At 39.1% G+C, this 72089-nt stretch overlaps 1 pseudogene; it reads right to left on the minus strand.

Annotated features, from left to right (window-relative positions):
• Positions 1 to 25113: 25113 nt before the first annotated feature.
• LOC149174424 (LEAF RUST 10 DISEASE-RESISTANCE LOCUS RECEPTOR-LIKE PROTEIN KINASE-like 1.1 pseudogene) lies at positions 25114 to 26261 on the minus strand (annotated as a pseudogene).
• Positions 26262 to 72089: the final 45828 nt, after the last annotated feature.

Below are 72089 nucleotides of genomic sequence, written 5' to 3' on the forward strand. Positions count from 1 at the left end.
TGTTTATTTTTTGTGTTTTAGAATTCGCATGCAGGTAATTTATGTACGGGGTTAAAACCTACATTTGGTATCAGAGTTGTTTCAGCTTCAAGGGGACACCGTTGTTGTTGAGGGGTTTTTCTCAGGCCTGTGGTAGACCCTATTCGGTGGGAGATTTGCGGGATCAATTCTGGTGGTGAAAGAAGATGGCGAGCAGTGGAAAGATAGAGATTGAGAAATTTAATAGTCATATTTTTGAGTTATGGAAACTGAAGATGGAGCATCTATTGGTAGATAAAGATCATTGGATCACGGTAGATCTGGGTATTAAACCAACGGGAGTGTCTGATGAAGAATGGAAGAAGTTAGATTGAAAGGCAAAGAGCACAATATGATTGTGTGTCTTAGATTCAGTGTTACTGAATGTATCAGGGGAAGGTACAACTAAGGATTTGTGGGAGAAGTTAGGGACTTTGTACCAATGTAAGTCTCTGGTGAATAAATTGTTCCTATGGAAAAAATTGTATAACCTAAGGATGAAAGATGGAGAGTCAGTTAGAGAGAATCTAAACGCATTTAATACTATTGTAAGTCAGTTATTATCTTTTGATATTAAAATTTTAGATGAAGATAATTGCATTAGTTCGTTGTGTTCTCTACCAGATTCGTGGGATATTCTGGTTATTGCAATAGGTAGCAATGTAACTGCCTTGCAGTTTGATGAAATATTGTCATCCTTACTGACAGAGGAGATGAGACAGAAAAATATGGAGAACCAGAATGGTGATGCCTTGTCTGTACAAGGAAGGTCATATAACAGAAACAAAAAAAATTCATCAAGTGGGAGATCTAAATCTAGAAGGAGATCTAAATCTCCAAGAAAACCTATAAAGGTGTGCTGGAAATGTGAAAAGGAAGGGCAGTACAAAAGGGACTATAAATGTAAAGCTCCTGACAAAGGAAAGGGATCTGATGATGCTCCTTCTGCAGAGGTGAAAACCACCTCAGACAAAGGTGGGGATATGTATTTGGCTTCTTCAAGTACATATGTAGATCATGAGGCATGGTTGATTGACTCAGGTGCATCCTTTCACGTCACTCCCCATAGAGAGTGGTTCTGCGAGTATGAGAAATATGATGGTGGTGATGTCTTCTTGGGGGATGACAGGAAGGCTAAAATCATTGGTCACAGAAAATCGAAGTTGAATTTGCAAGGTGGAAGGATTAGAACACTTTTGGGTGTTCTCCATATTCCTGCATTAGCCAGAAATCTAATTTCTATAAGCAAGTTGGATGATGCAGGTCTAAAAACAGTGTTCGAGAAGGATACCTGCAAGATGGTTCAGGGAGCACTGGTATTGATGCGAGGAGTTCGGATTGGAACTCTGTAAAAGCTGCAAGGTAGCACTATTGTTGATGGGTGCAATAGTTTTGTGGTTCCTGAAAGTGGAGCAAAAAATATAGTGGCCTCTAGAGAAAAGACCATGCTATGGCATCAAAGGCTTGGACATATTGGAGAGAAGGGCCTTCGAATGCTTCATGGTAAAGGTATGGTAGAAGGTATGACTAATAGCTCTCTGGATTTTTATTTCTGTGAAAATTGTGTGTATGGGAAGCAGAATCGAGTGAGTTTCCCCTCTGGTGGTAAGAGGGAAAAATAGATATTAGAGCTTGTGCACAGTGGTGTGTTTGGACCTGTGAAGGTTCCATCACTAGGTAAGTATGTGTACTATGTATCATTTATAGATGAATTTTCAAGGAATACATGGATATATATCCTTAAGGAAAAATCTGAAATCTTTGACAGGTTTAAAAAATTTAAGGCTCTAGTGGAAAACCACACAGAGAAGAAGATAAAGGTGCTGAGGACAGATAATGGTGGAGAGTTTTGCAAGAAGGAATTTGAATAATTCTGTAAGAAGTGTGGTATAGCATGATAGAAGACTACTCCATACACACCTGAGCAAAATGGAGTTGCATAAAGAATGAACAAGACATTGATGGAAAGGGCAAGAAGCATGCTCAGTGGTGCTGGGTTAGGACAGGAATTCTGGGTAGAGGCGGTGGAGATCACATGTTACCTGGTCAACAGATCACCTTCATCAACGTTGGAGGATAAGAATCCATAAGAGGTATGGAGTAGTAAGAAACCCTCTCTTTCACATTTGAGGGTATTTGGATGTGATGCATATGTACATGTTCCAAACGAGAAAAGAACAAAGTTGGATAGTAAATCTGAAAAGTGCATCTTTACTGGGTGTAAGGATGGGTTAAAGGGTTATAAACTTTGGAACCCAGTAATAAGGAAGGTTGTGTACAACCAAGATGTGGTGTTTAGAGAGGTGAAATATGTGATTAAACATGAAGTCCAACCAAAGGAACCTGAGAATATAGAGTTTGAGCGAAAGGAGTAAGAATCAGACTCTAAAGCAGAAGAGGAATCAGAAGATGAACATCCACAAACTCTGGTTGTGAGAAGATCAGTTTGAGAAAGAAGGCAGCCAAAAAGGTATAGTCCATTTGCTTTCTTTTCAAATTCTGCTTTATCTATTACTGTTGATGATCCCAGAACTGTGAAGGAAGCAGTAGATTCATAGGATGGAAAACTCTGGAAAGAGTCCATCATTGATGAAATGGCATCTCTGCACAAAAATGAGGCTTTGGATCTGGTGGAGTTTCCGGCTGGAAGGAAACCCATTGGCAGCAAATGGGCGTTCTAGAAGAAGACAAATGCAGAAGGAAAGGTGGAGAAATACAAAGCTTGGTTGGTAGCAAAATTTTATTCCCAGGGGTCGGGAATTGATTTTGGTGATATTGTTTCTCTAGATGCCAAGTTAGCTTCTATTAGATTAGTTTTATATGTTGTTGCTACTTTTGATTTTGAGGTAGAACAAATGGATATGAAGACAACATTTCTTCACGGGGATCTGGAAGAGGAGATCTACATGAAGCAACCCGAAGGCTTTGCAGTGAAGGGTAAGAAAGAACTAGTATGCAAGTTTAAAAAGTCTCTATATGGGTTAAAACAATCACCAAGGATGTGGTATCAAAAATTTGATACATTTATACGGGGACTTGGCTTCACCAGAAGCAAAGAAGATCATTGTGTGTATTTTAAATTAATTGGTGATGGTGTTATTTATTTGGTATTGTAAGTGGATGATATGTTGTTGGTTGGAAATGAGAAAGAAATTATCGAGGATTTGAAGACCCAATTGTCCTCCAAATTCGACATGAAAGATCTTGGTGCTGCAAACTATATTTTGGGCATGGAAATTAAAAGAGATTGGGAAAAAAGGAAGCTCTGGTTAAACCAGAGGAACTATGTTGATACAATACTGCAGAGGTTTAATATGCAGGATAGTGAACCAGTGAAGGTTCATATTCCTATAGGTGTGAAGTTATCTACTAAACAATGTCCCAAGACACAAGAAGAGGAAGAGGACATGGCACATGTTCCATATGCAAGTGTAGTCGGTAGCCTGATGTATGTGATAGTCTGTACTAGACCAGAAATTGCACATGTAGTGGGAGTATTGAGCAAGTTTATGTCAAAACCAAGGAAGGAGCACTAGACAGCAGTAAAGTGTGTTTTCAGGTATTTGTGTGGCACTAGTGATTATGGTTTGTTCTATCAAGGAAGACAAGGATTGGACAGAGTATTTGATATTCGTGGCTTTGTTGATACAGCATGGGCTGGAGATCTAGATCAGAGAAGATCTACAAGTGGGTATGTGTTTAACCTATTTGAAGGTGCAGTCAGTTGGATGAGTAAGAAACAATCTACAGTGGCACTATCAACTACAGAGGCAGAATACATGGCAACCACTCATGCAAGCAAGAAAGTAGTTTGGTTGCAGAGATTGTGTTTAAGTATGGGGTTAGTACAAGGAGCTATAAGGATAGATGGTGATAGCCAAAGTGATATTTTCTTGGCAAAGAACCTTGCTTATCATTCAAATACAAATCACTTTGATGTTCAGTATCACTTTGTGAGGGATATGATAGAAGACAAAAGGTGTTGTTGCTAAAGGTGGACACTTTGAAGAATATTGCAGATGCATTGAAAAAAGATATGAGCTCTACGAAGTTCTCTTGGTGTAGAGAAACAATGGGCATTGCAAGGCTAGATAAATGACTAAGCTCTCTTTATGGCCCCCTGTGGAAAGAAAACAACAAGTGGGAGAATCTTGGGTTGTGTTATATTCTTTCCACGACTAGTAGGCCTAGTTAACCAGGGGGTTAGAGGGAGGGTGGAACCCCCCCTTCATTGCACCGATTATGCAGCAGGAGGGTCACAAGGGGTTTGAGTGGGGCGGTTAGCCCCACTCTACAGGGTCGGGGTAGCGCCCCGGGGAAAAATAATTGGCCCCTATATTAGGTGGGCGGACCTACCTATGGTTTTGTGCATGGTTTTTGCACATGGTTTTGGGTGTGATGGTTTTTGGTCCATGGTATTGGATGCTTCAGCATGTATATATATGTTTTTTAGCATTCAAAGGACATAATGAAAAATCAATCTTGTAGTCCCGATTTTCAGATCTAGGGGAAAATCTTTGTGTATAAATGTTTTATGTGTTATGCTCTCACTATTGTTTATTTTCTATGTTTTAGAATTAGTATGCAGGTAATTTCTGTACGGGATAAAAACCTACAAGACCATTGCAAAGGGATGAATTTCCATTACAACCTCAAGTATCTTTGTAGCCATTTGAGAAATTGGCAATTGATTTCGTTGGGCCAATTCAACCCCCAAGGAAGAAAACTGGTGCACGTTATATCATCACCACGATGAAATATCTAACCAGATCTGTAGAGGCACAGCCGATTAAGAATTGTACAGAGGCTATAGCAGCAAAGTTTTTGTTTGAATATGTCTTAACCAGATTTGGCTGCTCGAAAGTGTTGATGAGCGACAGAGGTATGCACTTTCTAAATGAAACAATCAACACATTGATAGAAGAATTCCAGGTCTACCATCAGAAAAGTATGTCGTATCACCTGCAGGCCAATGGAACTGTTGAAGCCTTCAATAATATTTTGTAGAATGCGCTGACAAAGATCTACAATGCGCAATAGAATTACTGGGATTTGCACGTACCTGCAGTGTTATGGGCTTGTAGGAGTACTTTTAAGAAGCTGACAAGGCAAACATTGTTTAGATTGGTGTATGGTGTCGAAGTTGTAATGTCGATGGATTATATTGTGCCTATCCTGCACATAGCAGCTCTCACACATATGGTAGATCATGAGGCCTTGGAGGAATGGCTCACGCAACTAATGGAGCTCGAAGAGGATCGATTTTTGGTAGGATTTCATCAGCAAGTACAGAAGGAACGTGAAAAAGCATGGCATGATCACCACATCAAGCTTCGCACATTCAAGGTAAATGATCTTGTCTTGTTATATGATAGTAAGTTCACTAAATTTCTGAGAAAATTCTAGATGCATTGGCTAGGGCCATATGTTATCAAAGAAATTACAGATGGAGGCGCAGTTCAGCTCGCGAAGCTGAATGGAGAACCTTTTCTAGGAAGAGTGAATGGGATCATATTGAAGTTGTATACAGGGGATCCTGCGCAATGACTATATGGCGGCAGGATAGTCTTAGTGCTCCAGGCAATTGCAAGGGAGCGCGGGACTATAAAATACACTACCAGGTTTGAAGGACTATGCAGCAGGCAGGTTGCGTGGAAAATAGTCAAGTTGCAATCGAGGAAGCTGCGCCATGGAGTGAGTTGCCACGTATCACAGCAGAAAAGTGACTGTTGGAATCACTATTCATGACTTGACAGCCAGAAGATGGTTAAGAGGAGCGGGCTGGTGGCATTTAAGGCAAAAATATTTGAAGATCTGCTGCCAAAACAACATTAATTGTCAGAAATTGGGGGGAATGATCGGATTTGAATTCAAAAACCCCTATAAATTACACGTGCCGATTTAACAGAGAACATTTTTCACTCTCAGAATTTCTAGTGAGATTTGTTGTCTGTCACCTATAAACTGCTCATATTGGGAGGATTTAGTCGTGAGCCCTGCATTTGCTAAGTTGTTTGAGCTAAATCAGAAATTCATTCTAGAGAAAATGGTTGGACCAAGCCCTGCAGAAACCATGAGTACTGGTGGCGATGTGGCCTCTGAAGGAGCTGCCCTGGAAGTGGTAAGTATGGAAGCTCTAGCTCCTGTGCTTAAGGCGTCGAGGTCGCATAGGACAAAATCTGCCCTTGCCAGAGAAACCCAAACATCCAAGCCACAAAAGGACAAGCAGAAGAGGCCATTGTCAGTGTGTGAGTCCCCCAGGAAGCATTCTATAGTGCAGAAACAAAAGAAAGATAAGCAACCAAAGAAGATAGTCAACCTGGAAGCGAAAGAAGGCCAAGGAACAAAAGATATAGATGTTGAAGGAGTGGAGCCCATTGCGAAGCTACCTAACTATATCCCTCCACGGAAGGGAAAGGAAAATATCACAAAGGGCCTAGGCTCGGAGAAGTTTACCATTTCCACGCCCCTGCTACCTGAGTAGGTTCCCTTTGAAGGTTCGCGGCTCACGCGGATCCCACTATTGAAAATGGAGGATTGGGACCTCGCGGATCATGCTAGGTTTCCACACTTAGTGATAGATAATTACATGAAGCGTTTCTACTACGCTGAGTCAGGTGTTACCGCGTTGGAGACGATGGAATGGGTCCGCGGCGTTGAGAACTCGAGGTTACTTAATCTCTTGTGGGTACCCCATTATCATTGCACCCCAATTAACACAATTTTTGTATGCCAGCTACTTACATTGGTGCATGATGGGTGCCTATGGCTAGGAGGGACTATACCCATCACAGATATGTTGATTCACAGAATCATGCACCTGCCATATGAAGGCCTGAACCCGGCTAAGGAGTTTGGTGGAAAGACAGGGGAGAAGGACCTTGCTGAAAGGATGAAGAGAGATTACAACCTCATGAAGAAGTCATGAGGGTATTCTATCCTATCTATCACAGACCTAGAATTCCAATTAGCCACCCAAATTTTAGCTTGAAAGGTGATGAGGAAATGCCACGCCAATGAAGTTCTGGCGCCCGTAGTGTCCCTAGCTACGCAGTGTGCGAAGGGCGTGCAATTCAATTGGTCTAGATACCTCTGTCAGGAGTTCCTCATGAATTGCCAAGAGGTCCAGGATGAAACCAAGTCATTTCACTACGCTTGGTTATTTTTTTCCATTGTGCTTGTCACATGGGAATTGCTGGAGGACAGCCAGTTTCCTCCACTTGAGGAAGGATTGCTAGAGGCAGTGTAATTCGCTTCCTTATGGGCTATGAAGGACCCCACACGGATTACAGAGCCAAAAATATTTTTGGTCCTTATGGAAGCAAGTCTCTGCATGGCCATTAACTAGCATCCAAGATTGTCCCCAACCTTGTACATGTAGTTGTCAACCTACACAACATTCAAGGCTGACTTCCACAAAGTGTACATTCAAGTGCAAAAGGATCCCTAGCAAAAATGGCATGACTTGCCATATTTTGTGACAGAAAGAGATGTGTAGGAGGTGATAGAAAGATGGCGTGTAGAGTGGCGCGCCCCCTCAGACTTAGATGCTAGAAAAAGCAAGGGCGTGGGAAGTTCTGCAGTGCAGAAGAGAAAGGAGGCAGCTAAGCAAGCTACGTGTACACTCGCAGAGCAGAAAAAGAAGGAAGTTGCAGAGAAGGGTCAAGTGGAGCAAGAGTGCACTGCCAAGGAGTAGGCAGAATAGGAGTAGCGCGAATAAAAAAAAAGTGACAAGTCACCTTCACCGAAAACAGAGGAGGAGGAACTTTCAGCGCAAGGTGGCGAAGGAGATGAGGGGAAATGCACCCCTTTTATTATGAAGAGACGTGGCAAGGAACAACATGGAGGTACAAGGAAGAAGCAGAAATTGGACAAGTCGCAAGGTGATCCCATGGTCTTGACGGAGGGCGATCTCGATGAGATCGGGGATAAAATTAGGGATACCATGACTGAAGTGTTATAGCTGTTTGAGAAGCAATATATGTAGACACTGAGGATCATCCAAAAGGATATGTGGGTGCTACAGATCTAGGAAAGAAAAATACAGGTGGGCATCGGATAAGCAAGCGCAGAACAAGCGAACCTGGCACCTGGGACGAGTCAAGCAGACGCATTGGTAAGGACCCTAGACCTTAGGACTATTGCATTACTAGATGGGTCCCTTTACGCGGAGTTAGTCAATGATTGCATCATCCTAAGCACAATCAAGAACATTGGGCTGAACATAACAGTGCTCCCCAATGAGATCCTCCATGCGTTGCATGCAGGGGTGCCAGAGGAATTGAGAGCTTGGGAGTAGCACGCTCTCAACCTCATCATCGAGTACATAGTGAACAACGAGTATATGTTCACTGAGAAGGCACAGGCTTTAAAGGAAAAAGGGACACTCTAGGCGCAAAGTTCACAATTAGAGTCAACAATTGCAGAGGCATACAAGACAGTGCCTGAGATTCATATCTATGAGGATACACAGCTAGAAGCAAAGATCAGAAAATTAGCTGCTAGTGTACTGATCCATGTGGATATTGGTGGCCACTTGCCAAGTCCACCTGGACCCCCACCATTGTCTTTCTCAGCATTTTCAGTTTCCTTAATTGTAGCACAACTTACTATTTTTAGTAGTTTTTCAGGTCCTGAACTTCCGGAGCCGTTTTCAGGCCCTAAACAACGTTTTTTTGGGAATCCGGGGGCAACAATTATAGTGCTCGGATAGATCTTTCTAATGAGCTATTGTACGCGTCAAACGGAGATCATGTGCCAAAGTTACGACCCCGGGAAGTTGATGTGCCAACTTACCCCCAAACGGGGCCCATAGTTTGGCGTTTCATCTCCTAGGGTTAGGTTTTGGAATGTTAAGGGTTTTCCATTGTTTCTCAACAATAAATAGGCCTTCGAGCCTCATTGTAACACAGTTCAGAGGCATGTAGCCATCACATCTCTTCTCAGAGATAAGCTACCATCGCCCTAGCTGGTTTATTTCCATTTCTGATTGTAAGCATATTTCAGTATTTTCCATTAATGAAATGAAGTAGTATTTCCGCTGCATCTTTGTGTATATGGTTATCTCTGTAATTTGTTGCGTTCCTGTTTAAATCCGGATCAGTGGTATCAGAGCGGTCTGCTTTTTCTCTGTTTTTCTTTGCATGTCCCCAACAAGGTCGGGATATAAGGAGTTAGGGATTGAACTGGTTGAACCTTTGCAAGACCAGCCTCGCAAATCCCGACGGCCTCCCATGGCAGACGAGAAGAAAGATGAGGGGGCAGGAGATCCCATCAAAATATTGCTCGAAGAAGCCCTCGAGCGACAACGGAACGCGATGATGGACAGCTTTGCTCAGATCCTTCAGCGGCTACCCAGAAGCAACGCATCAGCTTCCAGCAGCTACTCTGGAAACGCCACACCCTTTAAGGTACAAGTTAATTTTGAAATCCCCATATTCAAGGGTCAGATAGATGCAGATGTCGTAGATAAATGGTTAAATCTGCTAGAGGGTTATTTTTCTGTTCATGAATTTTCAAGTCGGGAAAAGATTGTTTTTTCTCTCCTCAAAGCAGCCCCCCACGTCAAGGACTGGTGGGAAACCTACTGCGAGCAGAAGGATGAAAGTACTGGCTCACTATTTTCAGCCACACCCACCTAGGATTCGTTCCAGGATGCCATCAAGGAGCAGTACTACCCTGTCGGGAGCTATGAGGATGAATACATAAAGTGGACCACGCTGCGGCAGGGAAGGGACCAAGACGTGCCGGAGTTCACCAATCTTTTCCATACCCTTCGCACAAAGTTGGGTATCAAGGATTCGGAGCAACATTTGATACTCAAATCCCGTGGCTGCCTGCACAAGTACATCCAGGAAGAAATACAATTCCTAAACATCCCCTCGCTCGGCACAGCATACCGGTATGCCGTCAAGGTCGAGCAGAAGTTTAAACAAAAGAAGCGGGACTTCGGATCTACGAATCCAAAGCAGGGGAAAGGTGCCCCTAAACCACAGAACAAAGGACAAAGCCAAGGCGAGACAGCCCAAGACAACCAGCCGAAGCTACAAGCAAAGAACAGCGTCGCGAAGCCAAGAAAGGACACTGGAAAATGGTGCGAGTTCCATAAGAGCTCCACTCACAACACAAGTGAGTGTCGGGCCAAGCAGTCACTGGTGGCTGAGCTAAAGGTTTCAGAATCAGATGCATGTGCCGACTCTGAGTCAGAACCCGATAAGGGGTATGAAAAAGGGAAGCAGATCATTGATGCGGACCCCAGAGCCACTGTTGCTACCGCAAATATCCAGAAAAATGAACCCGAAGATCCAGAGGAGGAGGAGCGTCTCTTCCACTCCCAGATGTGGGTAAAGGGCTCCCCGATACAGTTCATTTTTGATAGCGGGAGTCAAAAGAACCTCATTTCAGTAGAGGTCGTGAAGCGGTTAGGCTTACCGACCACAACACATCCACAACCATACACCATTGGGTGGCTTCACCAAGGACGAGATCTTCGCGTGAGCCAGCAGTGTCGCCTTCCATACAACATCAAGCCCTTCACGGATGAGGTATTGTGTGACATTGCTCCCCTTGAAGTTTGTGATGTATTACTAGGACAACCACACTTGTGGAAGCGACATGCTGTGTATGAATCAAGGCCCCGTGCTGTTATTATTACATTGGGAAATAAGTTGTTCAGGATACCAGAGGTAGCACCACCTGCCGCCCTCTCTTTGATTACTGCAAAACAATGCAGTAAGATCATTTCCAAAACCAGGAAATTTGTTTTCCTGATGATACGCCCTCAAGGAAAGAAGAAGACAGTGGCCGCGGCCTCCAAACGGGGCCCCTCTGCACGACAACTACAGATGGACAAGATTGTGGAGGAGTACGAGGACATCTTCACCTCCCCGACAGGGGTTCCTCTGCACTGTCAAGTCAAGCACTCCATCGATCTTACCCCAGGTGCGCCGCTACCCAATGGACCAATTTATTGGCGCTCCGTTCTGGAGAACGATGAAATCAAGAGGCAGATTCAGGAGCTCCTGCAGAAAGGTCACATCCGTCCGAGTTCATCGCCCTGTGGGAGCCCGATCGTGTTGGTACAGAAGAAGGATGAGACGTGGAGACTCTGTATTGACTATCGAGCGCTGAACAAGACCACTATCCATAATAGGTACCCGATCCTGCGGATTGATGACCTCCTGGACCAACTAAAGGGAGTGAAATATTTCAGCAAGATCGACCTGAAGTCGGGATATCACCAGGTACCAATCGAACCCTCCGATGTGTGGAAGACTGCCTTCAAATCCAAGGAGGGCCTCTTCGAATGGTTGGTCATGCCTTTCGGATTGACGAATGCTCCTGCAACCTTTATGAGGCTAATGGATGACATCTTGCGGCCATTCACCAACTCCTTTGTAGTAGTATACTTGGATGACATTCTAATCTTCAGCCAGAGTTGGGAAGAGCACCTCCACCCAGGTTGGGAAGTGGGCACGAGACTTCTGATTGGCCACTTCTCTACAAAAGCGACCCAGAATTCGGCCACACATACTAGACACTCTTGGAGGGTCGGCAGGTTGCAGATTTTCACCTCCAGGATGCCCTATTATGCCACCTCGGTCACCTTTGTGTTCCTTCAAGCGAGCGTGCCAAGATGATTTGGGAAGCAGACTACAGTCGAGCTGCTGGGAATTTTGGGGTCGAGAAAACAGTGGCAGTACTGCAAAATTATTTCTATTGGCCGAATCTTCGACAGGATGTTGGGAAGTACATCCGATCATGTACTGCCTGTGCCATTGCCAAACCGGCCATTAAGAAGCACGGCCTCTATACCTCGTTGCCTACCCCTAGTCGACCTTGGGAATCCATCTCCATGGATTACATGTCAGGCCTTCCTTCCACTAAGCATGGAAATGACTGTGTTTTTGTGGTCGTCGACAGGTTCTCGAAGATGGCCATTATGGTGGCCTACAAGAAGAATATCACAGCAGAAGCCACTGCTAAACTCTTCTTTGAACGAGTGTGGGTGCACTTTGGGATCCCACAGTCTATCATCTCAGATCGGGACAGTCGGTTTCTCAGCGCATTTTGGTCCAGTCTCTAGTCAATGCTGGACACCAAACTCACGAAGTCCACAGCCTTCCATCCTCAAACTGATGGCCAGACAAAGGTTGTCAATAGGATGATTGTGCACATTCTGCGCATGTATAACTCAAAGCATCCACGCACATGGGACGATAGCCTCCCCTACGTTCAGCACAGCTACAACCGAGCTCTTCACAGCTCCACTAGCCATAGCCCTTTTCAGGTGGGTTTGGGATTCTAGCCACTATGCCCCATTGATGTGGCCATGCCACTTGCAGCTACTCACATGAATTCAACTCATGTCCAGTCTGAAACAGATAAGGCCACCGGCTTCGTTGAGCCATCCAACATATTCGCCAGCAGGTCCATGACATTCTTGAGAAATCAAATGCCAAGTACAAGCAGCGACATGATCAACATCGGGTGCCACACAAGTTTCAGGTGGGCGACAAAGTCTGGTTGCATTTGCAAAAGGAACGCCTTACTGGAGCCTATCGAAAATTGAGACCACTCCGATATGGTCCTTACACCATTACTAAGGCTATGGGAGACAATGCCTTTGAGCTCAGCATTCCCCCATTCCTTGGCCTACACCCAGTGTTCAATGTGGACCGCCTTCGGCCATACTTTCCACCATTGCTAGACACATCCGACATTGCAGAACAGCTCAAACCCACAGAATTAAATCCAGATGGCATAGAACAAGCTGCAACTGATTGGATCATGGACACACAGATCAAGAACACTCGCCAACAGCATATCCAACTGTATCGAGTTGTCAAAGCAGGCCAACTCCTTCAGCAGGGCAAGTGGCTCACCAGGGAACAAGTTCAGCAGAAGTTTCCTCATCTCATAGAGGAACTCAACGCAATGGGGACCATTGCTTCCTAAGGGGGGAGGAATGATCCATGTGGATATTGGTGGCCACCTGCCAAGTCCACCTGGACCCCCACCATTGTCTTTCTCAGCATTTTCAGTTTCCTTAATTGTAGCACAACTTACTATTTTTAGCAGTTTTTCGGGTCCTGAACTTCCAGAGCCATTTTGAGGCCCTAAACGACGTTTTTTGGGGAATCTGGGGGCAACATGGGTCCATGGGTCCATGGAATGGACCGATGTTGCCTGTTCCAACAATGATAGTGCTCGGATAGATCTTTCTAATGAGCTATTGTACGCGTCAAACGGAGATCATGTGCCAAAGTTACGACCCCGGGAAGTTGATGTACCAACTTACCCCCAAACGGGGCCCATAGTTTGGTGTTTCATCTCCTAGGGTTAGGTTTTGGAATGTTAAGGGTTTTCCATTGTTTCTCAACAATAAATGCGCCTTCGAGCCTCATTGTAACACAGTTCAGAGGCATGTAGCCATCACATCTCTTCTCAAAGATAAGCTACCATCGCCCTAGCTGGTTTATTTCCATTTCTTATTGTAAGCATATTTCAGTATTTTCCATTAATTAAATGAAGTATTATTTCCGCTGCATCTTTGTGTATATGGTTATCTCTGTAATTTGTTGTGTTCCTGTTTAAATCCGGATCATGTGCACAAAGCCAAAGCAGACGTTGGTCAAGTTCAATTTGAAATCAATATGAAGATCATAGAGCTGCAGTTAAAGTTACAGCCCACGACTCCGCCTGAGGTCTGGGAACATCACGAAGCCTTGATAAAAGAAGGAATGGCCACCTTGGATGCCATAGTCACTTACTGTTTGGCATTATTTGAGAATTGGAGTTTGTAACCAATCTGCAGGAGGATCCAAACCTATAGGCACTAAATATAGAGGTCAAGGAGTTTCCGCGGCAATACGATGAAGTTAGGGCAATGGCGCTCTCCATAGCACCAACGCAATGCCTAGCCAAATTACAGGAGGGAAAGCAGCTCCTAACGCAGGTTGAGGAAGCATAGAAGAAGGAGGCCTTGATAAAGGCCTGTTTGCAGCCATGGTTGGAAGAAGCCTATCAAATCACGACAACCATCCAAGGTAAGCTAAAAGTCTTGCAGCAGACACAATAGACAATGAGGCTCGCCGCACAGGGACAACTACAAACAAGTTAGTTGAGGACATCAAGTAGGCAACAACTCAAAGCACTGCCGAATTCGCAGTAATCAAGGTGGAGTTGGGGGATGTTCGCAGTAAGATCACAATGCTTGCCGAGTGACTCGAGGGTGAGTCACGATCTTTGTGTTGGAGTCCTGTTGGGATGGGGTCCCCTGGGTCAGGTTTGGGTTTAAAATAACCCAAGTTTTGATATATTTTGTAAGTAATGTAAAGTCTCCGCAATTTGTGGATGCGGAGTGCGCAAATGATTAGGAGTCAAAGGGGTTTTAGCCCCTTGTTTATGTAAAGTTTGAGTTGGTTTTGAGACCCACCCATGGTCCAAGGACCATGGGATTTTATGAAAAAGGCTATAAATAGGTGTTTCTTAGAGAGTTTAAGGCATGATATGGATGTAATGGATAGATAGAAGAGAAGTGATAGCGCAAAGAAGTGGGTCATATAGGATAAGAAAGGCTTTGCGGCTTAGTGCGTAGAGGCCTAAGTAGAGCCCACATCAGAGTATGCGAACCCCTGCAACTGAGTGCACAGGGTAGTTTTAAGTTTGTAATCTTGAATAGAAGATAAATAAAGACAGTTTCCAAAGAATTCTTGTGTATATTTGCTTTATTTTTGTTTTCGTTAATGATATATGTTGTTGATGAATAATGTGTTTATGAAATATTGATTGAATGTTGCGTGAATATGTTGAATAACTATTAAATAATGTATGCGAGCCTGTTTATGTGTTTTTGCGAAGACTCTGATGCATTCACTGGTGTTTATAAATAGCTTAAGTATATCTGCATGAACCCTAAATTAAGACTGCTTTCTGATGCGCGTAAGTAGATATATTGATTGTTAATGGTCCGCAAAGGCTGATCGTAGACATTCACAAAGGTCTGAAGGTTTTTTTAATAGAGTTGCAGTACCAAGCCCTAAGGGCTTATCGATCTGCGCGAAGACAAATCTAAGGTATTAAAATACATCACAATCATCTTTGGATGCAGAAACATGGTTCTAGCATCCCCCCATACTGCTTCGAGTGAGACTGTGGTCGCGCTATGCAGGTTGTTACCGAAAGGGCCAGTAGTGTAGGGATTTTTTGGTTGGCGTAACTAACTCTGAACCTGGGTCAAGAACCCCTAAGCCAACAAAGGCTAAATTTGACTTGTGCCTAGTCAAATTTAGTAATTTGATTTTCCACATCAGCAAGATGACTTGGATGGCATTTAACTTGTGTGACATGACCTTGTCTAATAGTTAACTCAATAAATTTGAGTTATATGCTTGGAGTAGAGTTGTGACTGTAGTGATTGCTAAAATTTAGCAATCTAGTTTAATTATTTTCAGTTGAACTCAGTTAGCTGAGGTTAAGTAATTAATTAACTTAGTTGAAGGTCAGTTGAGTAGTAGAATTGTTGTTACCTCAATATCTTTAATTTAAACTAGTTAATCAAATAAAAATACCCCAGACATGCATGGAATTCAAATTTCCTAGCTGGAGTGGAGGAAAAGGAACATTGTAATTGTCAATTGTATACTAGTTGAGTGTACAAGGCTTGACATTAATACAGGTGAATCATTCCTTGGGAATTCTGCAAGAAAATAGGGAAGTCCCTATTCTTTAGGAGCCAAATTTCTTCAGGATTGCACAAAGAAATAGGAGCAAGATGGAGTCTTGAATTGGCTAAGTGTTGGCCAGAGTATGACAGTCAGCAAGAGAACATGTTTATGGTGCAGGGTGTGCTTCAAGATTGGAGCAAGACATTGTAGTAGTTTCTCATTCTCATCTGATTAAGGAAAAGCAATAGACGGTTTTTTCCTAGTTGGGTTACCTTGTAAATCATTGTGTTCTTGTGGTTTTAATGGTCGCATTTCATTTCATGTGTTTCGAAACTATGATTTTCATTCCAAAGAATAGTAGAGGAAATTTGTAATCTCTTTATTTTAGTTCAATTTCATGAGTAGTAGAAAAATCCTAATAATTTCTACACACTTTTCTAGAGAAATCATCTATAAATGTTACAAAATATGATTATCCTTCGACATAAATAGTAGGGGATGGTCCCCAAACATAAAATATTAGATATAATCAATAATTTATTTACTAACATGGCTTCTTTATTTAAACTTTTGACTACACTGCTTTCTAAATACACAATTTCAAAAATTCAAATTCAAAGATATAAAATTTTGAAGTAGTTTGTGATTTATCAATACCTATAGTAATTTCTCACTCATATGACCTAGTAAGTCCCGAACGAGTGGATTCAATCATCTCCTCAGATACCATTTCTACTTAATTGATCTGAGTATTTCCATCCAGGTTGTAAAGGTTTCAATTTTAGTAGCCTTCATAAACATTAACGTGCCCATGGACATCTTTGATGCTCCACCTTGACCTATAAACTTATGAACTCAAGTATCCAAATCCATTAGAGAAATTTTGAGATCTAAAATGGGCCTCCTAAGGAATATTATAAATTAATAGTGGAAATAATAAAATAATATTAAATTACATCAAGTTTTAGAGGGAAAATAGAAAAAATTACTTTTTTCAATTCATATTTTCAACTTATCTCCCTATGGTTTTACTCAAATTTTGAGTGGGAGAACTTAATGGATGTGGAATTTAATTCCTCATCCAAGGAGCACCTATGTTGCATACTTTTGATGGACCCTGCTACACAAAAAATGAGAAATACATGTAAAATGTGATTGCAATCATGCTTTTCATGTATTTCTCATTTTCGTGTAGCACAATCCATCGAAAGTATGCAACATCGGTACTCTTTGGATGAGGAATTAAATTCCACATCTAATGAGTTCTCTCGCTTGAAATTTGAGTAAAACTATACGAGATAATAATAATAATAATAATAATTATTATTATTATTATTATTATTATTTAATTTTAAGGTCATGGCCAAGTCAGACACCAAATTGGTGTATGAGACCCACTTGTTTATGGGACAAGGGACCCACCTCCGCACAGCGATTTGACTACTAAACCTATGAAGGCATACATACTCTACCCCCCTCTGGTTTTGAACATGTGACCTCTTAAGAGGAAACACATGTTGTTCATCATTAGGCCCACTCAAGTCATATATAAGTTGAAAATAAGAGTTGAAAAATAGTTTGTTTTTTGTTTTTTTGTTTGTTTGTTTGTTTGTTTTCTTTTTTTTTTTAATTATATTTTTACTTTTTTAGTCCAAAAATATTGAACCATTCCGTGTGGTTTCCATCATCACCTTGAATCTTATTGGCTCTTAAAAAGTTGATTTTGGTTGTACATCTTTGTTTCGAGGCCCGCTTTTTACCTCAAATATTCTCCAATGCTCTTAAAGAAACTAAATTCTTCTTTAGTGCAGGAAAATGTATAACATCAGTTAATGTCCTTATGATACCATTAAACATTTTAATCTTTACACTCCAAACCCCAACAACCTTACAAGAAATTTTATTTCCCATAAGAATAATTCCATGATCGACAACTTCATATGAAGAAAACTAGTTTCAATGTGGACACATATGATGAGAACAGTATAATTTAACAACTATTATTTATAGTATTGAAGAACATTACTAATAGATAATACTTCATCAATCATATCTGAGCTTGATTCAACCATATGTTCCTCTTTTCTGGAGTCTTCCTTGGATTCTTGTCCCTTCCAATAATTTTTCTTAAGATGCCCTATATGGTTACAGTACCAACAACTAAGTTCGCTCTTTGTTCCTTTTCACTTTGATCTCGATGTATCTCTTGACTTTTCTCCTCTTTCCATGGACCAACCTATAGCCACCATTACTTTTGGTGTAGAGGTTTCAATACTTGATTTCCTCTCGACTTCCTCATACAACAATGCTCAAACAATAGAATCAAATTCAAAAGTCTCAGTTGTACTAAAGCGAATGGAGGTTATGAAATTATCCCATGATTCAGGAAATGTAAAAAATAATGTAACTACCTTCTCTTCACCATTAATTTTAACATCCATACTATTCAAGTAGCAAATAAGAATATTAAAGATTCAAATGATCTGCAATTTTCATACCTTATTTCAATTTTACACTGTATAGTTGCCTCTTCAAGTAAATTTGATTCATCAAGGACTTTGTGATATAAAGGTATTCCATCTTTTTCCATAAGCCTAATGTCGTTATTTCATGATAATGTTAATAAAAACACCATTATCAAGACATAAGAGAAAATTTTTGAGTGCTTTAGAATATAGGTCTTCCCACTCGTTATAGGTCATCACTACACGTTTCTTTCTCCTGCTTTCTAACGCCTTATACAACCCTTGGTGTACTAACAAATCTTTCATTTTAAGTTTCTATAATTTGAAACTATTTTTAACATTAAATTTTTCAACCTTGAATTTGGTGTTCTTCACATTTTCCATTATTCTATAAACATAGACCCTTCCTCTTAAAAAAAAATAAAAAAAATAATGTTAATTTAGATTTATAGAATGTATACTTTCATCAATAAAATTACATAACCTGATGCCCCAACTTGGCTTCTTAAAAATTTAAATGTTCACTAAATAAAAGTGTATGTATTTCATTTTTTTTATAGGACTCCACACACACACACACACATATATTACCAATTGTGACTTCAACCTCCTCAACTCAATTTACTACAAATTTGAGTGGCTCGACTGAGTTACTCCACCTCTATGAATAGTTGGTTTACTCCACCTCCACAAGTTCCTTTCTAGTGGATATGGTTTACTCGCTTGTTGGTTCTCAAATTGGCCCTAGCTCAAGTGTACTATGTTGTGTGACTTCCTATGGGTTGTCTTGTCCTATGCCTGGAATAGACTAGAAATTAGATCACTTGATCTCGTATACAACAACGAAAACAATGGACCTCTGCAAAGACAAGTAGGGTTATGAGAAATTCGCAGCCTTGACGAGTTGCTCCTCATTTTCGCAGGTTCTTGTCTCAGTACTCAATGAATGTAATTGGCCCATTGATTCCCAATTACTAGGGTTTTATGGCCTCCTCAAATCACTGGACACAACTTCAAATTATTGGACAAGGACTTTAAAACCTCTGTTACCTTCACGTTCCATGATTGTATAGTGACTCTCTCCTCCTCTTTTTCTACGTGTGCCTCTCTCTATATAGCATGGCTTCACTGCATAGCTCATTCAACCTTTTTACGTGTGTATTTTCTCTATGTGTGGAATTAGCCTTCTTTCTTTATGTTTCTCTAGCCCAACTCATGGTTAGATATTTTTAACTAAGCTCTGATACCACTTGGTTTCCAAAGTATGTCTGAACATTTACAAAAAAGAAATAATGGCAGAAAACACAGGAGAGTTTACATTGTAAAACCCTAATAGTTTATAAGCAAACATTCACAAGCTAAAGTAAGGTATTTTATTATTTGAGAAGGATTTATTGTCAAGGTTAATTCAGGTTTCAATGATAAAAATGTATGCACTGTTACAAAAAAACTATCATCGGTTTCGTAAACCAATACAATTAGTTTAACCACCAAATATTTACCTTCGTAAATTGGTTTTTACATTTTCTTTAATTTAATTGTTATTATATTTTAATGAAATTAGAGAAAATGTTTGTGTATGTTGTGCATTCATGGGTTGATTCTACTTCCTCCTAAGTGTGATAGGAAACCACTTAAATTATGCAAATTTCACAACTCAAACTTGTGATTTCAACAAATTCATGAGAAATTTCAAATAAAAATAACCAAAAAAAAAAAACCAAAACATAGAACATTTAATCTATTTTCTTATCCATCATTAAAACTTTGTTTTATTTTCCACTTTTAATGTTATGAAAATGTTACATGCTAACAATGCAAGTGTGATGATATTTTACTTCTTTGCAAAATGCTTTCACAAGAATTTATTTTTATTTTGTTTAACTCATTGGACTAATGTGAGCATATACCATGAATTTATGATTTAATGAGAGATGAGACTCCATTAGGGTGGGGGGGCCTACTCCTTGAGACTTACCATAATGGACCAAAGATGTCCCCATGAAATTTAAACCTAGCTGGAGGGGATAACATCTTATGGTGCGAAGCTTTTTGTCTTCCCATGAGGAAACAAAATTTTACTCCCTTGCAAAGAGATTTGCTTTGTATATACTTTTATATGATTTGGACATTTTATTTGAGATTTTTGCATATGGAATACTTTTTATGTAAAAATATTACAGGTTTAGTATTAAAAAATTAAAAATTGTTTAGTATTAAAAAAAAAATTAAAAATGCATATAAAGAGAGAAATAAATTTGAAGCTCATTTATATTGATTTCAAAGATTATTTAATTTAAAATGATTTTAGAGATTATTTATCCAGGATAAAAATGGATTTAGACATGGAATATTTCCAATTCAAAACCAATGAAAAGGCTATAGTAGCCCACATGGATTTCGAAAGAGGAATTGAGCCGAATGAAGTGGCTTGTCTGACTCACGCAAACCAATGTCATGCACAAGGGCTCCCAAGGATCCCAAGGTTGACCCTCCCCCCTTGGTCAACACCGATATTGAACTCTTCATGGTGTAAGAAGTAGAGATGGGTATCAAGAATTTGGGTGCTGGAAGAGCAAAAAACTTAGTTGAACTCCAAGCAGAGTATCTAAAGAGGGGCTTAAATATTCTTGCACATCACATTACAAAAATTTTCAACAACATCATACAACATGGGTTCCCCACAGATTGGACAACTAGACTGGAAATACCTCTTTTCAGGAGTGGTGACGTCAATAATCCCTCCAATTATAGGACCATAATGATAAACCCCTTGTTTGCAAAGTTATTTGGAAGCATGCTAGAAAATAAAATCAGCAAGTGGGTAGAAGAAAGAGATAAGTGTGCTAAAGGGAAAGCGGGTTTTAGACCTAAAAATTCCACAGTTGATCATTGTATAACTTTAAGGCACATCATTGAAAAAGTTTGGGAGAAAAAGGAAGAAGCCTTTTGTTGCTTTGTTGATTTTAGAAAAGTGTTTGACACGGTTCCTAGGGATAAGTTGTGGCACAGAATGGAGGAACTTGGGGTTCCTAAACATTTTAGAGCAGTTGTGCATAGGTTGTATGAAGAGGTGAAAGTCAAAATTAGAACTTCAGTAGGCATTTCTGAAAGTTTTAGAAGCGATATTGGGGTCAAGCAAGGTTGCCCATTGTCTCCTACCCTTTTTGGTTTATATATCGACAAGCTTGAGGAGTGGTTAAATTCGCAAGGGGGTGATGGTATCCATTTAGGAAATTTTGTTATAAGGCTTCTTTTGTATGCAGATGACCTTATTCTGATTGCTAAATTTTCTCTTGGTTTGCAAGAGCACTTACTATCCTTTGAGAATTTTTGTAAAAGGGTGAGGATGCAAGTCAATATTAGCAAAACGAAAGTAGTAGTTTTCTCAAAAAAAAAACATAATCAGCATAAGTTCTACTTTGAAGGCAACATTGTGGAAGAAGTTGTGGATTACCAATACCTCGGAATTGACTTCAACAAAAATGTAAGTTGGGATGGCTATAGAAAGAGAAGAACTTTGGGGGTTTGGAAAGCATTTTATGTTTTTCAAAATAGTTGTAGAGAGGCAGAGTTATGGGATTGGAAAACCATTCAAACTCTTTTTGCGCTTCTAGTGATTTCGGTGATTCTCTATGGTTGTGAACTGTGTGCCAGCAGTGCATCCGACATGCAGTGGAAACAAATTAAGAAAATTCAGAAGCATTTGATTACAAACAAATTCAAAATTAAAAGTGCATTTCCTTATGCTATCTTGTTAAGTGAAACAAGGGTTGCTCCTATTGAAGGAATTTTTATGGTGCGAGTCATAAGGTATTTAAAAAAAAATTGAGCAAATGGAAGAGGGCAGATGGCCTAAGGTTGCCTTTAATGATATATTGTGCAAAAGAAAGAAGACTTGGATCCAACAAAATAACAAATTGTTTAGTAAATGGGCTATTTGCTTCAACATGTGTCCCATAAACAGTAAAGAGATAAAAACTTTTGTTATGGATAAGTTCCACAAGCATATTTGGGATAAGGAGCTAGGGAGAAAGAAAAAGTACTATATTGAAGTGTTTAATCCCACTCATAATCATCAACAAAAAGCATACATAGAGGCAATATTTCTTGGAGAGCCAAAATTCTTATTGCTCAGTTAAAGACTAATTCTCATCAACTTTGTTGTGAAACAGGGCGCTGGAAAAGGCCAAAAGAAGTGTGGGAGGAAAGAGTATGTATTTTTTGTTCTTCTGGAAAAGTGGAAATAGAAAAGCATTTCATTTTAGAATGTGAGGCCTTCAAAGACAACAGGGAAAGTTATGCAGATATTCTGGCAGCTAGCTCTTGGGATAATCTATTTAGCAAGGGATTTGTCGAGAAGTTGGGAGTGTTTATTGTGAGGCTTCACAGGAAAAGGGTCGAATACATCAACCAGATGAAGAAGCAATCTGTCCCATATGCTATCTTTAGCCTCGTGGACGTTAAAATTATTTCTTTATTTCTTTCTTTCCCTTTTCGTCTTACCAAAAAAGTGAATTGCAAGAGCACCCCTCGTAAAGACATGAAATCTGCTTAGTTACTCGGTTTTGGTGCAATGATAAAGTACACGACAACCATCCCATTAATGTGGGATGGTAGTATATGCCACCCGTTAGATTATGTATTTGCCATAATCCAATGGGTGGCATATACTACTGCCCTGGATTAATGAGTCAATGACCCAAAATATAAGTGTTGCCTAAATTACTCATCTCATGTAGTGGCTCTGGAGGAGAGAGAATAGGTAACAAATATTTCTAGAGCTATAGCTCCATTAATGCATTGGGACAGTATATGCCAACCCTTGGATTTTGTACTTGCCTAAATCCAAAGGTTGGCATATATAGCCCTAGTGCATTAATGGAGCTATAGCTCTAGAAATATTGATAGTCGAGAGAATATGCAGAATGAGAAGGTACATCAAAGGCTCGGGTAGACGTTGGTAGCTTGTTCTTTGATTCTAATAAATGCTTGCTCCATTTTGGGCCAATTTGATAGGAAAATGTGCCCTAAAAAGCTTCCAACCTTTCCGACGCAAATTAAAACCGTTGACACCTTTGAACATCTTTAATATGTTCTAATCTTTTCTGAAAGACTTTTACCCAAGTGTTTATTCACTTCGCTCCATGTTGATGAGCTTGGACACTGAAAGTGCTCTGGTTTATTACACTAAGGCTATTGAAATTGATGAGATATTGAATAATTAGTTTGTGTAGGGTTTACTCTCTTTCAAGTTATTAGTTCAAATCTCATGGGAGAGGTTGAGGATGGGAGTCAATTTGGGGGAATTAAACTATTCCAAGGGGCATTCAAGCTCGACCAAGCTTCACACAATTCTCGTTATAACATTTTTTTGGTGGGCAAATGGTTCTTCCATCCAACATTTGAGAGTCAATTTTGGGAAATTAAACTATTCCAAGGGGTGTCCAAGCTCGACCGAGCTTCGCACAATTCTAGTTATAGCATCTCTTTGGTGGGCAAACAGTGCTTCCATTCAACATTTGGGAGTCATTATTGGGGAATTAAACTATTCCAAGGGGGGTGATAGCATCCCTTTGGTGGGCAAACTGTTTTTCCAATTCAACATGGAGTTACTTTTGGGGAATTAAACTATTCCAAGGAGTGTCCAAGCTCAACCAAGCTTCCCACAATTCTAGTGATAGCATCTCTTTGGTGGAGAGAGTGTTCTTCCATCCAACATTGAAGCTGATCCAACCTAGACTGAACTTAGTTTAAAAAATAAATAAATTTAAATAAATAAAATAATAACGTTGAAATTGTATTTCACATTTTGAAGCTTTAATTAATAAAATCATTTCAAGTTGTTTTCCTTCATTGCAGTTGATTTCTTGGTTTTAATGTGTTTCCTCGTTGTGTAATTGTCTATAAGTTGTAAATTGTAGCGGTGGACGAGTTACGTATCAGATTGCAGCCCTGTAAGCCTATACCATTTTCCCTCTTGAATGAGTTTTTGTTTGATTTTGTTTTTGTCTAACTGTACGATTGAGGTTCAGGTGTATCAAGCTCTTCATGGACAATCTGGTTGTGATACGGGCTAGACTGGGTTGGGTGAAGAATTGTTCTCCAGGATGTTGGGAGTTAAAACTACCAAGAGCAAGAGAAAACAGCTCTACACTAATTGTCGTTATGCCAGAACTGTCAAGGAACAGAGAGTAGAGACAGTGCAGCTCTACATATATTGTTTTTCTCTGCATCATTTTTTCTAATTTCAAAACCGCGAAAAATTCAGGGAGTAGAGGCAAAGCAGCTCTACAGCACATATTCTTATGCCAAGATTGCCACGAAGCAAAAAGCAGAGCAGCTCTATATCATATAATCTTTTGCTCTGTGTCATATTCTTATGCCGAATCTGAAAACCTGCAAACAGGTAATAGAGACATAGCAGCCATGGCAAGTGCAATAAAACTGGTTTTTTAAGGCATGCAACCCAGTTCTAAACATTTTTCTTTCTGTTTGCTCGATTTCGATGTACTTATCTTGGAAACCAGATACAAATCCACCTTGATACTGGATATGAAAAAAACATATTTACCTTGTGTTTGCATCGCTGCCATAAGAACTATATTCGAAGGATCCACAGGTTTTTGCTAAGAGAATTGCTGCAAATATAGCCAACATAACAAATATATAAATTAGATTTCAGCATGTTCTCGTATGTCTAAAATCTATCTGTCCCGTTAAACGATTTTCAACTGCGAGAGACGATGACACGCACAGAGTGCAGATTGGGTTAAAACTGAAAGCATTCACCAATTTATTTATTCGAGTCAGTAGTTTATATATACGTGATGAAGATAATCTCTACTGGGTAAAGACTGTACGCTGTTCCGAAGAAGAAATTATAAATTACAACCAAATCGTTATTCGTGTATTGTAATTTGCCTCGAACAAAACATGCAAGAGTCATTTGGAGGACTGTGTTAATGATGGATTATTGATGGGCTATTTTCAGGAGTGGTTGATGTGCTCGGCCAAATTGCGTGAACAGAAACTGACGACGGAGGTTGTAATGCGGGGTGTTTACATTTCCTTCCATTTTGTTTAATTTCCTCTAGCTCGAACACAACTTCCTTCATGTCTGGTCGGATTTCCTTATCCGGGGCAAGGCATCTGAAAGCCAATTTGGCAACTGCAGTAACCGTTACTTGTATGTCAGGGTTTGAGTCAATATCCAGATTTGGATCTATCAGCTCATGCAAAGCTCCCTTTTGAATCTTCGCTATAGCCATTTCAGCTAAGACAACTTCCCCTTTACTCCGACTAATGTCAACAGCTAACTTGGCGGAGATGATTTCCATCAAAACAACGCCAAAACTGTAGACATCGGATTTGTCTGTGAGCTGATAGCAATGGTGGTATTCTGGGTCAACATAGCCCGGCGTGCCCTGTGGAGCAGTGGAAACATGGGTTACATCTAATGGCACAAATCTTGAAAGCCCAAAATCGGCTACCTTGACATGTAACTCCTCGTCTAGCAGAATGTTCGGAGATTTTATATCTCTGTGGAATATAGGTGGTTCAAGGCAGTGAAGAAATGCCAGGGCCTGGGCAGTTTCTATGCAAATTTTGAGACGAGTGTTCCAATCTAGGCCTTTGTCCTTCTTCCGTTCCCCGTGAAGATGATCTGCCAAAGTACCATTTGGAACATATTCATAAACAAGAAGTAGATCTCGGCTTTGTGGGGAACTACAACCATAGAGACGAACTAGGTTTGGATGATAGTGGATCGAAAGAATCTGCACCTCATTGAGGAATTGATGGAATCTTCTGCAATTATCCTGATACATTCTCTTCACTGCCACAGCACGACCATCCCATAGTTTGCCCAGATAGACTGAACCAAACCCCCCATCTCCTAGTTGATTCTTCTCGTCAAAATCATTCGTCGCCTGTTTCAATACTTCATAGGAGAAAATGGGCAGAGACCCGATCTTGCCTTTGATATCTGCTTCTATATCCTTGTCCTGACAGTCTCCATCGCCCATAACAACTAAAACCTCGCGAAAACAGAGCATTTTTCTTCTGTACACAGCTCTACCCACCAATAATCCTGCCACTAGGAACATAGACCCTCCAATGGAACCACCTGGAGTTATTAAAATTATCAGATAATAATCAAACCCACCAAACCCATGAACAGATCAGAGAAACTTCAGAAGATATTTACCTAATACAGCGCCCATGTTTATGCCTGTTTCAAAACATAAAAGAAATTACAAATGAACATTAGCTTATAAGGGCACATTCGATTTAATTTAATAATTCAGAGGCACTTATACATAAACACAAATGGAGTACCGTCGCTGCAGTTGTCTGTACGGGCTCCATCCTTGCAATAGCAGACAAAGGGCGCGGCTGGCTTTGGAAACGAACTGTTGTAACCACATATCCCTCCACTTGCTTTACATGATTTACAACTTATATCTGTCTTCGTATTATCAGATACCCATTTCACTATTCCCACATTAAACATCACTTGTTCCGTGGAACATCCAGGTATGGAATTTCCGTTTTCGTATAAAGCGTAATAAAGAGTAGCATTACATTCATTGAACGGGAAGTAGAATCCACGTGAAATAGGTGTACTGCAGTGGTACAAGATTACGGTCCAGTTAGCCGTACCCGAAATATTGAAGACCTCTCCTGCATATTTGTAGCCTTCTTTAAAGTTCATGTCAAGAAATTGACAATTCTCCTGCCGGACAATAACGATGTGGCCCTCATCGAAGCGAGCACTTAATATTGTGTAATTCAGGCCTTCAAGTGTAATAACTGGATTTGAGTTATGCACGCAGTCGATCTGAAAGTTTGGACCACCGCATCCTTTATTACCTATGCCAAAAGGGTACTTGAAATATATACCACCACACGTACTTCTGTTTTCGCAAACCTCATATTGCCTGTCCACAAAACATAGAGAGCAGGGGAGTAGGAAGCCACAGTAAGCAGTAACTATAAGGATGAGAAGGGGCCGAGGCATTGGTAACATCAAAAGTCCACTAGAAAAAGATGAGAGGAGGGGCATGCGCAGGCCTTTGCATTGGGAAGACATGAATTGGTATTGTTAGATGATAAAGCGAAGCTACGGGTGAAATGGTTGAGCTGGAATTGAACTATTTGGTCAACGAATTGTGGCGGTTTAAAGTCGGCTCGCTTGTGTCCTGAATCGCCATTAGAAAAATGTCTGGAAAGATTGGATCGGAGGGAATCAACATCATCCCACATAATTAATTTTCGTTTCGATCGTCACTACCTTATTAATAATCATGTGGACAAGGATGTGTAAAATTAAAAATTAATGTCAGATTCCTAGAGTTTTGGTATTTTTCTCCGGGGAGATTTGTCAGATTAGCTATCATTTGAACGATTCCAAGAATGGTTACTTTGATTAGTCAGAGGCTCCCAAATTAGACGGAGGCGGGCAAGGTATCGAGGCCATCGAGAGTCATGAGCGGCCGATATGGAGTTAACAGATATAATAGGAGTGGTTTATAATGCGATGTTTTGAAAGTTTTTTTGGTGGGTTTTTTTGTCAAAATTTGGCGGTAATTTATTGGAATCGCAAGTTTGATAGCTAATCAAAGCGTCTCAGGAGTTTGTTGAATTCAATATGCAATTAAAAAACCATTTTAACTACAACAAATCAAAATTTAACATCAATTTCTTCGACCGATTCTATCATCAGAATCTCCAAAAAATCACATTATAGACAACTCCCATATAATATATTTTAAGGTTAGGTTGGAGAATTGTCATCGAGAGAACTTTCCATGTTGCAGGGGTGACAAGAAAATGGCTATTTTATTTGGTCAGAACTTCAAAATTGTATTGAGGCAAAAGTCTCAGGAACATCGACATTATTTTATTTTGTTGGGGAACACAATTTCTAGGAGAAGAGACTTCAAAATTAGATTGAGCCAGCAAAATCTCAAGGCCATCGACAGGCATGACTGGCCGATATGGAGTTATTTTATATTTTTGTCGGCTCCAAAATTAGTTGTAGGGGAAGTTTCAAGGCCACCGGTCTGCATGACACGTCAAGCGGTGCTGGACTTTGGAAACCACTCCCTTATGTCGTTTGAACTGCTCAATAAAATATATTTAGCCACATTCGCTCTGTTTAATGAAGAGGATTAAATTGTTTAAATCAGACCATTAGATTTCATCAACACAACCTGCAACTAGAATCAATGGAAGTTTGTCTCCATGAATTCCGAGTAGTTGATTGATGTAGACAGCTCAGTCTGCTGCAACTCTATTTTCTCGGTCTTTCTTGAATACAAAGACACACTCTTTTCATAGAGGCATCTATGGTGAGGGTAAGTGGAGCAAAAGCATTAATCAAAAATATTTAAAAGGCAGGAGCATGGTTTGTTTTTTAGTACAGAAGAAAATTTCTGGGCATTAAAAGAGGATCAGTCATCTGACAAAGTTTCAGGAAGATTCAGGGTTTCTTCATGGAAAATTTAAGGTGGAGATTTTTCTCAAGCTCAAGCATCTATATCATTATTGACTCAACAGTGAATGGTTTGGAATCATTGTTCCCTCCCGGACTGATCTCCTTTTTCCACTCAAAGGGTATTTTTACGTGGAACAAGCTGATAAAATCTTGGTCCTCATCTTCTCCAGTATGGATGGACGGGGACGACTTATCATTGCCTCTTTCTCTGCGTCCCATTTGGTTGTCGGCTGTTCAAAATCTTACAGGCAAAGGAATCAAGCGATCGGGCTCAAGGGATGTGCTGGCGTGGTCTCTGCAGAATTCTACACAGCCTATTCGTGTCAAGGACTTATATGCAGCAATGTCATCAGGCCTTCCGCCGCTCTCCATTCCGATCTTTCCTCCCAAATTTTGGAAAGCGTCTTGTCCGCTCAAAATGATATTATTTTCATGGTTGGTCTTTTCTAACCGGAATCTCACATGGGAGGTCCTCTAAAAGAAGGGATGGCAGGGTCCGTGCAGATGTCCAATGTGTCAGTTTGCGGCTGAATCAAATGCTCACATGTTCTTTCAAAGTACTTCAACTTCTCAAATCTGGTATGAACTGTCTCTGTCTTATGGTTTTCCTCACCGGTTTTTCTCATCTATACAGGAAGGCTTCAAATGGTGTAGCGAACAGGGTCCATCTTGGCGATCTTTATTTATCCTTACATGCTGGTTTTTGTGGAAATGGAGGAATGCTCATATCTTTTAAGATTCCAGGGTGCCCCTTGCCTCTATCCTGGTTCACATATCGGCATATCTTGACCCTGCCGGATAAATCTCCGGCTTTATTTGGCCATCATCGGTTTCTCGGTTTTTTTGTGGATATTTTCTCTTTTGAAACTATCTCTATGCTTTTTAGATGGTGTTATATAATGCTTCTAAAGAAGGAATATCTGTAAGCTATCTGGACAGTCATATTTTTTGTGGAAGTATCTATATAATCTGCTGTTTCGACCTATCTAAATTTTGTTCCGGGGTGAGACGGTCTTATATGTATTCAGAAATTTATATTCTCTTAATATAATCCATGATGATTTTCTCTCTTAAAAAAAACACACTCTCTTTCCAACTGAGTAAATCAAATAACAGCAACGAAGACAATTTCTGGAAATACAGACACTCCATTAAAAACATGGTCATACACAAAATCTCTATCATCCCTGTTGGAATGAAACAATCACCATCCTACATTCTTCGTATTCAGGCCTCCAGTGCCCAAAGCAAAAAAACCCCAACTAAAAATAGTTAAACGTCATTTTATCAGTCCCTAACCCCAACTAAAAATAGTTAAACGTCATTTTATCAGTCCCTGCCTGGACTAGATTCCCGAATAAAATCGCATTGATTTTCGATTATTTTGTTTGCCTTTTACAATTTTAACGAGGAAAAAATTGAATTTTCTTAATTTTCTATAAATTCAAGAGTATTTAGGAAATCTTAATTCAAGAGTATTTAGGAAATCTTATTTCTATTTTTTAATTGGTTTAGTGAACTTTGATATCACATAATCTAGGGCTTTTTAATTCATTTTCAATCTAAAAAAATTATTTTTCTTAGTGGCTTGTTTTTGGTGAAGGCCTTAACATTGACCTGGATAAAGTGTTGCTTTTAGCAAGTTTTTTATCTAACCACGAGGGTAGTTTTTTTAAAGTGGCTTTTAAGTAGTGAGGGCTTTAACATTGACATTGATAAAGTGTTGCTTTTAGCAAGCCCTTTATCTAACCACGAGGGTTTTATTGATGAATGCTTTGGCACTAATGCTGCTATTGGTCTACCCAAGGTGCCAAAAGGGACAGAGATCCATAAAGTTGATACATTGAAGTGATGAAGAATAGAACTTCATAACTTTGATATATTGTGGTAAGTGCAGAGGAAACATAATGAAACCTTTCTAGATATTCCACCTATAAATAATTATTTCTGATTACATTATTTATGCTATGCTTAAACAACGTTCCAAGATTAATGGCAGCAAATGGCAAATTTGTGTTAATGCTACTTACGTGTAGGGAGATGCCTCTTCGCTTTCAGGGATTCGTTTGGTTAGGGTCTAGCCTTGTTATGCGGAAATGCAGAGTTATTAGAGTGCGGAGGTCTATGTTCTTTGTGTTACATAATTAATTAAGTTTGTGTTATGGTGAGTGATTATTAGAGTCCAAAAAAATTTGGAAATTAATTCATCTATTTTTTATATGTATTTATACTTACATTATATACATCATTCATATCCATTCTTATATAAACTTGAGTTGGTTTCCAAATTTTCAAATTTTCTTATTTTACAGTAGTATTAGAGCGAAAGTTAATCTGTTCTTTTGAATACATGAGCCACTAGTTTTGTGGCCAGCCAGATGGAGTTTGCATAGATCGCAAAGAGATGAGATGTTATCCTGATTTTTCTATCTTAAGAAAGTCTATTCGTTGAAGGAAGAGAGTCGACAATAACATGAAGCAGATGTTAAAACACAAGCATTGGAGTATTGGCAAGGTGAATTGGAAATTTAGTACGGCTCCAAGGCTGAGTGAGTTTGACCTTGTATTCTAACCGGTACCAGCAGACTCTAAATTTGTTGGTTTTGAATGTTTCTTTTGTTAATATTATGGGAAAACCCTTAACCGGGAGAAAATACTCAATAGCACTGATATGAATCTGGAGCTACGTAAATTACTTTGAAGAATCTATACTCAACCCCATGACAAATGATCATCGAGAAAAGTACAGTCATGTACACGCTGGCAGAAATGTTTACTAGTGTTATAAAGTTGTCTTTTCTGGGTTGTCTATAGTTAATTAATGGTGTATAGTTAATTAATGGTGCATGGTCCGGGAGATAATTTTTTTAAAGATATTTGAGCATTTCTCGCTGTCTGTGGTGAAGTAAATAGATCATATTTGATCATCCAGAGGATATCACTTAGCGTATCTGAGTATTTCTATTGACAAGTCGTTGATAGAATTAAGAGGTACTTTAATTATGTTTAAATTTGTCTCTCAATGATGTGAAATTACTATTCCGACCTCTTTATGAAATAAGAGCATTTTCCACTTAGTGGATTGTGTGTGGCGAAGCCATATCTAGATGGCGTAGTGTTTGGATTTTTTTTATGATTTGTTGGGGAATGTGAGGTCCCGACTTCGAGAATGGGATTCGATACCAAGATTAGAATAACTTTAGAATAACTTTGTGCAATTTTGTGTTCAAAGGATTTAAACAAATGGTTAAATTAAACCTAAAGTCAAGAATGTTCACATTTGAAAAGTGTGGAAGTCGCAGGGCTTGTCTACCAAATTCGAGGCAGAGGGTTTTGGTAAAAGATTTAGAGCCTGTCAGGAGCTTATATCTCTGAAGGACCAACATGGAGCTTATGACCTTGAAAAGATGGATTGGTAAAGGTTGTGTTTGTCATCAACCTCGGCAATATTCTTCAAGTATGGAGCCACAACAGATTTAGAAGTGCCATGTTCGATTGATTGTGGTGTATATGTAACAACATATGTTTACGTTTTTTTTTTTTTTTTTCTCTGGGTGAGTTGGGTTGTATTCATTCGACGAAACTGTCAATGGGCAAATCATTCCATACATATATTTTCTTCCACATTTCTCTTCTACTTGTGTTATAAAATTGTGATTTCATCAAATTAAACTTAAACTATGAAATTCAAGCGTCAGATGGGAATTTGACCAATTAATTGCAGTTTGTAAAGTCGAAATCATATATACATATTCTTTTGACCCATCAAACTTGCTTTCAGGAATTGGGCGGTCGAGGCTATGCATACGGCTAAGACATGGGGATTAATATATGCAACATAACGAATATGAGGACACTCCCGGGGGAAATTGATAGAGTTGTGATCGTTTGCTATGGGGAAAATATTTGTCAAGTGATAGAGTTGTGATGGTGTGCTACAGGGGAAAATATTTGTCAAATGAGCCTGAGTCAAAGATCCAATGAACCTAACCTGAGCCACAACTTGTACCAGTTAGATCCATAGTCGTAGTGAGAGAGACTTCAGTTTTTGTTGAATGAGTTGTTCGTGAACGAGCACTCACAGATTCGGAATTGTTCGAAGAACTACATTGATGGTTCCAGAGTTGACATTTTTTATTGATTTAAGAATTGGTATGAAGGTTCCAGACATGGATATCATTTGTGGTTTTCTCTTAAAAAACAGATTTTGAATTGTTCGAAGAACTACATTGATGGTTCCAGAGTTGACATTTTTTATTGATCTAAGAACTGGTATGAAGGTTCCAGACATGGGTATCGTTTGTGGTTTTCTCTTAAAAAACACCGTCCTTGCTCTGTGGTCATCCTTAAAAACCATTTTTGAGGGACATTCAACTCTTGGCTGAGATGAATTTATGCATTTTTAGCTCTCATTCTTGGACTTTGATACATCCCTTCGGATTAAGGGGGGAATGTTAAACACTTAATCCTCGAGTTATGTTTTGGGTTAGTGTGTGTTATGGTGATTAGTTGTTAGAGTCCAAAAAAACTCGGAAATGTTGGAAGTAATGCTTCCATGTCATGTGTAGTTGTCATTAGGAGTTAAGATGAGTCAGTCTAGAAGTTCTTGTTTCCAATGTGTGTGTTGTAATGATGATCTAGATGTGCCGAATTCGATAATTTGTGTCTTATATATTTGTACATGTGATGATCAATAAAAGTATCAAGTGAGATTTGTGTTGTGTGTAATCACTTTGTGCTCTCTCTTCTATTTTCTAATATGGTATCTAATTTCTAGTATGGTGCTATAGGATAAAATGCACTATGTATGGAGAATGGAGATACCCTCAAAGGTCTTCCCGAGACCTTTGGCAGACTGTAAGATTATCTGCAGCTGTCAAAAAGTTACATGCATGTCCATAAACAATAACTAACTATCAAATCAAAATAGATTGATTACCTCAAGCCTCCGTGTAGATTTGTTGGAGAGCGCAATGCAGCTAGGTCGAAGTCCTCTGAGCCGACTCCAGATCAAGTGCTGCACATAGAAGATACAAGCATAATTATATAATACAACCTTGATAACTAATACATGAATATATAAAAGACATCTAGTTACACATAACTAAGCTACTCATTTTAAAAGGTATTGGACAAACAACTAAATGAATGATAGTACCAACATCACAGAGTAGATAATACAACTGCAGTTCTATATTAATTTCGGAAGAGTGATTACAACCATCTATTGCATCAGCCTTCCCTTACCCCTCTAGCTTCTCTCTCTCTCTCTCTCCCTTCTTACCAACTTCTTATGCTTAGATTTGAGACTATGCTCGACAATCAAGTAAGCGATCCTTTCAAATGATCTAACCTCCATCACCATAACCCTAGCTTTGCTTATGTAGCAATTGAGTTAGGGTTTCCAAGTTCCTCCATGAGTCTCTTAAGGTAAAAGCAATGATGTTGCCATGCTTTTCAGCTCTTTCGCATTTGCCTCCTTCATTAGGATTTAGAAATCCCACAAATAGGTCAAACTTGAGATGTTTCCTTGCTTTTCTGAGTGGATTTAGGAGGGAACATAGAGATATTTATGAGTCAAATCACTCCTTTGACCTCTAGATGCTCATTAGGATCCACTAATGTTGTTCCCGAACTAACAACTAGAGTTATTAAGGTCACTAATGGTCCTTTAGGCTTACAGAGAAGCTTTATAAAGCATGTTTTCAATGTTAGCCAGCGTTAGTGTGGAAACAAGGCTTGTGATCTTCGTCTTTGCTTCAGCTATCATGTCTTTCCCCTCTTAGCTGATTAGGGGGTCATTTTGTTGTATAACAGCTGCCCCCTAAAGTATGAGATCAGAGGCTGCGGCGATAACCGAAATACTTTACTTAACTGTAATTTTCCTTCTTCGACAAAAAGAGAGAGAGGATCAGAGCTTCGGGCGATACAGGAAACTTGATACAACACATATGTATAAAACGACTAAAATCATGTCCTGAGTCGGGCATTCCCATACTCAGTAGCTATGTCAGAGAGATTTTCTCATAAAAGAGATATGACAATGTTGGCCGCTAATAAGCACAATGTGGATCTGGTGCATAATAGGATCATTCTGATGAGCTGTCTCCCAAAAACAATATACGCAACTTGGGAGAGGAAGCAAGGTTAAGTGATGCAAGCCTCTGCCCAAGGCCTTGATTTACACTTCACCAAACAACATAGATTGATACATGTGAATATATGCGTTGATGTCGAACATGCACGAAATCGTCTGATTACCAGCCAATAATGGAGATCGTTAACAAACGCGAGGAAGGCCACCAATAATGGTGATGGTCTCCAAGATGCACAGTAAAATCTAGTGAGGGTGAAAAATGTTCTTGTTGTCAAACACTCGTAGAATCGCTGAACCAGGAACCAATAATGAGAACCCCTGATCAAACACAAGGTGACCTACCACTAATGTCTGTAAGTACCAAGGCACTAAATGTGTTTCTGGGTTGTCTTCCTAGATATAGTGTTGAAGTCGATAGGAAGATACATGTTGAAAGGTAGGCAATAATGTGTTCTACATCAATCAACACGAAACGGGACAAGAATGATTTTTTTGTAGGAATCTTTGAGCATTGGGTCTAAACAACAGAGGGCATGATAAAAGGATATGCTTGATGGGTTGATGGAGGAAACAAACGGTTAACCCTTGAACAATAGAAAGCACGACAAAGTTTTGAACCATGCAGCACTAGACTCATGAACACCAAAGAGTGTTAGGATTCAGAGATGCAAGAACATCGGGGTATTTAGGCTAAACTCATAGGATTGTAGGATTCATATTGAGAGGCCATGACAAGGAAGCTTTATCTGAGGGGTTTCCATGTTCAAGGGAACAACTGCTACCAAACCACACTTTCTAATAATGAATGCACTTGTATTGTCTACTTTCCCCATCTGATTAGTTAAGTGAGTCCAGATGAGTAAACTCATCAATATTTTCATATTTTAAGACTCTGAAAAGGATCGCCAAAAGAGAGACTATGCCCTATCTAATTAGTTGAATGAGTCCAGATAGCAAAACTCGTTGATCTTTTCATGTTTTGAGAGTCTGAAAAGGATCGTAAAAAGATCGACTCTATATCTCATCTGTTTAATTTAATGAGCCCATAAGAGACAACTCGGTGGTTTTTTCATATTTAGAGAGTCTAAAAAGATCGTAAAGAACGACTCCAGTGTGGTCCCTTTGTCATAGTTGTTAACTGGGTGCGACAAAAGGTTAATAGTATACTCGGATAGGTTATTTTCTGTGAGTTAATCTATTGAATCAGGATAAAGAGAAACCTATGTTCAATAGATGTTGACCTCATTTTGTTACGAGTACGAGGAGACAGACTAAACTCGTTTTTTGTCGTGAATTTTTAATGAGTCGCCGATGATAAACTCAATACCTTCATCAAATTTTAACGAGTTAAATGAAGAAAACTCAAGGTATCTTTTTCAGTTTATTAAACGAGGAAAAAGAGGTAAAAGAACTTCTCATTCCTTCTTTGTAGATTTAAAGACCTCGAAGAAGGGGAAAAACTCGAGGTTTTTTTCGATTTTGAGAGCGAGAAATGGTCTCAAAAAAGCAAGTGCTCTAGTTGTTGTCATAGATGTTTAACAAGCCCGGTGACAAAAACTTGGGACTATCGTCGTATGTGTTTAACGAGCCCAACGATGACAAACTCGGGGATTTTTCAGTTTTTGAGAGTGAGAAAAATATCCCATAAAAGAAAAGTGCTCATATCTTCTTTGTAGTAGTTTAATGAGCCCAAAGAAGGAGACTCGAGGTTTTTCGGATTAACGAGCAAGAAAAATACCATAAAAAGAACGCTCACCCTTCTTCGTGGTAGTTTAATGAGCCCGAAGAAGGAGACTCGAGGTTTTTTCGGATTAAAAAGAAAGAAAAATACCATAAAAAGAATGCTCAATCTTCTTCATGGTAATTTAACGAGTCCGAAGAAGGAGACTCTAGGATTTTTCATATTAACGAGCAAGAAAAATACCATAAAAAGAATGCTCGATCTTTCTTGATCTCATGCTTGACAATAGAAGGGTCTATGCCATGCATTTCCTCATAAGACCAAGGAAAAACATTGTAGAATTCCTTAAACTGGGAGGTGAAGCTCGCAATTTCCTTAGGATTGCGCCTGGCGCCAATCTGTATGTTTTCCATGATGCCTGTCTTGACTAAAATATTGACGAGCAATGTCTTTGAAAGATTGCCCATGTTTTCCTCCGAGTCCAAATTTTGGATAGTTGTATATGGTGAAGAAACAATTTTAGGTGTGTCAGATGACAGGATTTGAAGAGGCATCATGTCCGAATCAGATATTGAAACACAATGGTGCGAGTCCTCCCAAGGTCACTCTTCTAAACTCGTGATCTCTTTGATAGCTTCATCCATAGGTAGGACTCGATTGAGGAGATCAAAAGAAGGAGTTTTTATGGGAGAGGCAACGGTATTGTTGGTCGTAACCAAAGTGATCGGAGACTCTGATGCGGATTGAATGGCCTGATAGGCCAATTCATCTGGTGACAGCGACATTTGTTCTTCGTAAGTGTCAATGCTTAAAGGGGCTGGTAGGATCCAAGGATCGATCTGTTCATGAGGAGTGGATGAAAGCATATTGATCATCTGTGAAACCTTGGGCGGCAGAATAGGGAAACAACCCATCAGGGAAGAGCCCTTCAATAGACCAGTACCAATATTGATGTAAGAGTCAGGTACACCACTCACTAAGGGTACATAGCTGCTAGGTAACGAAGATTAATCTGGGGTGCAAAATGATAGCTGGTCCACTGTGACTATCTTTCCATCTAAGGGAAATAGGATGATATGGAAGACCAAAGACACAATGGCATTCATGGCATAAGTCCAATTGTAGCCCAAAAGCAGATTATAGTTGAGTTTATGATCCACAAATTCAATATCCACCGTTACCGTTTTCCCACTAAAAGTGATGGGGTAGCTGGTAAGGTAACTTTTTGGGATGAAAGTGTGGTCGTCGAAAGCTTTAAGGGAATTCGACGGCGAGGATAGGGTTGGAGAACCCAAAGTAAGCCAACATGAAGTGGACATGATGCAGGTAGAAGCACCTTCATCGATGACAGCTCTATGTATACCTTTACCTTTCGAAAATATTTGCACCTGAAATACAAGCTAGTGGGAAAGGGGAGGTTTACACTTTCCATGTCAAAAATTGCAAGCATGGAATCCTGTGGGTCGATACCACCAATAGCTGAAAACCAAGCTTTCCTTTGTGCTGGACATGTTTGTAATACTTCGAGCCTTGACATAGCCGATGGCACTTGCACCAAGTCTTCCACAATGCTGTAGTTTTGGGTGGCACGTGCAGATGTATTGTGCGTTGTGTGTCGAAGTGCCCCTTTAGGGAGGCGAATCACAAGGTCAGCAACCGGCCTTTCGATATGCAAATCGTTGGGCGGCAGTGGGTTTTGACTTAAGGAAGGTTCCTCTGCATGAGCAAAAGGAGCTCCAAAGGATTTGGCTCTTGTTTGTAGATCTACCGTTTCAAAGCTGCAAATGGTAGATGGTCCTTCACCAGCTGAAGGATGTTGCGAACCACCATTACCCCCTTGTGGGGGTTGGGGTTGGTTTGCAATGAGGGGTTGCTACTGCTAAGCGGGGAAAGGATTATTTAGGACCGCAGGGGTCCTACTGGTGTCCTTTTTAGTGATGAAATTTGTGCAGTCCTAAAGATGTGGACACAAATATGTCATGTGGTCTTGCGCACAGATTTTGCAAGGGAATCGGGTAGGTTTTTCCTTTCCATCGTCGAAAGGCGTAGCAGCCTTCTGCTTTGGGTTGTACTACTTTGTGGACCGCTCCATATAAGGAGCGGTCTTTTTCTTTTTCTTCTTGTTCTTGTTCTTACCACTGGGTTTTTGTGTAGGATGCATAGAGTTTATCACAGTGGTAGGAAGAGAAGTCGATTTGGTAGAGGGATCCACTGACATTTAGGCAATGTGACCGCTAAGTTGTTTTACAGCAGTCCCGGAGGTTGCGCCGATAATCCCATCGGTGTGCGCTCTAGGGTGTTGAGTAGTAGAATCATTGCAGTTGCGAGGGGCATTAGGGATTACATTGTAAAGAGTGCCAAACTATGAATATATTAGATCTAAGTGTTGGGCACGATGTATGGATTGGCCTTCTGTGACCGCACCACCTAAGGCAACATCCTTAGCAATTTGGGGGAGTAGGGACTTGCAGAACCAGTCCGCTAAGAGATAGTCTGGGAGGGGAGCTTTAACTAACCTCCACCTATGTCTCCATTCATGTATATGATCAGAGATGTGGGTGGTGGTATCCTGATGTAATGAAGTGAGGAGTTTTGTCCCAATCTCATAGCGGATGGGTAGCTGGAAATGCTTTAAGAATTCCATCGCTAGAGCATCAAATTTATTTACAGATGCGTGTGGTAACTCGATGTACCACTTGGCTGCGTTGCCAGTAAGGGTGCGGGGAAAAAGACATAACCGTATACTATCATCCACCATGGAGTTAGAAACACACCAAAGATGATAGGTGGTGATATGGGTACCCGGATCCTCCCCTTGCTTCCCTTTGAACTTGGGGATGTATGTCAGTATTTTATGTGGGATTGGCGTCCAGAGTAAGTTATGATAGATGGGGTCATTTGTAAGTTTGTACAAGTCGGGGATATCCAACGTTTCTGAAAAAGGGAGAGTGTGGGATGCCCCCAACTCAGACCAAGGCGATGACATATCACTTGAGGATCCTTGCCATCTTCCCATCATTTGATCCCAATATTATACATAGGTTGCATGGTATAGTAGTTGCCTTGGAGTGTAATGTGGATTTCCATGGGGATTATGATGCTGGGGTATAGCATTGCCCCCGGGATAAGCAATTCCCCCTTGACTCAGTAGAGGTTATGAGTAGGGTGCCACCTGGATTAGTTGGGACCTCCTTGAGGATTCTCGCCTGCCACAGAACTAACCATATGTCCTTGACTGACATAAGGATTGCTCATGTCAATCAGTGACTCACCATGCATGCCTGAAAATGGTGGGGGAATTGTTACATTCCCAATCGATATATGCATATTGGGAGTGGCCATAGATACTTGAATCTAGGGTTAGAACTATACAATGGATGCCAACCATATTGTTGGTTGAAGGGACCTGCACTAACTGTGCTATATTGAGCGTTATAAGGAGCGCTATATGTAGCACTTGGCGAAGGTATAGAGTTTGACACTAAAGTGGTGGGAGTCATGTGAGGGTTTGTACCTGGGACAAATGGGATAGCAAGATTTGCCATCAATGGTGTTGTAGTGACTGTTGACTGGGGAAGTGGTGGAGGACCAAAAATGTCCAAAAAGTTCCACGACCCGTTAGTCGTCTGCTAGCACCTAAATCTGCCTTAGGATGAAGGAAGGAAAAAATTAGGGTAACCACAAACCACGCTCAGTCTGGTAGCTAGCCCTACCAGAACAGGAGAGGGCTCTCTCCGAGTCATGCTCAGTGAATAGGTAAGCAAAAAACGGTCTGAGATGACTTACAATGAAATATTGATCTTAGGCTAGTAAGTGAAAATGGGTACAAGAAACAAATTTTATGAATGACCGAGCTTCTAGGATGGTATGGGGTCAACTCTCAACAAAAAGCAAAGAATTTAATACAAAGGCACAGATTATTCCGTGAGGCAATGCAGGTGGAAAATGTAGCAATTTAGTTTGAGGTAACGCGGAATGAATAGATTGCTAAAGAAATTGAAAAGGGCATAGTTACATGAATCCTTTTCAACAGAAGAAAAACACTGAACATGAAATTTTCCCACATGTAGAGCAATAAAATTGAATTCTACCTAATCTCACTCAGAAAATTTCACTGGAAATGAACATGAATTGAATTATGAAACATAACGAAATACATATGAAAACATAAGAGACACATTTACTACACTCACAACCACAAGAATCTCATGAAATAGAGCCACTGCCTTTCATTAATTCTCTGTCAAAAATACACAGTGAAGAAACAGAGTTTCTTTCCCACAGTCTCCCAGAAGTTACAAACCAACCAAACCTTTGCAAATAGCTTGCATAAAATATATAGAATGTGTAAGAAAGAGATAGAACGCCCAATGGTTTGGGAATTACTCGAATCATTACAAAATGGAGATGAAGAGCCAACCATCAGCGACAGGTGCAGCGCTACAAACATGACATTTGGCTTGGGGTGACCGTTTTCATTCCTTCGCCACTTGGATAGAAGTCAATTTGGAGAAAAAATACTTTAAATTCCACCTTTTCTACCAAAAAACTGAAGTGTATATGAGCGGGCTCACTTGGAGAAGTCGTGAACGAAATTCGCGAAATGGAAGCAAATTTGGCAATTTTTCCTCTGTGCGCCGCGCTACTTTGGGGCATGTTTTGGGGCACTTGTAGGTGTCCAAAATGTGCCCAAGTGGGCTTGTTGGAAAGAATATCATGTCTACTTTCTAACCCCACTGGAATTTTTGAATTTGGTGCTCATTTGCCCCTCCAAATATCCATTCTCCCAAGACTGCTTCCTGTGTGTCAAAAAAGGGGCAGAGAGGCCATTTTTGGGTGTTTTTTGACCTTTTGGAGACTCATATCTCACCAAAATTTCTTGTTCGGGCACCAATAGTCGTGATTTTCCATGCTAAATCCAAAAATGCAAACCATTCCTCATTTGGAGCTTAGAATTTTAGCGTCGTGCCACTGGAGAAAAACCCTGTTTTTTGCCCAAAAATTTGTGAAGTGACCAAAAATTCCCCAAATTTCTTGAAATTTGGGCTGGAGGTTCCCTATAGGGTGTTATGATGGACCAAGGAAGCCTCAGCCAAGATTCAAAGCCGTCCTTGCTCTTTTGCCTCTTTTGCTTTTCTTGGTGCTTTCCTCAATTCGCCTTCAAGCTCCTTATCTGGGCCCTTGCACTCATGTTTTGTGTCCTGTAACGATAAGCCATGTGTCTCAGTAAGGCAAGGTCCTGATCGGCCTTATCCAGAAGCCTCTCCAAGTGCATGTTCACGCTCTTGAGATGGGCCTCCTGATCCTCACTGATCTCTTGCTCCAATGATGTGAGCTTAACTCTTCTCCTTTGAGCAGCTTGGCGATGCTCACGAATGTTTTGTAGCTCCATAATCGCCTGCTGATCCTCAAGCTGCTTGTTTCTTTGTTTCAGGTACTTCATGTTCCACTTGGCCCTCTCCAAGTCAAGGGATAAGGACTCAATCACTGATTGCTGCTCCTGGATGATCTTTGTAAGCTCTGCATTTGTTGGTTCTACATCTGTCTCATCATCATGGAGGAGAACGAATTTGGTCTCTCATTCACCTGATGGCCCTTCCTCTTGCACTGGCTCCTTACCTCTGCCCTGCTCATGTGATGCCGATGTCGGAAGCGAGGCCCCTTCCACCCCGGGTGGAGATAACACTCGCTTTGCTGCTACAAATAAGGGTCTACTGCCTCTCTGATAGGTGATGTATACTGGTATAGTAGCAGTCTCATGTCGCTCATACTGATGAGATGGGCCACCTATCTCATGCTCTGCCTCTGATACTACATGTGGAGTGCTGAAGAAGTCACGGGAGATGAAGTCCTCCCAAGCAATACCCTACAATCCCAACTGATGGTCCACCAAAATCTGGATAAGAGAAAACTGTTAAACACTATTGAGCTGTTGTCGAGGGGTCTTGTGCTGCATGAAAATTTTCATCCTCTCTATGTTCCCGCAAATGAAAAATGGGAGGTTCATCATCTGCATCCTGGTAAAGTGCATGAGCAACCTAATGTGATAGGAATAAAGGCGAGAAAACCTCCCCTCACAACTAAAGTACTTCATGATCAATTTCATGAGCGGAGCATACTCATCTCTCAAAAATCTGAATGGAAAAACTCTCATGAGCTGGCTCAAACAGCTGGCCTTAATGTAGGGCTCATAAATGATGCCTCTCCACCTTCTTCTTCTTATGCCGTTGTTCTCCAATGTTTGGTATGCCTGTTGCCACTGATGTGGTTTCAGGTGTCAATGTGAAAGTGACCCCAGCCAAGATAGACTGTCCTCCGTGTAGGTGAAGTGCAAAAATATGGGCCAACTCATGATGAACTCTGACATTTGCCACCCTCTGACAAAATTCAAAACATGCTAAGTGCTGGAAACATGACATAGCAAGAGGGCATGCCTGCAACTCGATGAGGGTGTTTGGCTCATCTCTAACATGTTTGCCACTCCGGTGATGTCTCCTGGGGGGCTGTTCTCCTGAAGCTGTATCATTGTGGGTCTCTTCCTCATATTCTGATGAAACCTCAGATGCCATGACTGCTGTTTGTAAACTGAATTTAGGCTGCCATTTGATTATAGTGAAGCTGGAGTTTGCTTTGAAAATCTGCCACCAAGGGGACAATTAAAAAAAAGGGAGTATTAGGATGGGGGATAATATAATGGGAATAGGGGTTTATAGGAAAATTTTATTTAGGGATATACAAGGGGTTTTGGGGTATTTTGATAGGGTAGTGTTTGTGTTGTTGGCAAGGTAGGGTTTGGGTTTTTTGAGCAATAGGAGGAGGGGGAAAGGGAGTATGATTTTAGTAGTGTTAGGGTAGTGATTATAGGGAAAATGGCATAGGGGAATGGGTAATAGGGGTAGGGTAGGAAAAACACCTTGGCAGCAATATCACTGTAGCAGAAACCCTAGCATCATGGTTTTCTTGATGTCTTCTTGTGTTTGTTTTATAAAACAATTTGCATTTGATTATAATCATAAAACCATCGTATCTCTTTCAAATTTTATGCACAAGTGGATGTAGGTTGCCTACCTTGCAATTGGATGAGCTCCACAAAAAATTTTGAGTGAAATTGGTAAGTTTTGGGCGCTTTGCCCCTGTGCGCCGCGCGCAAAGCCCAGTGCGCCACGTGCTCTGAGTGCACCGCACCAGTGGTGATTTTAAATGATGGGCAGGCTTTGTGTGCATTGCGCCCAGTGAGTGCGTCACGCCCCTATCTGTGTATGCCGCATGCCTTCAAACTACCTCCAACTCCCTCAAACACTCACGATGCACACTCACACCCTTTGCAATGTTTCTCCAAGGCTTGGATTAGCACAACGACCTTTGATTTTGATGAACACTTGTATATATAGCCTTGGTAGTGATGTTCTAAATTTACTTTTTTTAAAACCCACTTTTCTAATGTCCTGTTCAACACTTTTTCACTGATTTTAATATAACCCTGATTTTCACTTTTCCTCTGAAATTTTGCCTCAAACGATGAAATTTTCAACACTTTTTGCAGGGATTGCATGACAGAGCATCTGGTCATGGGAACCATGACTGCATGTGAAGAAATCAACTGTCGACTCTTTTTGAAAATTTTGTCATGAATGACACTATTTGACTTTTCTTCAAAACAGGGTTTTGAAGAATAGTCGAAGTCTATCAATATAATGATGAAACTCTGCAGATCATTACTTTGCAAGAACATCACTCTGGCCTGCATGGCTTTACTGGACACATTTAAAGACCAAATTGATCAATCCCTGGACCTAACGACCAAAAATGACCTTTGTCCGTTAAAGGACCAGACCTTGACTGTTATGGACTTTTTGATTATTTCACAAAAAGACATAAGCCAGCAGGAGCCAGACATGAGGGGAAATGACTAGCATGACTTTCTCCGTCAGATCATGGCATGCCCCTAGTGGAATGCAGCTGAGTGAATGGAGCGGGACACCTAAAAATGAAATGCATAAAGAGTTTTGATCTCTGACAGAGAGCTGACCAGATCGACTCTAACATTTACTATGTTAGCACCTAAATCTGCCTTAGGCTGAAGGAAGGAAAAAATTAGGGTAACCACAAAATACGCTCAGTCTGGTAGCTAGCCCTACAAGAGCAGGAGAGGGCTCTCCCCGAGTCACGCTCAGTGAATAGATAAGCAAAAATGGTCTGAGATGACTTACAATGGAATATTGATCTTAGGCTAGTAAGTGAATATGGATACAAGGAACAATTTTTATGAATGACTGAGCTTCTAGGATGTTATGGGACCAACGGACAGCAATGAACAGAGAATTTAATACAAAGGCACAGATTATTCCATGATGCAAGGGAGGCGGAAAATGTAGCAATTTAGTTTGAGGTAACACGGAATGAATAGATTGCTGAAGAAAGTGAAAAGGGAATAGTTACATGAATCCTTTTCAACAGAATAAAAACACTGAACATTAAATTTTCCCACAAGCAGAGCAATAAAATTGAATTCTATCTAATCTCACTCAGAAAATTTCACTGGAAATGAACATGAATTGAATTATGAAATATAACGAGATACATATGAAAACATAAGAGACACATTTGTTACACTCACAACCACAAGAATCTCATGAAACAGAGCTGCTACCTTTCATTAATTCTCTGTCAAAAATATACAGTGAAGAAACAGAGTTTCTTTCCCATAGTCTCCCAGAAGTTACAAGCCAACCATCAGCTACAGGTGCATCGCTACAAACATGACATTTGGCTTGGGTGACCGTTTGCCTTCCTTCGCCACTTGGATAGAAGCCAATATGGAGAAAAAACACTTTAAATGCCACCTTTGGTGCCAAAAAACCGAAGTGTAGATGAGCGGGCCCACTTGGAGAAGTCGCGAATAGAAATTTCGCGAAACGGAAGCAAATTGGGCAATTTTTCCTCTGTGCACCGCGCTACTTTGGGGCCTGTTTTGGGGCACTTTCAGGTGTCCAAAATCTGCCCAAGAGGGCTTGCTGGAAAGCCTATCCTATCTATTTTCTAACACCATTTTAATTTTTGAATTTGGTGCTCATTTTCCCCTCCAAATATTCATTCTCCCAAGACTACTTCATGTGTGTCAAGAAAGTGGCAGAGAGGCCATTTTTGGGTGTTTTTTGACCTTTTGGAGACTCATATCTTGCCAAAATTTCTTGTCCGGGCACCAGTAGTCATGATTTTCCATGCTGAATCCAAAAATGCAAACCATTCCTCATTTGGAGCTCTAGAATTTTAGCGCCGCACCACTGGGAGAAAAACCTTGTTTTTTGCCCAAAAATTTGTGAAGTGACCAAAAATTCCCCAAATTTCTTGAAATTTGGGCTGGAGGTTCCCTATGGGGTGTTATGATGGGCCAAGGAAGCCTCAGCCAAGATTCGAAGCCGATCTTTCTCTTTTGCCTCTTTTGCCTTTCTTGTTGCTTTCCTCAATTTCGCCTTCAAACTCCTTATTCGGGCCCTTGCACTCATGTTTTGTGTCCTGTAACGATAAGCCATGTGTCTCAGTAAGGCAAGGTCCTGATCGGCCTTGTCCAACAGCCTCTCCAAGTGCATGTTCACGCTCTCGAGATGGATGTAGAAATTTTGAATAATTTAACACATATTCAACAGAGATTATCCTGATCATGTACTATTGTAGAATACATACACAATACATAAGCTCCTCTACGTTGATCATCAATATAGCAGCATCAATAACAATAAAACATCAAGAGCATTCACACATTAACACAGTATGTAACCCGGGGAAAGCATCTCGCTAAAAACCCCAACTATCTGTATATTAATGATTGAGACCATGTAACATTACAAAGTACAATGCTTATCACAAGCAATCCAATACCAGCTCCACCTGTTACACACAATATAGCTAAGATCTGATCTCCAAATCTAGTCCACTGCTTGCCTGCCTCCACTGCTCAATACCTGCTCAAGAATGAATGAGAATGGTTTACCAAACTCGTATTTCACCTCCAAAGAATCACTCACACTGTGTTAGACATGAGCAGAGGCTATAATACTGGGAAAATACATGAGCAAACTCATTGGCATACTCAATCTCTTAATTGTGCAAGATCTGATGCACAACTATAGTCACAACTGATAGCAATCTGATTCTCTAACACCTGTCCCTGTTGAACTGAACATGCACTGACATGCAATTGAGTTAACTGTTGAGATTTTCTGTTTGGGATGAAATAGGAAAAATCTCAGCTGGTGACAACAATAGGAATTCAGGTCCTAGATTAACTCCAGGTTGTTGGGAGGGAGTTAATGCCTCCTATATTTGATGTGAGGGAATTAATGAGGCTGTTAGATTCTCTAGGCTATATAACAGGCAACCATTCGGATGTTTGCTAAGAGAGTGTGAGGATTTCTTGATGTAATCTCCTAATTTGAATAATAAATTCCTGATGCCTATGTTTGGTGGACGTAGCCCAGATTGGTTGGGTGAACCACGTTAAATACTGTGTCATATGTGCTTGATGCTCTGTTGTGTTAATTCTGTGTTTATTTAATTTTTGATGTGCACCTGATCCAACAATTGGTATCAGAGCATGTTGGAGGTGCTGGTGAGTGTCTGATTGCTGGAGGTGGAGCGCAGCTGAGCGCTGAGGGAGCGTGGTGCTGAAGGTTTTGTTGCTACGTGTGCTGGAGCCTGTAATATCTGCGCGGAGCCTGATATCTGGAGCCGTGGAGCTAGTATGTGTTGCTGGTAGCATAAAGGTATGCGCAGTCATATATATAAAAATAAAAAACGTTGATACATATATTTGAACCAGCATGTATATGTATTGAAAAAGCGTGGATATATATTTTTTTTGGAACACGGCATGGATCTATTACAAACGGTGTGAAAATTTTTTAACACAGTGTGGATATGGTTTTACGTTGATACCTGCGTGTCTATGTTAAGTTCTATTTTGTTGTGCGTGGATATGGGTTTTTTCAAACAGCATGTATATGTATTTTATAAACAACATGGAAATGTAACCGGACAGCGTAACCTGTGTGGGAATATTTTGCAAATAGCGTAAATATTTTTTGGCAACGGCGTTGATATAAACTGTGGTGTTGTTTAAATATATGCGCTATGTAAATATGTGAAGTTTTTTAATGGTTTGTTGTTCGTGCCATGTCTCACATAAAACCTGCGTGCAGTGTCACATAAAACCTGTGTGAAGTTTTTTTTTATGGTTTGCTGTGAGCACCGGTTTTCTGAGGAGCTATATATAAATTTTATACTAGGTATCAGAATACTGTCTTTGTAAGCCTGAACTTTGCTTACGGATATATGAAACTGACGGTGGCAAGAATCGTTTGCAAACTAAATTCTGGTTGGGTTCATAACGACGGTTTTTTATATATATTTGCTGGTTGTTTAAACAGTTAAAAATAAAGGCAAATAGAATAAAGACAGTTCTAATATAAGTGCAACGGGCAGTTTTTTTTAAGAAAAGGCACAGGTATAAAGGCATAGGCAATTTTGTTTTTTAATTGCTGGTATTTCAAATTGAAATTGGAGATTCTTTGACGAGATGGCCAAAACACAGAGTGCCCGTTTTGAAATTGTGAATAATTTTGAGATCTGGAAGGTGAAGATGCACGATCTGCTGGTTCAACAAGGTGTGGCAAAAGCACTGTTGGGGAAAAACAAAAGGCCTCCTTCCATGACGGAGGATGAATGGGATGAGATGGACGATAGAGCTCTGAGTGCAATTCGGTTATGTCTGGTGGACGATGTTCTGTTCAACATTATGTCAGAGAAAACCGCCGCAGGCTTGTGGTCGAAGCTTGAGAAGCTCTATATGACGAAATCTTTGACAAATCGGATTCTCCTGAAACGGCAACTTTATAGTTTGCGGATGAAAGAAGGTACCTCAATTGCTAATCACCTGAATGTTTTTAATACCTTGTTGGTGCAATTAAACAGTCTAGATGTGAAATTTGATTCAGAGGATAAGGCAATAACTCTATTATGTTCTTTGCCTGAATCCTGGGATCACTTTGTTACTTCCATAAGCTTTAGTACATCAGAAATCCTTGAGTTTGATGATGTTGTTGGAGCCTTGTTGGCTGAGGAGACGAGGAAGAGGTCGAATGCAGACACCTCTACATCAGAGGTAATGATGGCCAGAGGTCACTCACGAGAGAGACACTCCGGGGGAAAGCATAGCGACTCTCACTCAAAATCCAAAGGAAAGAAGCCCAAGGTGAAGTGCTGGCATTGTGGCAAGGCTGGACATCTGAAAAAGGATTGCTGGAAGTGAAAGCAGGCTGCTAAAGAAGGCTCTTTGACAGAAAAGAAGGAAGCCAACACCACAGATACAGGTTCAGTATCTGGTTCAGGTATGAGTGATGAAGTATTGTCAGTTAATGTTTCAAAACATGATCAACATTGGTTGTTAGATTCCGGGGCATCTAACCACATGTGTATACATAGAGATTGGTTTAAAACATATAGATCAGTTGATGATGGTGTTGTGTACATGGGTAATGATGTAACATGTAATATTGTGGGAATTGGGAGTATACAACTGCAAATGTTTGATGGGACAACAAAAATATTAACTGATGTGAGGCATGTACCAGATTTAAGGAAAAATTTGATTTCATTAGGAGCACTTGATTCAAATGGATATAAAACTGTAATTCAAGGTGGAGTTATGAAAATATATAAAGGTATCTTACTAGTGATGAAGGCTAAGAAAGTAGGAAATCTATTTCAGTTAGAAGGTAGAACTGGGTCAGATCATGTGTCTGTGTCTGAACATGACAGTAGTTCCATTCACTTATGGCATCAAAGATTGGGGCATATGAGTGAAAGAGGATTGAAAATTTTGGCTGACCGAAAGTTACTTCTTAATCTAAGATCTGGAAAATTGGATTTCTGTAAACATTGTCTGTTTGGTAAACAAAGTAAACAAAAGTTTAAAACAGGCAAACATACTAGTAAAGGCATACTTGATTATATCCATTCAGATGTGTGGGGTCCAGCTCCTACAACTTCATATGGTGGTTCGTCTTATTTTGTATCATTCATTGATGACTTTTCTCGGAAAGTTTGGGTCTACATGTTGAAAAAGAAGTCTGATGTTTTTACAGTTTTCAAGCAGTTTAGAGCATTGGTAGAAAACAGCACTGGTAGAACTATAAAATGTTTAAGAACTGACAATGGTGGTGAGTTTTCCTCCAAGGAGTTTGACAGCTATTGCAAGGATGCAGGGATCGAAAGACATAAGACCACGGTTTATACTCCTCAGAAGAATGGAGTTGCTGAACGCATGAACAAGACTCTTCTAGAGAGAGCAAGGTGTATGCTGAGTAATGCTGGGTTGCAAAAGGAGTTGTGGACGGAAGCAGTGGCAACAGCTTGCTATGTGATAAAACGATCTCCATCAACGGCAATAGGCTGCAAGGTTCCGCAAGAGGTATGGACAGGACACCCTTTGTGTTATCAGGAAGCTGTAGAAGGTTTAAATAGTGACAAATGGAAAGCAGCCATGAAGGAAGAAATGATGGCCTTAGGTAAGAATGGTACGTGGGATCTGGTTGAACTTCCCAAAGGCAGGAAAATTGTGGGATGCAAGTGGGTGTTCAAGCTGAAACGAGGTGTGAATGATATGGAAGACAGGTACAAAGCGAGACCGGTTGCAAAAGGGTTTTCTCAGAAAGCTGGCATAGACTTTCATGAGATTTTTTCACCAGTGGTTAAAATTGTTTCAATTAGAATTGTGTTAGCATTAGTGGCTTTGTTTGATTTGGAGTTGCAGCAATTAGATGTTAAGACTACATTTCTACATGGTGATTTAGATGAGGAAATATATATGGAACAACCGGAAGGTTTTGTTCAGCATCGCAATGCGAAATTTGTCTGCAGGCTCAAGAAGTCATTATATGGCCTGAAGCAGTCACCTTGGCAGTGGTATAAGAAGTTTGATTCTTTCATGTTGAGTCAGAAATATGTAAGAAGTGAATATGATCATTGTGTGTATTTTAAGCAGTTAAATAATGGCATGTTCATTATCTTAGCGTTATATGTTGATGATATGCTTTTAGCAAGCAAAAGCATTGAAGAAATCAACAGGTTGAAGACTCAGATGGCAAGGACGTTTGATATTAAAGATCTAGGAGCCGCAAGACAGATTTTGGGCATGGAGATTTTCAGAGACAGGAGTAATGGTAAGCTGTGGCTATCACAACAGAAGTATGTTGAGAAAATACTTTTGAGGTTTGGTATGAACAATGTGAAGCCTGTGTCGATCCCTTTAGCTTCCCATTTTAAGCTTTCTTCGAGTTTATGTCCTAATACAGATGAAGAAAAGGATTATATGTCTCGAATTCCTTATGCCGATGTAGTAGGATGTTTGATGTATGCGATGGTGTGTACGCGACCAGATATTTCTCATCTAGTTGGGGTTGTCAGCAGGTACATGGCAAATCCGGGTAAAGAACACTGGTCAGCAGTGAAATGGGTGCTTCGGTACTTGAGAGGCACAAGTAGTTATTGTATTTCTTACAATAAGAGTAGTGAATTTGTTGGCGGATATGTTGATTCCGATTTTGCAGGTGACTTGGATAAGAGAAGGTCAACTTCAGGGTACGTCTTTACTCTTGTAGGTGGAGCTATTAGCTGGATGTCAAAGCTACAAAACATTGTTGCTTTGTCTACTACTGAAGCAGAATACATTGCTGCTTCTCATGCTTGCAAAGAGGCGGTTTGGTTGAAAGGTTTGCTTGGTGAGTTTGGTAGGTTACAGGACAACATCAGGTTACTTTGTGATAGTCAAAGTGCAATACATTTGGCTAAGAATCCGGCCTATCATAGTAAGTCAAAGCATATTCCAATCAAATATCATTTTGTAAGACAGGTTATCACTGAAAGGGGAGTTTCTCTTGAAAAGGTGCATACAAAGGAGAACTGTGCAGACATGTTCACGAAACCAGTTTTGTTGGAGAAGCTACGCTGGTGTTTGGCTTCTCTTGGCTTGCAGAAAAGATAAAATAATAATAACAGGGCATCAGGCGAATTTTTGTCAAGGTGGAGATTGTTGATATTTTCTGTTTGGGATGAAATAGGAAAAATCTCAGCTGGTGACAACAATAGGAATTCAGGTCCTAGATTAACTCCAGGTTGTTGGGAGGGAGTTAATGCCTCCTATATTTGATGTGAGGGAATTAATGAGGCTGTTAGATTCTCTAGGCTATATAACATGCAACCATTTGGATGTTTGCTAAGAGAGTGTGAGGATTTCTTGATGTAATCTCCTAATTTGAATAATAAATTCCTGATGCCTATGTTTGGTGGACGTAGCCCAGATTGGTTGGGTGAACCACGTTAAATACTGTGTCATATGTGCTTGATGCTCTGCTGTGTTAATTCTGTGTTTATTTAATTTTTGCTGTGCACCTGATCCAACATTAACTAATGTATTCTATAGTTGTATTCTGAGTTAATAATTACTTTAACAACTCATCATTAGTCTATTTGCAGTTAGACTAACTACAACTAGTTTAACCAAGTCAAACTGAACACAACCCCATCAACTCCACAATCAACTCCACCAAACTCAACTGATTGAGTTCTAACTAAAGTCATGCATGCAACAACTCAACTGACTCATAAGAAAATCGTACTTCCTTCTGACAGCTGCATGGGCCACATCTGTAGCTCAAACTGAAGTGCTCCAAGAGAATAAGGTCAAGTTTATAGTCCAAATATTATTATGAGACAATAATATTTGACTTTTCTATTTTGGACATCCAGTCTAAAAATAGACTTTGATCACTCCTGTTGTGATCACTCCTGCTGTGGTCACTCCTACTGTGATTACTCCTGCTGTGGTCACTCCTGCTGTGATAATCCCTGTTGTGGTCACTCTTGCTGTGATCATCCCTGCTGGGATCCAAAAATAGAACTTGCGCCATAATTTGCCTGCGGGCCCACTTAGTGAAGGCGACTCTTTTCACTAAGCTCCATCATCTTGTTGCAATCTCAACACTCCCTCTCAACAAGATATGGATTATCAGCAACCCCTATCCTGCCTCGGTGGTACTCGAATTTGCTCCTAGTGAGAGCCTTCGTTAGAATATCAGCATCTTGATCCTCCGTTGGAATGTATGAAAGCAACATGATCCTCCGCTGCACACAATCTCTGATATGATGGTACCTGATGTCAATACTGCCATATACTTGGCCTCTTGAGCTCCCTGCCCAATCTGCATCCTCCTGTCTGTACCAAGATCCATATCCCGATGTGCCTCTCAACTAGCACAATACATGCTAGCCCGCCTTCCAGAAGAGCTTGGTAGGCTTAACCATAGCTTGTGAAAGTTGCTTAACTGCATAGCATATATCAGGTCGTGTATTGACCAAATACATCAGCGACCCCACCAACTGTCGATAAACAGTGGCATCCACTTCTTCTCCCGAAGTGGCATCCTCCTTCCTCCAACCTCCAGGAAGAGGAGTATCAACAGGCTTGCAGCCATGCATGTTGAACTTCTCCAGTATCTCTCGAGCATACTTGCCCTGAGAAACAAACAATCCACCACTGCGCTGTCATATTTCCAATCCTAGGAAATAGTGAAGGAGGCCCAAGTCCTTCATTTCAAACTCTGTAGCAAGATCCTTCTTGCATGACAGTATCAACAGCTCATCACCCGTTAGAATCAAATCATCAACATACAGTACAATGATAAGCAACTTACCCTCCACCACAATCTGGTATAAGTTAGGATCTGCCTCTCTCTTAGAGAATCCAAGTCCTGTGAAATAGTTGTCTATCCGTGTGTACCAAGCACGTGGTGCTTGCTTCAACCCATACAGCGCTCTCTTGAGCCTGCACACATGTGACTTGCTGCTGAAGAGCTCAAAGCCTTCGGGCTGCTCAATGTACACCTCCTCCTCAATGACTCCATTGAGGAACGCAGTCTTCACATCCATCTGATGAATGTGCCATCCCATCTGCGTTGAGAGAGCAAGAATCGTCTGTATGGAAGAATACCTTGCGACAGGTGCAAAGGTCTCCTCATAATCGATCCCCTCTATCTGTGAAAAGCCTCAGGTAAAAAATCTTGCCTTGTACTTCTCTACACTCCCGTCAGCTACCTGCTTAACTTTGTAGATCCATCTCAAACCCACCACGGATTTCCCTTCCGGTCTAGGAACAATCTCCCATGCACTGTTTCTAACAATAGAATCATACTCTTCCGCCTTGGCGTCTACCCATGCGGGATCCTCCACAGCTTCCTCGAAAGAGGATAGCTTAGTCACAACACACTTGCTCATAAGAGCCATGTATCCAGTGTACCGATCAGGCGACTGTCTCTACCTGCGTTGGGCTGTAGGTGGTCCTACAACTTTCTCTGCATCTTGAGTCAGTCGCTCAGCTTCTGTCAAGCGCTTTCGCCCTCTGATGGTTGGCGCTGAATGAGTGGTCTCTTCCACTCCATGAACCTCGTCCTATGGCTGATCCACGTCCTGAAGCTCATCCTTAGGAACTAATAGCTCCTCATCTGCATGCAAGTGTAGCTCCCTCTCAAGCGAACACTTCATGGCTTTCTCCTCCTGAAATTTTATATCTCGTCACACAACAGTTTTACCACTGTCTGGCAAATACACACGATAGTTGTGGGGCGTATCAGTGTACCCCACTGATCCAGGTGGATGTTGGTGGCCACCCACCTATCCCATTTGGACCCCCACAACTGTCTCTTTCGGTTTTTCAGTTTCCTTAATTATAGCATAGTTTACTATTTTTAGCAGTTTTTCGGGTCCTAAACTTCCAGAGCCGTTTTGAGGCCCTAAACGACGTTTTTTTGGAAATCCACCGCCGGCGATTTTTCTAATAAAAATCGCCTTTTTCGTCGTAGTCCTCGAAGAGATCTTTCCAACGGGCTATCATGCGCGTCAAACGGAGATAGTACGACCAATTCGCGACCCCGGGAAGTTGATGTACCAACTTACCCAAAAATGGGGCCCACAATTTGGCGTTTCATCTTCTAGGGTTAGGTTTTGGAATGTGAAGGGTTTTCCATTGTTTCTCAACAATAAATAGGCCCTCGAACCTCATTGTAACACAGTTCGAAACAGTGCAGAGGCATGTAGCCGACACATCTCTTCTCAGAGATAAGCTACCATCGCCCTAGCTGGTTTATTTCTATTTGTAAGCATATTTCAATATTCTCCATTAATGAAATGAAGTATTATGTCTGCTGCATCTCTATTTTTATGGTTATCGCATCTCTATATTTATGGTTATCTCTGTAATCTATTGCGTTCCTGCTTAAATCCGGATCACCCACAAATATCCCAACCTTTGCGGTCGGCTCCAACTTCTTCCTGGTATCCTTCGTCACATGCATGTAAACGTTAGCACCAAAAATCCTCAAATGAGAAAGATCAGGCTTCTTACCAGAATAAGCCTCCTCGGGTATACTCATGCCAAGTATCCTATGAGGACAATGGTTCTACACATAAACTGCTGTATTGCATGCTTCCGCCCACAAGTGAAGGGGTAGGCCCTGATCATGTAACATTGCCCGTGCAGCACCCAGAATCGTTTTGTTCTTCCGCTCAGCTACCCCTTTCTGCTGTGGGTTATGGGGAGCTATGAGCTCTCTACAAATCCCTTCTGCCTTGTAGAAATCCTTGAACTCGTCTGAGATGTATTCACCACCATTATCGCTCCTAAGAGCCTTCACCTTCTTCCCTGACTCCTTCTCGACCAGTGCTTTGAATTCACAGAACTTTGAATATGTCTCGCTCTTCTTCTGCATGAAGAAGATCCAACACTTACGAGAGAAATCATCAACAAAAATCACATAATACCTGTGTTTTGTTGTCGAAGCAACTGAGAAAGGTCCACACACGTCTGTGTGAATTCTCTCAAGGATCGTTGTGGCGCGACTATCCTTCTCGTGAAAGGTGGCTTTCACAAACTTCCCCAAAGTACACCCCTTGCACTAATCTGACTGTGCAAGAGTGCCTTTAGGAAGCCTTGTAGTGATCTGCTGCAGTATCTTCAAGGCTCCATGGTGAAGGTGACCCAATCTCCTGTGCCACAACTCACCATCATCCCGGCTCACCAATCCTTCTGCCTTCCCGGCTCACCAATCCTTCTGCCTTGCCTGCCATTGCTGTGCATTCATCTACATGCAACTAATAAAGGTTCCTCACTCGAACCCCTATCTTCCGGGTCTCACCAGTTGTCTTGATGCGCAGGAAAGCTTTTCCCTTGCTGAAAACAACATCATACCCCTTGTCTTCTAACATCGCCACTGAGATAAGATTCTACTTCAATCCTGTAACATGCATGACTTCCTTCAATACGAAGGGTTTACCAGACTCCCTCTCAAAGGAAATGGTACCGGTACCGGTCGCACTGTATCTACCATCATCGCCTATCTCGATGTGCACTCCAAGATCTTTGTCCTCCAGATCAGAGAACAAATCTCTATCTCCCGTCATGTGAAAAGATGCACCAGTGTCCAAGAACCACACCGATCCCATCACACTTGAAACCAAGCATGCGATCAATGAAAAATCAAGCTCAACCTGTGAGGCTAGAGCCTCTCCTGCTGAAGATCCAGTAGCCTTCTTGTTCTTCTTCTTCTGCAGACAATTAGTGGCATAGTGTCCGTGCTGGTGACAGTGAAAACACTTCACCTTGGACATGTCCTACTTCTTGCCTTTCACACCAGACTGAGAAGCTTTCTTGCTCTTCCCTTTCTTTGCTTTGGCAGCCAAAGCGCAATTCTCTTCACAGCTCCCTTTGACGAAGATCCATTCTCACCTTTATTGTTTCTGAGTTTATCCTTGAGTGCCAGGTCGCTCTTGCTTTGGAATAACATTTGCAATCCGTTGAAAGACATTTCAACAACACTGCTGCAAATTCGATTTCCACCATCTCAAACTCAACCGCTTCCGATCTAAGATTCGTGAGAACACAATATTTCTCGTACAGAGATTGACTGTATGGGCATTCACCGGATATCTCACCTTCCAAAGGAAGGATGAATCCAGAGGCTACCTGGCCCGATTACAGACTCTGCCTGAAGAAATAGAATGTAAACACTTCTTGAATAGTAGATCTGATTATCAACAGCTCTGATACCATGTAGAAACTTTTTCTACAAATCATCTAGCTTTGATACCATGTAGAAATTTTGAATAATTTAACACATATTCAATGGAGATTATCCCGATCATGTACTATTGCAGAATACATACACAATACATAAGCTCCTCTACGTTGATCATAAATATAGCAGCATCAATAAAAATAAAACATCAAGAGCATCCACACATTAACACAGTATGTAACCCGGGGAAAGCATCTCGCTAAAAACCCCAACTATCTGTATATTAATGATTGAGACCATGTAACATTACAAAGTACAATGCTTATCACAAGAAATCCAATACCAGCTCCACTTGTTACACACAATATAGCTAAGATCTGATCTCCAAATCTATTCCACTGCTTGCTTGCCTCCACTGCTCAATACTTGCTCAAGAATGAATGAGAATGGTTTACCAAACTCGTATTTCACCTCCACAGAATCACTCACACTGTGTTAGACGTGAGCAGAGGCTATAATACTGGGCAAATACATGAGCAAACTCATTGGCATACTCAATCCCTTGATTGTGCAAGATCTGATGCACAACTATAGTCACAACTGATAGCAATCTGATTCTCTAACACCTGTCCCTGTTGAACTGAACATGCACTGACATGCAATTGAGTTAACTGATGTATTCTATAGTTGTATTATGAGTTAATAACTAGTTTAACAACTCATCATTAGTCTATTTGCAGTTAGACTAACTACAACTAGTTTAACCAAGTCAAACTGAACACAACTCCATCAACTCCACAATCAGCTCCACCAAACTCAACTGGTTGAGTTCTAACTGAAGTCATGCATGCAAAAACTCAACTGATTCATAAGAAAAGCGTACTTCCTTCTGACAGCTGCATGGGCCACATCTGTAGCTCAAACTGAAGTGCTCCAAGAGAATAAGATCAAGTTTATAGTCCAAATATTATTATGAGACAATAATATTTGACTTTTCTATTTTGGACAGCCAGTCTAAAAATAGACTTTGATCACTCCCGCTGTGATCACTCCTGCTGTGTTCACTCCTACTGTGATCACTGTTGCTGTGGTCACTCCTGCTGTGATCATCCCTGCTGTGGTCACTCCTGCTGTGATCATCCCTGTTGGGATCCAAAAATAGAACTTGCACCATAATTTGTCTGTGGGCCCACTTAGTGAAGGCGACTCTTTTCACTAAGCTCCATCATCTTGTTGCAATCTCAACAATTGGCCTCCCGATCCTCATTGATCTCTTGCTCCAATGATGTGATCTCAACTCTTCTCCTTTGAGCAGCTTGGCGGTGCTCACGAATTTTTTTCAGCTCCATAATCGCCTCCTGATCCTCAAGCTACTTGTTTCTCTACTCCAGGTACCTCATCTTCCACTTGACCCTCTCCAAGTCAAAGGATAAGGACTCAATCACTGATTGCTGCTCCTGGACGATCTTTGTAAGCTCTGCATTTGTTGGTTCTGCATCTGTCTCATCATCATGGAGGAGAACGAATTCGGTCTCTCGTTCACCTGATGGCCCTTCCTCCTGCACTGGTTCCTTACCTCTGCCCTGCTCATGTGATGCTGATGTCGGAAGCGAGGCCCCTTCCACCCCGGGTGGAGATAACACTCGCTTTGCTGCTGCAAATAAGGGTCTACTGCCTCTCTGATAGGTGATGTATACTGGTATAGTAGCAGTCTCATGTCGCTCATACTGATGTGATGGGCCACCTATCTCATGCTCTGCGTCTGATACTACCTGTGGAGCGCTGAAGAAGTCACAGGAGATGAAGTCCTCCCAAGCAATACCCTGCAATCCCAACTGATGATCTACCAAAATCTGGATAAGAGAAAAGTGATAAACACTATTAAGCTGTTGTCGAGGGGTCTTGTGTAGGATAGCAAGATTTGCCATCAATGGTGTTGTAGTGACTATTGACTGGGGAAGTGGTGGAGGACCAAAAATGTCCAAAAATTTCCACGACTCGTTAGTCGTCAACGAGATGGATGGAAATATTCCAACTGAAGACACAAGGGGATACGCGAACCAAGAGTGGGTCCAACGTATTCGTGATCGGAGGGTTATAGGGAGGAAGAAATCCTCCGGTAAGCTTGAATCTTTGGTTGTCCAAATAGATTCTGTGTGAGATCTTGGAGACTGATTTCCCGAAGATGGGGAATCCAATTCACTGGAGCTCGACAGATCTTCCACAATGAGTGGAGGAAGTCCTAACAATCATCTAGATTGACGACGAGGTCTGAATGTAGCCACGGTGGCCGTTAATCTTTATCAATAAATTTTATCATGATATTTGTTAATGTCTCAATGATAACACTCAGGTGCCTAAAACATAAAAAATAAAGATAAAAAATACACTAAGTAAAACAATAAGCAAATAGAGGGAAATGAACCTATTTGATAATCACCTATCACTGGAGATGAAACCTAGTATCAAAATGATTAACAGAGAGGGTTGGCCAAATGTACAATTACCATTACTCTAGAGCTTCATCCGAACCTCAGATTAAGGGGCCAAGTACTCTTGTGAAGACGAGTACCCTCCCAAAAACCAAAGACAGAGTAGGTTCATCTGTGTTAGATACTAGGGCAGCCTGACCCAGTCACCTTGTGTAAGTCTCTAAAAGTATGGCCACTAAGGATACCTTAGATCACAGACACTACCGGGAGGGACATAGTCGCAGATAGTACGCTGTGTGGGCAGGATACCTGAGTCCCCGACTCAGCTCCGAAATCCCTGAAGGGATCCCAAATACACATAATACCCAAAGGTGTTGCAAGCAAAGGCGGACTACCTTCACTTACAATCCGATGGTGTCTCGTATTTAGCTCCACTTTGACTGGAGTGGTCCCGGTAATATGAGTGCAGAAGGAATTTTCTCTCTTTTAATGGCACTAGTTTTGGTTTCTGATCTTAGGCAGTTTACTCACATTGCCTATCCCAACATCTTAGCCTGAACTAATGTTTGTTTGCTCTATAAAGAGTTACTGATTGATTTTAGGTAAATTTTATGTGTACTTTTTTAATGTCTTTGGTAGAGGTGTTGACGTATGATGTGTGGTGGGTCTCTGACTCAAAAATCATGCAAAATACAATGCTTGAAAATATTGAATTCGATGAAATAAGCTATATTCTACGAGTGAGAGTCATTCATGCATTCATATTTGTTCCATGCATCCTAGTCATTAATACACAACCTAACCAACAAAAAACTTTCCAATGCTTTCTAAAAACTATTTGAAACCAAAATAAAGCAGATTTTAACCAGCTAAGAAAAAGAATGTATAAAAAATGTGGATTTTTCTTTTATAATTTTTTTTTTAAGAACGAAAAAAAACTTTTTTGCTAAAAAAAATTCTTTCAGGAAACAGATCTTGCTAACAAAATGCAGCTGCATATCCTCTTTTAGTCCATGAGCAAGTTTCCCATCCTTTTGAGTTTATAGACACCGATGCATGTCAAAATTTGCAGACACAGAACTTTATAAAGCTCTGTTTACTCTTCTAACCTGCGTTAGTGTGGGGAAAGAGTTCAAAACAGGGCTTTTAGGATCAGATCCAAGGCTGAATATGTGGGGGAAGAATGCAGCAAGGTCTTGATGGGCCAGAAAAGGAATGCAAAAGTATGGGTAGGTCTCAGAAGGACGAGGAAACTGAGAACTGTCCGAGTGAAACGGGAACTAAATGTATAGTTCCCAGCTGAGTAGCCAATTTTGCTATAGGATAAAATGCACGATGTATGGAAAATGGCGATACCCTCAAAGGTCTTTCCTAGACCTTTGGCATACTGTAAGATTATCTGCAACTGTCACAACGTTACATGCATGTCCATAAACAATAACTAACTATTAAAGCAAAACCGATTGATTACCTCAAGCCTCCATGTAGATTTGCTGGAGAGCACAATGCAGCTAGGTGGAAGTCCCCTAAGCCGGCTCCAGATCAAGTCCTGCACATAGAAGAGACAAGCATAATCACAACATACAACCTTGATAGCTAATACATGAATATATAAAAGACATCTAGTTACACATAACTAAGCTACTCATGCTAAAAGGTATTGGACAAACAACTAAATAAATGGTAGTATCAACACCATAGAGCAGACAGTACAACTACAGTTCTATATTAATGTCGGAAGAGTGATTACAACCATCTGTTGCATCAACCTTCCCTTACCCCTCCAGTTTCTCTCTCTCCCCCTTCTTACCAACTTCTTATGCTTAGATTTGAGACTATGCTTGACAATCAAGTAAGTTATCCTTTCAAATGATCTAACCTCCATCACCATAGCCCTAGCTTTGCTTATGTAGAAATTGAGTTAGGGTTGCCAAGTTCCTCCATGAGTCTCTTAAGGTAAAAGCAATGATGTTGCCATGCCTTTCAGCTCTTTCCCATTTGCCTCCTTCATAGGATTTAGAAATCCCACAAATAGGTCGAACTTGATATGTTTCCTTGCTTTTCTGAGTGGATTTAGGAGGGAATATAGAGATATTTATGAGTCAATTCGCTCCTTTGACCTCTAGATTCTCATTAGGATCCACTAACATTGTTCCCGAACTAACAACCAGAGTTTGTAGGGTCACTAACACTCCTTTAAGCTTACAGAGAAGCTTTATAAAGCATGTTGTCAGTGTTTAGCCAGCATTAGTGTGGAAACAAGGTTTGTGATCTTGGTATTTGCTTCAGCTATCTTGTCTTTCCCCTCTGAGCTGATGAGGGGGTCATTTTGTTATATAATATATGGTATCAGAGCCAAGCTACGGTTAGTGAAGCTTAAATAATTGTGCAAATTTGTTTGTCAATTAATGTCTCATTTCTATTACCATGAATGTCGACTAGTGTGGCATGGTGTATCTCCCATTTTGGTCATTGTGTATAATGCTCATTGTGTAATTTGAAATTTGAGCATGAGTGATATTTTTATATTCTCGAATTCAATTAGTTCTAATGCTCCATAAGTCGTCAAGTATGAGATACGAGCGCATGAATTATTTCCAACGTTGCACAAGTGATCGAGTGTGAGATCTGGGTGTATGAATTATCTCCAACGTTGCATAAGTCATCGTGTGTGAGATTCGGGTGAATGAAGTTGTTTGCTGGGTAGATCTATGCATCAGAGCGGCGCCATCCGTGTGAAAGAACATTGTTAAATTTCTCATTCTAATCTACAATCTATATGGCATGAAGTTCTGTAGTGTGGAATCTAGATCTCGGTTCAAGACTCTGGAGCAACAGATCTATGTTGTGAATTTTGTCTACAACAGATCTGTTGAAATTTGAGAAGAGGAGTATGAGTTGAGTTTTCCCATCTTTGCTCGGAAGCAATGCGATGAATGGTTATTAAGTGAGAAGTTATTCGCCAATGAAATTAGTTGGAAAAAGTGCTTTCTTTTGAGATACACAAAAGCAAGACAAAAATTTGATGTGAATGTACCTCATGAAGATCTATACCATCCAATGGGTATTTGACGAGTAACAGACAGCCTGAGGGTGTAAGAGACAGTGTGTGTCCTTGTGTTACAAGCTAAATTGTAATGCGATTCAAGTTGTTGTTGGTAACGTGGGAGAAGAATTAGATTCACATATCTCAGATTTGAAAGAAGAAAACAAGAGAAATTTGGATCAATAGCTCCTTCAAGCATCGTTGTCTTCCTGCATTAAATTATTCGGCAGTTCCTCTCCTCTAGCATGACAACCTCCAGTACACAACGAGTCTATAGTGTCGTTGCCACAACCAGATCTGGCCAACTTTCGGACTGCCACAACCAGATCCGACCGCCTAAGGAATATCTTCGAGCACAACTTCCTCCACATCAACGAGGCCCACAACCATTAGGAGTGAGACTGTTAATTATGAATCATAATTTAAAAAGTATTGTCATTGTCAGCTTGTTGAAGGCTAATTGGTATATTTGATTATTTGTTTATAATTTCTTTTTTTGGGTTTGGGTGTTGTGTAAAAAAAAAGAAAAAAATCATGAGAGATCATGTTGGTGTTTGTGTGTTTTTTTAATTATTGGTTATAAAAAGGATTGATGGTTCTTAAATGGGAAGCCTCGTTGTTCAACAGGTCAATTCTTGTGTGTTAATAGTTTAGGTGTATAAAAAGGGTTGGTGGTTCTTAAACTAGAAGCCACGGTGTTCGAAACTTCAATTATTGTGTGTTAGTAAGGTCAAGTTGTTTGATCAACTCTTGAGCACATTCAGTATCCAAACCCCCATCCTATCAACTGACGGATAGCCGAAAGAAAAATATCCGACAAATGGTGGTTGGTCCATAGGATGGTTCATTACTTGATGACTCTTATCGCAGAAGACCCGACGAGCCGAGGTGTCAATATTGTTGATCCTACAAAGTTCATCAACAATGGTTAGAGGCGGTTATGTTTTAAATGGAGGTGAAGTAATAGCTCGAAGATATGGTGGTGAAGAAAGAGTGGAGTTTGCGAGATTCCAGAGTGGATGTGAGTGTTGATGAAGACATATTGTTGTTGTAATATGTATTTTCAATGCTGTCCATGTAAGCATTAAGGGAGGGTGTTGAAAGTAACGCTTCCATGTCATGTGTAGTTGTCATTAGGAGTTACGATGAGCTAGTGTGGAAATTCTTGTTTCCAATGTGTGAGTTGTAATAATAATCTAGTTGTTTAGAAGTTAGTAATTTGTCTCTTATATATTTTTACGTGTGATGATGAATAAAAGTATCAAGTGAGATTTGTGTTGTGTAATCAATCTTTGTTCTGTCTTCTATTTTCTAATATGTTTTCTAATTTCTAATAGGAAACTGAATAAATATGTACATTATGTATATCATTCATTAAAATTAAATTTTAATATACTGGGAAATTCGGTTTCCAATTTTATTATATAACATCTTGTTATTAATTTTTAATATACAGTTAAATTTGGTTTCCAATTTTGTTGTGTAACACCTTGCTCCGGACACACGCATCTTCGCCCACACAGTAGATATTTAGAAGATTCCGAGAACCGAGAGTAGAATTTTTCTATCGGGAGAGTTGTTAGAGTAGCAATCCCTTGAACGATTCCGAAGATGGTTACTTTATCGAGTCAGATGCTTTAAAACTATATTGAGGCGGCAAAAGTCTCCACGCCATCGACAGGCATGACTGCCCGATTATTACTCATGGAGTTATTTTATTTATTTTGTTGTCTGCTGCAAAATAAGTTCTAACAGAATTTTCAACGCCACCAATCTGCATGACAGGAGCGGCAAAAGTCTTGAGGACATCAACACGCATGACTGGCCGATTATCTACTCATACAGTTATTTTGTTGTCTGTTCCAAAATTAGATTGAGCAGGCTCATGTAGTTATTATTTCGTTTTGTTGTCGGCTCCAAAATTAGTTCCAGGAGAAGTTTCAAGGCCACAGATCAGCATGACATGCCGAGCGGTGCTGGACTTTGGAAACCACTTTCTCTTATGCCGTTTGAACTGCACAATAAAATATATTTAGCTACACTTGATATGTTTAATGAAGAGGATTAAATTGTTTAAATCAGACCATTAAATTTCATCAGTGCAACCTCCAACTAAAAACTTATGAAAATTTGTGTCTCCCTGAATTCAGAAACCTCTTACGCAAACATATGGGTTGTTAACCAAAGACCAAACCGGGTCGTTTGGCAAAATAAGTAGTATTACTAGTTTTGTAATTCCGATAGGTTGATTGAAGTAGACAGCTCCAGTCAGCTTGCAACTCTTTTTTCACAGGCTTTCTCGAGTACAAAGACACTCTTTTCAGCTGAGTGAATCAAATAACAGCAACGAAGACTATTTCTGGAAATATATAGACACTCCATTATCTTGAATTTCAATAGAAACCTCAATGTATAGCAAAAAAACATAGTCATACAGAAAATCTCTAGTCTCCCTATTTGAATCAAACAATTACCATACTACATCTTCGCCAATTCAGGCCTCCGGTGCCCAAAGCAGAAAGTCCCCTAACTAAAAATAGTTAAACGCCATTTTATTTCTTAGCCAATAGCAGAGCAATGGAAAGAAAAACATTTCCAATAAACATTGCTATAAAAAAATTTAACAAAAAAACCCATAATCTTAGAAATTTTGAACCTCGCTCAAGCTCAAAGGGTGTTGGTTTTCAAAATTGACAGAATGGGCCTTCCTTTTTATCCGTTATTGCTTTATCTTTTTTTGTGTCCATTTTGTCCTAAAATCTTATAATTTTGAGCCTAGGTGCCCCTAACCATTATAATGAAGTAATGATCGCTTATTTTGTTGAATTCTTAAGTTTGTATTAGGTTTAATGGGTTTTTAGGCAATATTATTAACAATGGAGTTTCAGTTTATTTCCATTTTCCGGTACCTCAATAGGGATTCCGATTCCAAGGATCATTGTTCAACATACGTACGGCCACTTCAATAGAAATCCATCACATGGGTTTTAAAGGACGGTGTACCTCCCACCCAAACCTCGCCAAGCAAGCGCGGTATCAAGTCAAACCATGGTCAGTGACCTTGTGTGCAAACCAGTGGCAAGGATCACTATTTAGACTGTACTCTTCTTTTGTTTTTTTGTCTTTCAAAAAGTTATAGAAATTTTGGATCTCACTAAAAATTTTGTAAATCCAAATTATAGTTGTCAAAATTCAGAATTTTAGATGGTCCAGAAAATTTTGATGATGCTGAATTCATTTCCACCATCAAAATTATGATTCAAACATTATCTCTACAAAAAATTTTGAATTTTTTTATTCAGATTCCAACCACTTTTAACCATCCAAACAATTCCTCAACCTAAATAAACTACTCCATTTCAATAACCAAACCTTATTAAAATCACAAGAACCATGCATACAGCTGCATATGGCTGATTCACGCATCCTTCTGTTTGTCCCCCTATCACGGTCATGAGAACAATGCATACAGCTACATATGGCTGATTCACGCATCCTTCAGTCTGTCCTGGAGAAAGTTTCAGAACCCAAGAATATTTATTTTCTGATATCTTGGTTATGTCCAGTGGTATTGTTTCTTGAAAAAAAGTAGACACTCTTATCTATTTAATTGGTCTCTCTAAAGTTGAAACTTATTCTACCATGTATATAAATTAACACAATTACATTTACCAATGTGATTGTATCTATTTATCTAGTCTTTTTAAAGTTGAAACTTATTACATTTTATATAAATTAAGTTAATATAAGCTTATAAGTTTACATCCACTACTCATTATATCAAAGACTAAGGTTAAAACTTATTACACCATGTATATAAACTAAGTTAATATAAGCTTATAAATTTATATCCACTACCCCATCACCATACTCATCATATCAAAGACTAAGGTTGAAACCTATTACACCATGTATATAAACTAAGTTAATATAGGCTTATAAATTTATATCCACTACCCCATCACCATATTAATTGTTAGATGTATTTTATTAAAATTTTATTATTAATAACTATATAAATAATAATAGTCATAATATTTTTTATTTATATAATTATATTCATTATATTAACATATTTTAAATTAATATAATATTAGTTATTATATAAAGTATTACTAATATATTTATAGTTATATTTAAAACTATAATATAATTCACATATAAGTGTTCTCTTCATATATTTATTTTATTGTTCAGATTTTGTTCTTCATCTTGTTCTGAAAATGAACTACAATTGTTGGTTCGAAAAGCGTAGAAGAGATTATCTCCTATGTAATTTTTACCAAAAAAATATTGTCATAAATAATAATAACATTTAATTATTATTAATAATATATTTTTATTTCTCACCATTATATTATGTCAATAATTATCATATATTTATCAATATATTTTATATATTTATTTGGAATATTTTAATAATACTAAATATATATAAACTATATATTAAACTAAAATATATTATACTATTATTTGGAATATTTTAATAATACTAAATATATATAAACTATATATTAAACTAAAATATATTATACTATTATTTGGAAATAAAATATAAAATATATAATAAATATATAATTATTTAATATAATATAATAATATATTATTTAATAACATAATATGTAATAATAATATATTATAAAATTTAAAATTTAAACTTTAGGGTTTATTGATTCTCTCTATTTTAAATATTGATTCTAAGATATTGATAATCTCTAGGAATTAATATTTTAAACCCAACTGATTAATAAAATTAATGAATTAAATTATAAACCCAAGGAATTATTAATATTATAAATCGAAGTGACTAATAAACCTAAGGGTTTAATATTATAAACCCAATGAATTAGTAAACCTAAGAGATAAATATTATAAACCTAAAAGATCAACAAACCCAAGGAATCAATATTAAAAACACATGGGATTAATAAACCCTAACAATTAACATTTTAAACTCAAGGGATAAATATTATAACGCTAAAGGATCAACAAATCCAATGGGTAAATATTAAAAGCCCAAAGAATTAATAAACCCTAGGAATTAATATTTTAAACTCAAGAGATGAATAAACCCAAGGGATTACTAATATTATAAACCCAATGGATTAAATTATAAACCCAAAGAATTATTAATATTATATATCTAAGGGTTTAATATTGTAAACCCAAGGGATAAATATTATAAACCTAAGCGATCAAGAAACCCAAGGAATTATTAATATGATAAACCCAAGGGACTAACACACTCAAGAGTTTAATATTATAAAACCAAGGGATTAATATACCTAAGGGATAAATATTATAACCTTAAGCGATGAACAAACCCAACCCATCAATATTAACAACACAAGGGATATATAAACCCACAAATTAATATTTTAAACCCAAGGGATTAATAAATGAGTTGTCTTTAGTGCGACTTTTTGGAAGCATTTGCGATGGGTTTTTCCGGTCAAATTTCACTAAAATTCTGGGCAATTTATTGAAATCACAAGCTTGATGGGTAATCGCTGCACAATCAAAGTGTTTTAAGGGTTTTTCAGGTGCTGAATCCAAATATGCAGTTAAAAGTTTAAATAACACAAATCAAGATTTCACCTCAAATTTTTCCGCCGCCTAAAAGTCCAAAAAGTCGCACCCAAGACAACTCCATTAATAAGCACCATATATTGTTAATATTAGAAATTACTAAATATAGTTGAAAAAATTCTATAATTACTAATAGTATAAATTTAATATTAATCATAAAATCAATATTCAGATTCATAAATATATAATAATAATAATAATAAAATAACTATTATAATATTATTATTATTATTTTGTATTAATAATTATATATAATATTAACCCATTATTATCATAATCATTTTAAAATAATTATTGTTATTACTAATTATTTATTATTATTTTTATTGATGATGATGGTGGTGGTGGTTAACGCCCATTGAGACCAAACTTTGATCTATTGGACCTAAAGAAACGAATTATTTAGTTTGATTTAAGATTTTATTCATATGCTAAAAAAGCTTGGAGAGATGCCTCCCAAGCTCACTCTAACTTTGATAACGTAAAAGGCAAGCTCACTCTAACTTTGATAACGTAAAAGGCTAGGAAGGTCAGTATTGCAACAAAGTTTTTGAAACTGAGAGCTAATGTGGTTGTATGTGGGGCACTCTAAGAGGAAGTGATTTTCATCATCGATGTTTGTATTCTCACAGAGATGGCAGAACCTTTCCATCCATGGTGTTTTAGGAATTGCCCAACCACCCGTTTCACTATCGAGTTCATGAGAGTTCGTTCTAATCTTGGTTATATTAATTTTCTTCTTTGAGCTAGTTAAAACAGAGAGATACCTTTGATCTTCTAGGGTGGGGTTGATGACCTCATAATATCTTAATTTTCTTTTGGCTGCTAAATCTTTCTCACACCACATTTTTCCTTTGAACCTAGAAGTAACAATATTTTTAATGTTATTAATGTTTTGTATTGCAACATTTTCATTGATCTCCCAATGTTATTAACTAATATTACTATTATTAGTTAATATTATTATTCTTAAGAGATCTTTTGGTAAAATCACATAAAGAAATTATGAAGAACCACATCATGGCATTAGATTAAAGAGATGAAGAAAGAGGTTTTTGGCCATTAGAATATAAGACAAATATAAGACTAAAGAATTATCATTAATTAAAAAGTAAATTTTTAATTAAAATAAAGTCAAATTTAATTATTCTAAACAATAAAACGTAAATTATTAATTAAAATAAAGTCAAATTTAATTATTCTAAACAATAAAACTGGAAAATAGTAATAAGAAAATGGAAAAAATAAACTAAATAAATAAATAAAATAAAAATAATAAGGCCAAATTTAACTATTATAAACAATAAAACTAAAAATAATAATAAGAAAATGAAAAAATAAATAAATAAAATCTAAATCAAAATAATGAATTATTATTTAAATTCAAAAAATAATAATAACTCAGATATTATTATTTTTATTGTTAATTAAATTTAATAAATATTAATAATAATTAATTATAATATTGTTAATTTAATAATAACTTGTCATTAATTAATTAATATTAAATAATAATAATAATTCATTCATTTATTTTTAATTTATTATTATTATTATTTATTAAAAAATACAAAATGTGTTTTTTTGATGATGATGATAGTTAATGTCCACTGAGACCAAACTTTGGTCTATCAAACCTAAAGAAATGATTATTTAGTTTGATTTAAGATTTTATTCCTATACTCAAGAAGCTTGGAGAGAAGCCTCCCCAGCGCAGTGTAATTTTGACAACATAAAAGGCTAGGAAGGTCAGTATTGCAACAAAGATTTTGAAACTGAGACCTAATGTGGTTGTATGCGGGGCACTCTAAGAGGAAGTGATTTTCATCCTCGATGTTCGTATTCTCACAGAGATGGCAGAACCTTTCCATCCATGGTGTTTTAGGAACTGCCCAATGACCCGTTTCACTATGGGTCTCATGAGAGTTCATTCTATTCTTGGCTATATTAATTTTCTTCTTTAAGCTAGTTAAAACAGAGAGATACTTTTTATCTTCTAGGGTGGGGTTAATGACCTCCTTATAATATCTTAATTTTCTTTTAGCTGCTAAATCTTTCTCACACCACATTTTTTCTTTGAACTTAGAAGTAACAATATTTTTAATGTTATTAATGTTTTGCAATGCAACATTCTCGTCGATCTCCAAATGGTTTAACCAGGCCATGGTGTCTTTATACCAACCTCGTTTGAGTCTTAGGTGGTTTTGGCTAGAATTTAAAGCTAGCTTAGGAAGTCTATGGTCTCCTATGTTATTGAGTTTGTTCTTGTACAACAGAAGCCTAGTCATAGCTACGCTCTCGATAGGGGAAAGACCCACTTCTATAAGGAGAATAGGATAGGGTGTGTTGCTTTTAATTTTGAGGTTATATGTTATAAAACACTTTTGGATTTGCTCAATCTTTTAATTTAAATTTATATTAATTATTGTTAATTAATTAGACCCAAGAGATTTATGTTATACCTAAGGATTAATATTATAACCTTATGAATAATATTACAACCTAGGAATATGAACTCTTGGATTTATAAACTCAATGAATTGATATTATAAAGCCACGAGAATAATAAACCTATTGTAACTTTGTAGACAGTTCTAGGCTGTTAATTGTGCCAAAGAATCTAAGTAAGTTTTTACTTGAATTTGATGACCAATATACTAAACCTTTAACACTTATAAAATCCAGATATTTCTGAGAATCTCAAAGGGTGGATTTTCATTCATAACAAGAATAAATCTTTAAGTTAAGTTTGAAAGAAGAATTAAAGAAAATATGTGATAATAAAACATCCATATTAAATATTTAACCAATAAAATATAGTTGATGCATGTAGAAAAATTCTACAGCCAAACAAAATACGTTCAAGACATGACATAAGGCAACAATTAAAATATATAGAGGAACTAATTAAAACAGTGGTTTAGTTAATTAATCTCTTTAATTATTATAATTTTGCAGTGGGTTGTCAAGGAGATTGATACTCAATATATCCTTACCCTAACTCCTATGTTACCTTGAACCTATGCAAAATTAAATTATGAAAAACATAAATGAATAATGCGAAAAACTTACATGGACAAAAAGTTGTTAAGAATGAAGCCATAATCCTTTGATTATCTTCAGAAATATTTGAGTATTATAATGGTGTCAATGGATCATCACAAGGGTTCATCCTTTCCTTCTTCGAAATACAAAATACTTATAGAGTCTAATTCAAAAATATCTAGATCTGAAATAAATTTATTACAAAATGAAATACTATCCAAAGTTGATTTGGATATTGCAAAAATAAAACACAAAAATACCTATTCTAAACTGATTTGAACAATCAGCACACAATTCAAGGCTATTGTTTGATGACTGTTGCTGGAAACTAAATTTTATGTTTTCTTCTCTTTCTTTCTTGCTTTCTACTCCTTTTTTTTTATCATATGGGATAGAATTTTTTGTTACTTTCTTGTATGCCTCATCGATTTTTGTGTATTTCTCAAAGGTTGGCCTAGTAATAAATAAGTTTTGAATTTCATGTTGAATGAAAAGATCAAATTCAAGGCCTTCGAGGAATGCTTTAACACTAATCATGCCTTTAACTTTTGCAAACTTGGTTCTATCTGCTGCTATCTCATGAAACCTATGTTGGTAATTTTCTAGTGGAATCAATTGGTCACTAGAATCTTACAGAGTTGGAAGCCCTTTCTGGCGTAAAACATTGAAATTTTTATGAAATGTTTTAACCCACACTTCTAAATTTTGACATTTTTTTCGAATTATAATATTAAGTTTCTTTTTTTCAAAACCATTCTTACTTCTAGGACTATATCAGTCCTATATTCAATCCCAAACTCCTCTAGCTATTCTCTTGTTTTAGAATTTATCACTTTGATTATTCTAGTAGCTTCCCCTGGCTTGTGATCTAAATCTTCTTTGATCTTTGTAATGGTTTCCTTTGACTTCTGCACTAATCCCTCCTATTCAAAAATGATTGTAATGGATGTCCAAAGTTCAGTTATGGTTGAATTTATATCAATCCATATATTTTCTTTGGCTTCTGATAAGGTTTGTGCAATGCTTGATTCATTTTCATATTTCTCCAGTTGTTTGATTAACCTGTAGTTTTTCTATACTTCAGCCAAATATATGAGTATCATATTTTATCTTATTGTCTTGAGACTTCTCCAACTCGACTATGAATTTTTCAATCTCCATATCCTTTAATGACAAGTCCCCCATAGATTTAGATAATTGTTCTGTTGGAATTTGACTAGTAGACTCTGTTTCTATTGTGGACACTAATGTTGTAGATGTTGTTGTTGCAGATGTTCTTACTCCAACGTTGATTTGGAGCTCTCTTTCCTTAATCAATTTTTCCATCTCTACCTCCATCTTCTATATTTGAATAATTTTCTCTACAATCATCTAGAGCATGTTTTATTTTTCCTTCTCCAGCTGACTTACTTCTTGTGCTTGAG

This window comes from Pinus tabuliformis, chromosome 4_1 (genome assembly GCF_031772625.1).
Source record: "Pinus tabuliformis cultivar Carrire ecotype Pingquan chromosome 4_1, CPIR1, whole genome shotgun sequence".
In the NCBI taxonomy this organism is placed as follows: domain Eukaryota; kingdom Viridiplantae; phylum Streptophyta; class Pinopsida; order Pinales; family Pinaceae; genus Pinus; species Pinus tabuliformis.